This window comes from Mustela nigripes, chromosome 12, assembly GCF_022355385.1.
Source record: "Mustela nigripes isolate SB6536 chromosome 12, MUSNIG.SB6536, whole genome shotgun sequence".
In the NCBI taxonomy this organism is placed as follows: Eukaryota; Metazoa; Chordata; class Mammalia; order Carnivora; family Mustelidae; genus Mustela; species Mustela nigripes.
The window spans coordinates 44,842,343-44,914,218 of record NC_081568.1 but is presented as its reverse complement, the minus strand read 5'-3'; the positions used below and the strand labels follow the sequence as shown (position 1 = coordinate 44,914,218).

The 71,876-nt window shown below is 40.1% G+C and overlaps 2 protein-coding genes across 5 annotated transcripts; one reads left to right on the top strand and one right to left on the bottom strand.

Moving 5' to 3' along the window:
* Window positions 1–14,572: 14,572 nt before the first annotated feature.
* MFAP3 (microfibril associated protein 3) lies at window positions 14,573–33,634 on the bottom strand. Of its 2 annotated transcripts, XM_059417210.1 has the most exons (4): window positions 33,569–33,626; window positions 32,288–32,461; window positions 21,902–22,366; window positions 14,573–18,911 (listed from the first exon to the last, which is right to left on the bottom strand). In XM_059417210.1, the coding sequence occupies exons 3-4, from the start codon at window positions 22,194–22,196 to the stop codon at window positions 18,118–18,120; spliced, it is 1,089 nt and encodes a 362-aa protein (XP_059273193.1). In that variant the 5' UTR covers window positions 22,197–22,366; window positions 32,288–32,461; window positions 33,569–33,626; the 3' UTR covers window positions 14,573–18,117. The 2 variants fall into 2 exon arrangements, with proteins under 2 accessions (XP_059273193.1, XP_059273194.1); XM_059417211.1 differs by lacking the exon at window positions 32,288–32,461 and having other exon boundaries at window positions 33,569–33,634.
* FAM114A2 (family with sequence similarity 114 member A2) lies at window positions 33,635–68,124 on the top strand. Of its 3 annotated transcripts, none has more exons than XM_059417207.1 (14): window positions 33,635–33,702; window positions 37,983–38,227; window positions 38,569–38,668; window positions 39,120–39,212; window positions 40,668–40,759; window positions 41,895–42,029; window positions 42,530–42,688; window positions 43,529–43,652; window positions 49,252–49,331; window positions 57,278–57,400; window positions 57,910–58,049; window positions 59,933–60,005; window positions 63,371–63,424; window positions 65,602–68,124. In XM_059417207.1, exons 2-14 carry the CDS (start codon window positions 37,997–37,999, stop codon window positions 65,701–65,703), a joined length of 1,506 nt encoding a protein of 501 aa, XP_059273190.1. In that variant the 5' UTR covers window positions 33,635–33,702; window positions 37,983–37,996; the 3' UTR covers window positions 65,704–68,124. The 3 variants fall into 3 exon arrangements, with proteins under 3 accessions (XP_059273190.1, XP_059273191.1, XP_059273192.1); XM_059417208.1 differs by having other exon boundaries at window positions 33,659–33,723; XM_059417209.1 differs by lacking the exon at window positions 33,635–33,702 and adding an exon at window positions 33,740–34,308.
* The last annotated feature ends 3,752 nt before the right edge of the window (window positions 68,125–71,876 follow it).

The window sequence follows — 71,876 nt, the reverse complement described above, 5'->3', positions numbered from 1 at the left end:
GCATGAAACTTGGCTGAAAATGAAATAATCTCTGATGTCTTCAGCTCTCCTACCAGAATAGGTTCTAGACTGTGTCACTAAGTGCATCTCCCTGTGCCTAAGTCAGTGGCTTGGAGCTAAAAGGCTCTTGCCTAGAGTGTAGGTATGGCCCAGGCCAGTGGCCTCCTCCTACCACCATGCCCCTTCTTGCCTTCATTCTCTTGGTGATCAAGGGGGCTTTCCACCTCTCTTAGTTGCATTTTTTCTTTTTGATCTCTGGAGAGGGGACAGGAAAGAAGGGCCAGCAAGAGGGGAGTGAGGGTCCTACCCTGGGGCGTGGATCAGGAATTGTCTAAGAGAGAAGTGAGAAAAATAGTTGAGATCTTTGACTCCCAAATGGCAGCAAAGATAAAAATCTTACCTGGAGATGGCCCAAGGACTGACCACAACGTCTAAGAGGAAGTGTTCGGTAATGCCAGCTAAGATTTAGCTCCTTGGTGCTCTGGAGTTTTGTCATCTTCAATGAGGAATCAGGGGTGGACTATTAATATGAAATGGACATCTCCTCGGACAGGAGCTGGCTCTGTGCTTTATATCTCATTTAGTGCTCACAACAACCCTCCCAGGGAAATCGTATCTTCATTTCACACAGCGAAAGACAACAGCTTAGAGAGGGGAACTCATTTGCCCAGGTTTATACAGCTCAGAGGTAGAAGAGCTGGGATGCACACCAGGTCTGAGTGACCTTACGGCCCAAGGCTGGGCCCCAGCATTGTGCTACCATTTTATGAAGGAGCCAGATTTCATGATCCCTCTAGCTCACTCAACAAGTTTTGGTACAAGAAGAGGGGGAAGGGAGCAGGCTGCTGGGGTCCCAATGTCATTTACTAGCCTGTTACTTGGGGCAAGTTATTTAACCTCTCTGAGCCTTAGGTTCCTTACCTGTGCCAGGGGGGATCAGAATAGTCCTGATCTCACAGATGTGTTGTGAGGATGAAATGAACTTTCATTTCAAGTATGAAATGGGTTTACAGGCCTATAGTGAAGGCTTCATTCTTTGTAGCCATTATTATAATTCACGTTATTCTTATATAGTATGAAAATCAAATGGTGGCTTCCCTGACTTCTACATAGGGAGGGGTGAGGGGGGACATGAAAGGGGGACTTCTGATAAATCCCTGCTGGTTTCAAGTGTCATTTGTGAAAGCTAAGAAGTCAATCCCTCCATCACCAGAAAACCCGACCTGACATGGGGCTGGTTCACGAGGAGCTTTCACTAGATTTCGTCTGCATGACTCGCCCGTGAGGTGAGGTAGGGAACACGGATGTGCTGACCCTCTGGACAGGTAAGAGGAGTGGCCACAGTTGGAGGTGGGATAGAAGGCCTCTTTTGGATTTGTTCTTAATTCCCAAACCTAGAGTGTTCATCTCGTGTGTCACAGAGAATGAAAATAGCTTTTCTTGGACCCTTCAGGTGTCTCTGTACGTGGACAGATAGATGGCTACATTAATGACGAAAGGGGAGAGAGCAGGCCCTGGGACATTCCAGATGGAGAAAGAGATGTCTTCAAGCTAAGAGCTTCACCTAGCCTGCTGGGAATTCTTGGAAATTTGGTTTCTGGACTTGGACTTGGAGTAACTACCCACTCGACCTAATTCCGACCCTGGGTTGTGTCTACCTGCACCAGGCCAAGTCCTTCCCCTCGGCCTTTCCTCAGGAGCTTGTAGCTATCAACCTCCACTGACTTGTGAAAATGCACCCACCCTGTTGTGTTCCCTTCCCAAAGCTTCCTGGGTTTGGGTTGAGGCTGATCTCCAAGAGCCGCTTAGTCTGATATTGGCCACAAGGCTTTAGGAGTTAATAACTCCTAAAGCGCTGGGTGCGCTTGGTTACCCTGGTACTTTCTGCTATTTCCCACTTAGGACTCTATATTAGACTGGTGGGCTGTTGGGAGGAAGGGCAGCTGCCGGCCTTTCTGTCCATTCTCTGTCCCAACAGCGGCCTCTTGTGTCCATCACCAGAACTACAGGCACTTTCGTCTGGTTTCCCGCTGTTTCTGTTTTCTTCCGTCTTTCTGTTCATCTTTGAGACCCACTGTGTGCCAGCCATGGTTCTAGACAGAGTGGACACACCAGTGAACAAAACAAAACCCTTTCAGTCATTACACTTTAATGCACGTGCTGGGGAGGCAGAAAATACACACACATGTATGCGCAGCCAAATGCCGGATGTTCAGAACTGTGGAAAAATAAAGCAGGGAAGAGGGGTCGGGTCATGACGGGACGGAGGGTAACACTTTTTGATAAGGTGGTCAGGAAAGCTTCTGATGAGGTGGCCTCTAAGAAGGACCTGAGAGAGATGGGAAGGGGCATCTGGCTGGGTGGAAGGGCAGGAGTGAAAGTGCTCGCAGTGAAGGTGCACCAGCTTGTTTCAGGGACAAGGAGGCCAGTTGGGCGGCAAGAAGAGCAGCAGGAGATGCTGCCTGAGAAGCTGTGGGGCCAGGCGGTGTAGGGCCTGGGTCCTCAGCCTGGTTTCAGTGTCACGTGGGAGCTGGTTCCAAATGCGAATTTCTGTGGAGGACGCCAGACCTTCTGAGCACAGAGCTCAGTGGGCTCCAGCAAGTCCTCCTGTTGAGGCGTGGCGGCTGCGGTCTGAAAACCACTGATTTGGGGCCTTAGAGGCCATGGCTTTGTCAGAGTCGAAAACTTTGACTTTTATGGAGATGAGAAGCTGTTGGAAGTTTGGGGTAGGTGTGGACCATGATACGACAACTTTAACAAAAATAAGGTTGAGATTCCAGTTTAATGAGTCTGATTGGGGCTGGGCAATGACATTTCTAAAACTCTCCAGGTAATTCTAAGGTGCATCCAAGCGTGAAGTCATTGGCTCCTGGCTGGAGAATAAGCCGAAGGGGGTCAAGGGAGGAAGCTGGGAGTTCAGTGGGGAGGCTACTGCTGTGACAGCTTGGATGGGAGCGGCAGCAGCAGAGGTGGGGAGAAGTGGTCCGATCCTGGATACACTCTGAAGGTCGTACTGCCAGGGTTTTCTGAGGGGTTTGATGGAGGGCATAAGAGAATATGAAAAGTTAGGATGACTCCAGGTTCTTCCCTTGAGCAGGTGGAATGATGTGGTTTCCATGTGTTACCGTGGGGGAAGAACTGCAGAAGGGACAGGTCTCCCCAGGCAGGGCAATCAGGAGTTTGACTTTGAACATACTAAGTTCGACATATCTATTTGAGAGCCAAATGGAGATGCTGAATAGGCTTCAGGGAGATGGCCAGGCTGGACGTCCAAGTTTGTGCCTTGTCAATGAGATGATGTTGAAAGTCATACTGGACGATACTTCGGGAGGGAATATAGGTAAGAGAAGGCCGAGGAAGCCCTAGGGGCACTTTGATGTAGGAAGGAGGGAAGTAGGGAGAGAACCAAGGGCCAGTGGTGTCCCAGGAACCCAAGTGAGAAAGTACTTCAAGAAGGAGAGAATGGTCCAAGGTCACGAGTGGCTGACCCATCATGCAGCATGAAGACTGCTGGACGTAGCAGCCTCTAGGTCATGGGGGCCACAGGGACTGGGGACAGTCAGTGCAGGGGCTGGGTGAGGGTGAAGACCTGTTTGTAGAATGGGAAGAGAGGAGCTGCAGACACAAAGGATAAGTAAGTCTTTTGTAAGATGTTGCTGTAAAGGGCGTTGAGGAGAACAGGGTCAAGAAAGCCCCTCCCCCCCTTTGAATATGAGAGAAATAACGACATGTTTCCGCCTTTGTTCGGAAAGATCTTCCGGCACAGGGAGAAATTAATAGACATTTTAATAACAACAAATATTTATTAAGCACATTTTTATGCTCCTGGCACCATGCTTAATTGTTGCACATGAATTATTTTCCTTACGTTTCCTCCTCTCCATAATCCTAGAGGAGGTTCTATTATTAACCCCGGTTTATAGACAATAGAGCTTGAGTGCTGAGGAATGAACTAATGTTCCCAAAGACACAGAGCCAGTGCAATGGGAGAGCAGAGTCGCTTTCAGGGCTCGAGCCTTTGACCCCTGCTCTAAAGCCTAGCTGTCAGGCTCCCTGTCTGTGGGAAACCCTTCTAAAGGCTTGGATTTTTGGTGCTCAGCTAGAAGAGACGAAACGACTCAGAACTGTCCCAAAGAAACCAACAGTCAATTAAAAGTCAACATGATGAAAGCACTGCTATCAAGTTTCCCAGTTTTAACTCAGGGAAGCTTCTGGATGGCTTACTCTTTACTCTGTCACCCCTAGCACAGCAACGCTGTTGCATGGAACTATTTACTGCCCGGGATATCCCAGTGTTCAGTCTGGTGGTGCTAGTCCTAGCGTCCCTGTCTGCAAGGCACAGTTGCTTTGATTCCATTAAACGTGCTCCCTTGCTTCAGCGCCAGCACTGATGCTCAGCTGTACTCAGCTAGAAGAGACGAAATGACTCAGAACTGTCCCAAAGAAACCAACAGTCAATTAAAAGTCAACATGATGAAAGCACTGCTATCAAGTTTCCCAGTTTTAACTCAGGGAAGCTTCTGGGTGGCTTACTCTTTATTCTGTCACCCCTAGCACAGCAACGCTGTCGCATGGAACTGTTTACTGCCCGGGATATCCCAGTGTTCAGTCTGGTGGTGCTAGTCCTAGCGTCCCTGTCTGCAAGGCACAGTTGCTTTGATTCCATTAAACGTGCTCCCTTGCTTCAGCGCCAGCACTGATGCTCAGCTGTACTCCCAGCCCCTTCCTCACGGATGGCCCCTCTCTGAACCACCCTGCAGGCTGCCTGACCTGTCCAGCTCAGTGTCTGCTAACTGCACTACCATAACAGTCTGTATCCTCAGCAGAAACAAGAGAAAATACCTGAACAGACCCTCAGGGAGAATGCCACGTGGGCATGGAGTCTGAGATTTGAGTGATACAGCTACGAGCCCAGGAACACCAAGGATTGCTGGCAAGACCAGAAGCCTAGAAGAGGCGAGGAAGGATCCTTCTGAGAAGCCTTGAGAGTATGGCCTTGCTGACCCTCTGATTTCAGACTCCTAGCTTCTGAAACTGTGAGGGAATAAATTCCTCTTGTATTAAAGCCACCACATTTGGGGCAATTTGTTCTAGTAGCCCAAGGAAACTAATTCAGTGCCCATTGGTTGGGACATGGCTGTAGGCCAGTGAGATAATGCAGGTCAGGCAGCTTACTTTAAAGATGTGCACGGTCAAGTCCAAGAAGGGCAAGAAGTTTCTCCAAGATCCCATGGCTCTGTAATTGCAGGCCTCGTATCTACTTGGTTCACTTTGTACCCTCTGGAACCTGGAGCCCTGCCTGGTACCTAACAGGGTACAAATGTTTTTTTGTTGAGTTAATGAATGAGTCTCTGGCTCAGGGTTCCTTCAAATCATGTTCTCCTGACTTGCCAAGTTTGAAACCAACACTGCTTTTACTAAATTGGCAATTCATTTTCTCCCAATGTTCAGATTAACACCTACCTGCGATGGATTGATTTTTGTTGTTGAAAATGTCAAGGCTTCCTGGAGAATTAGCCAGAGAAAATTTCTAATATGGAAGCATAATGCTTTATAGGTTTTCCTTTACTACCTAAAAAGGATTTTCCTGTCCCACCAGGCATTCCTCTTAAATAAAGGCCTGAAAACAATGCCACCTAAAGTTTCCTAATATTGTGCCAACCCACTGACTCCAGTTACATTCGGCCTCAGGCCTTGGGGATAAATTCTTGACTGGTTGTTCACAAGGATAAAGGCAACATGACTGATAGCCACCATCTATCAGGTAACTATGGGGTGCTGGAGATTTGTTAAGGACTTCGCTATGTTATCACCTATCTTACAATAAAGATTAATGATACCTTTCAAGGTATTGATTGTACCTATGTTGTCCAATAAGATAGCCACTCCACGGAAGGAGCTCTTTTCGGAGGCCTGACGTTAGCAATGACAAGCTTATGGTTTTGTGAACATATTGGAGGATGCTATGCTGGGTTTTAAAACTTCTAAGAACTTATTTTACAGATAAAGTCCCTCAAGTGTGCAAAGATATATGCCCAGAGATATTTGTTACAGGAATGTCTGTAAGAGCAAAAGGCTGGACATCTCTAAAATGCCCATCAGCAGGAGTTGGTTGAAGGGTACATTCCATTAACAGAATGCCAGAAAGCCACTCAAAAGAACGAGGCAGATTGATAGGTATTCCTACAGGAGAATGTTGAATACAGGGTCTGAACAGTTCCATTTGTGTATGGTTCCACTTGGGTAAAATAAACACAATGATAGAAGACACACATAGGAAGGAAGGTGGGAAAGAAGGAGAGTATAATATTATTTGTGTAAACGGAAGACAATTATGTAGAATATACAGAGAAAGAGAGGGAGGAAGAGAGAACATTTCTGGAAGAAGGTGTAAATTACTACTCATATACAGGGAGTACAACCAGGAAGCATGGTGTGGGAAACAAAGAAAAGATTTTTTTTTTTAACCTAAAAACCTTCTATACTGTTCCTATTTTAAAATAATATGCTTACATTCAACTTATCATTTAAAACCCAGCTATTTAAAAATAATAAGAAAAATAGAGGGTATGTGACTTGTTATTAACATCCTTGGGGACTGCAAAGAGAGCACAAAGAAATCATGCAAACATATTTCCGCATGGATGCTCAGAAATTAAGACAACATTGGCTCTTAGCAGAATTTATACTGATACATGCAAGCCCAGGTTAATAACATGCTCGGAATAGATAGACCAGGGATAGCAGCACTGAACACATGCAAAACAGAGTTGGCCAAGCTGTCAGAGGAAAGATATTCCAGAGCACAAATGTTGGACAGATGGATGGTGCAAGATGCTTTCCAAAATGTTACTAAGTCCCAAAAGAATACAGAAAAATATAATATGCAGCATGGGTTCTTAATTCATAAGGGGTCTCTTTTTTTCCTGGAGGAAACATTCACTTCCAAATTCTTTGTCCTGTTTTATTGGGCTAATGCGTTAGCCGTCAGATTTTAAGCTACACTGCTACAGAGTGATCTTAGTATTTCCCGACTGCTTTCTCTGTGCCAGCTGTTTTAGCCCTCACAACACTCCAGTGAGGTAGGGTTTTCTTTTCTCTCCTTTTTCTTTTTTAAGATTTTATTTATTTATTTGACACACAGAGAAAGAGAGAGACAGCGAAAAAGGGAACACAAGCATGGGGAATGGGAGAGGGAGAAGGAGGCTTCCTGCTGAGCTAGGAGCCTGACACGAATGGGGCTCCATCCCAGGACCCTGGGATCAGGACCTGAACTGAAGGCAGATGCTGAACGACTGAGCCATCCAGGCGCCCCTGAGGTAGGGTTTTCACAAACAGGTAAAGTGGTGTTCTAAGAAGTTACTTAAGGTTACTTGGTGAATAGGTGGCAGGAACTCCTTTGAGCCTCCTGCCTCCAAGCTGGCTGCCTCTCAGCATTGCTGAGAGTGGGGGTGCCCCTTAGGCATCTTATTCTGAGGAGAGAAAACTGAGGTCCAGAGGGGAAGAGACTTGCCCGAGGCCAGGCAGGCCTCTGTTCCTAGCACATATTCACTCACCCTAACAAACCTCTCCTTATAACAGAAGCTTCAGATGACGTCGAACTGAACTAAACTGGACTCTCAACATGAACAATACTGCCACAGGCCTCCAGGAATGAGGTTCCTTTCTGAAACCTGCATTTTCCAAGCCTGAATACCTACTTCTCGAATTTTGCGCTATGTCTGTGACCCTGAACACCATTTGTCAACTCCACAGTTTGTGGATGGCGGACGAACTGTGGTACACCTATTTTAACTTCGTCTGAACCAAAAACACGCGTGAAAGCACACATGGGTTTAGTGGGTGCTTAATTTTCTTATAACACACACCTTGAGGTATAATGCTGACCATGTTACTCCTCTCTTTAAAAGCACTTCAGTTGTTTTTAGAATGAAGACTCAAATCCCTAGCCTGGCCCTCAGGGAGGCGGGGCCCACACTCTGGCCCCTGTGCCCCTGCCACTCTCAGGAGCCGTGTTGGGCATCTTTCCTCTGCTCCAGTGCATCTTGGCTCTCAGGGTTCACAGGCCCTACACAAGCTTCTCCATCTTCTGGCAGCACACTTCCCCTGGGCGACTTGTTTATTAGAGTCAGCTTAAAGGCCATCTCTTTGCGGAGGCCTTTCTCAAGCACCAGGGAAGGCCTTTGAGATTCCTGTCGTCAACTTGTTCACTGTACTCTTCCCTGGCAGACTGTGGCTCCAGGAACGCAGGGACCACATTCCTCTTGCTTATCACTCTGGGTAGGGTCCTCACTAACCAGTCTGCTGCTGGTGCTAATTACCCTCCTTGTTAAAGTCGACTAGAGAAGAGAGAAAAACTAGAGACCCCAGAAAGCATAATAGTTCTACATTTCTGCAATTTCAGAGTATGGCACTATTTGATACCCAAATATAATAATATAAGCTTATAATGATGTCCCCAAGTTAGCGGCAAAAAAGGCTTTGTTTAGTGTGCTGAGAAAGTGGCACTGAAATTCATTTGAAAACTATTTCCATTAAAAGAGTCAGAGTGAGGGGCGCCTGGGTGGCTCAGTGGGTTAAGCCTCTGCCTTCGGCTCAGGTCATGATCCCAGGGTCCTGGGATCAAGCCCTGCATCAGGCTCTCTATGAAATAAATAAATAAAATCTTTAAAAAAAAAAAAGTCAGATTGAAAAAAGTCTACTTATAATGGGAACATTAACAATCTAAAAAAACAAAAAACACTTAGCAAAATACCTATTGATGCCAGATAAACAAAGTATTACTCTACTTTGACTTAATGTAAGCTGTATTTATGAATTTTTATATTACGGATGGGTACATTTCATTTTCCCCCATCTTACACAGTCCCCAGGAGGTTCACGGGTAATAAAACAAATGAATTTCTTTCTCCATTAGGCTGTCATTGCCACTTTCAAATGGCTCCTTGCCCATACACTTCAATATTTTTCTCATAATAAGTGGTAAAGCCGTCAGCCTTCCCATTTATCTCAACTACCACCTTTGTGTTTCAGGAGACGCAGGAATATAATACCTTCAACCTACATCCAGGAAGGAGGTAAGTGGAGGCAAAGATGTTAAATGATTTAAGTTCACACAATTATTCAGTATTCGCCCATCCATCTTTATCAATCATGCAACAAATGTTTAGAGACTGCCAACCTTGGTGCCAAGCTCTGTTTTAGTTGCTAGAAATAAAATAGGAAACAAGATAGATTAGGTCCCTGTTTTCATGTAACTGATCCTCTAGCTGAGGGAAATTGCTGATTGATAAGTAAACAAAGACATAAAAAATTAATATCAAATAGTGTTGTAGACTGAATATTTGTATCCTCTCAAATTCATATGGTAAAACCTACCCCTTAGTGTGATGGTATTAGAAGGCATAGATTTGGGGACGTGATTAGGTCATGAGTGTGAAGCCCACATGAATGGAATTTGTACCCTTATAAGAGAGGCCCTGGAGAGCTCCCTCACCCCTTTCCACCTTGTGAGGACACAGAGAGAAGACAGCCCTCTGTGAGCCAGGAAACAGGTTCTCACTGGAAACCCAGTCTGTTGGCACCTTGACCTCAGACTTCCCAGCCTCCCTGTGAGAAAGAAATGTGTGTTGTTTAATCCACTCAGTCTGTAGTATTCTGTTCTAGAAGCCCAAATGGACTAAGGCTGACAGTGACCAAAATTGTGATGATAATAAAAGGGAGTTGTGTAGCCTCATCTCTAACTCCAGCCCTGGCCGGACCTTCTGTGGTGTAGTCAGGGAGGCCTCTTGGGAATGGGGACAAATGAGCTGAGATCTGCACACCCGGAAGAAGCCAGTGAAGGGCCCATCTTGGGGAAGATCACTGTATGCAGAGGGAATGAGACCAGAGGTTTCTGAGGTGGCAGCAAGCTTGTTGTGTCTGAGGAAAAGCAAGGAGCACAGGATGACTAGGGGGTAATGAGTGAGCTGGAGTAGCAGGTGAGGAGCTCAGACACACAGGAAGCTTAACCCACAGGAAGGATCTACCTCCTACACTCGTTGTAGTGTGGAGAATGGATGACCTGGGAAGAAGCATGGAAGCAGGGAGCTCAGAGGGGCCTCATGTAGTATGGGCAAGAGGTGATGGTCTCTCCGACGGGGATGGTGTCAATGGAAGGAGAGAGTAGTGGGTGAATTAGATACTGATATATTGAAGTGAGACGATATAAAGCATTGATCTACTGGATAGGAAGAGTAAGGCAAATTGACTCAAACATGACACAGGTTTTTGGCTTGAGCACATGAGTAGAAGGTGGTGCCATTGGCTGAGAGAGGATGGTGGGGGTAGACACTGATGTATTCTTTTGGTATCAAGGCAGGAAAGCAAAATTTCTGTTTTGGGTTTATTAATTTTGAGATGCCTTTTAGAGATGCCCAGCCAAGTGGAGATGCAAAGTAGGGAGGTGTTAGATCCATGAGTCTGGAAGAGAGCATTTAGAGCCAAAGATACCAATTGGGAGTCACCAGTGTGAAAATGGCATTTAAAACTTTGAAAGAGGGTGATGCCACCAAAGAAGAGAGTGCGGTTGGAGAAAGGGCAGGCACACCCCCACAAGCCCTCAACCTTAAGTCCCAAACTGACCAATGGTCATATACCATAACACGAGAGTTTCACCCCTCCAATTGTATTAACTCAAGCAAACATTTACTGTCTCTCCCATATGAAACGTGTTACCCTGGGGGCCACGAAGATAGGTGACTAAAGCATGATGCTATCTCTCAACCTGGTCACAAGCTGGCACAGAAAGAATAACTATAACATAAAAGGAAGGCTAGTGTATTTCTAAGGGGGTGAAAGGGTCCTCAAATGATAAACTTGGGAAGACAGATGCTGAGCAGATCCTGGAGGGTCAAGAAATTGCATTTGTTTTCTGCTTCATTCCTAGGACACCTTCAAAGATTCCTGAGTTCCGTGATCAGATTAACCCACGTCTTTCGCATCCATGACTTCTTCGCCCTTCTGTGTCTAGCTCAAATCTCCCCCCAACCACAAATATTGCCCATCCTCTGCTACCACTGACTTTTCATCTTTAGCTCTTCTGCACTTACTATCTAGTGCTAATCTATTTAGCATTTTCAGGTGGCTTACTGCCGAAACATCTTACCTTTTCCACAGATGCCTGTAGGATGCCCTGCAAATTCCTTCTAAGTGCGATCCATGACTTAAATCCATAGTTCCTTGCTCAGGGCTAGGAACATAATACGCCCTCAAGCTGTGCCTATTGCTTCAAGTGTTCCTTCTTCAGGGAATTCTTCCCTGACCTCTGATGAGATTAGGCTTCTTTGTTCTTGGCTCTCACTGAATCGTTTTCTAGCGCACGTCTCAGTTTTTAATTACATACGTTCTATGTAACTATCTGAATAGGCTCTGTCTCCCCATAGGCTGTGAGTTCCCAAGAGCAGAGATCACCTCTGATTTCGCTTGTGGTAGCATCCCTAGTTTGCGTGCAAGAAACATTGGCTGAAAAATTGAAAAGGCATGGCCTGTGGTGCTCAAGGGGTCAAGGGGGCTGAGTGGAGTAGCCTCAGGCATGGTCCAACGGTCTGCCGGCGGTTTCTGAAAGAGCAAAGAAATTCACATGGCAAAACTACTGCACAGAGGGAGTTTCTACTGATGAACTTCCCTTCTGCTTAGGGACAAACTATTTCCCAGCGGGTGGCTCTTCCATCAGAAGGAGGCCCCTCGAAGGCTGATTTATCACCACTCAGGGCACTCAAGTCCTCCCTTTCGCACAGCTGAGCAGGAGGCAAAGCAGAGTTCCCAACTGTTGGGAAGAATAAGCACGCTGGCGTAGCCACAGATCTTCCAGGCAGATGGAGGGACATATGTATATTTACATATATATTTCCTAATCAATAGGTTCCAGCAAAAACATGAAAACTCAAGAACATGATTGGAATTTAAGGAACTCTGAAGGAGTTTAATTCCTTAAAGGAAATTAGCACAATTGTTTCTTTAGCTGCAGACAACTTCAGGACAAAATAGTGCTATTGAATGATCAAACTTTCCTCCCTAAATATGTAAATCCCCTCTTTCAAATTAGGTACTTTCAGCATGTCTTCATTAAAAAAATGCATTTCTGGGGCCAGCCAAAACAAGCTTTAAAGTCCTTTTTTTTTTTTTTTAATTTATTTGACACAGAGAGAGATCACAAGTAGGCAGAAAGGCAGGCAGAGAAAGAGAGGGAAGCAGACTCCTACTGGGCAGAGAGCCCGATGTAGGGCTCAATCCCAGGACTCCGAGATCATGACCTGAGCTGAAGGCAGAGGCTTAACCCACTGAGCCACCCAGGTGCCCCAGGTTTGAAGTCTTTTCACTGTATTTCTGGTCCCTGCCTGCTTCTCCTTCTCACCTCACCAGCCATGCAGGCCTATTTCTACTCTTTCTCTCTAACAGGCCAAACTTGATCTTTAGGAGCTTTGTCACTGCTCATTCCTTTGCCTGGAATGCCCCTTCCTCTAACCTTTGAATGTCCAGGCCCTCATAAGTTGGGTCTCAGCCTGCTTTGGAGAGGGTTCTCTGACGCTGATTAAAGATACCACCCGCCAGTCACTGCCACTGTGGAGTACCTGGCCCATGGGAGCACCTGGCATATAGTAGGTGGTCAGTCCACATCTGTTAATGAACTAGATTAAGATGAGACAATGATGCCCCAGGAGAATCCTATTATCTATTTGAGCCCTGCGTATTGGAGACAACGTGACAACGTAAGTGATGGCTTGAAGATTAAGACTCAAGATTTGTTTCTGATTCTTGTTTTGCTGATGCATGTGAATATCTTCAAGGAACATGGCTTGCAACTTTATCCCCTACAGAACCCTATTTTGCTCCTGTTAATTCATGTGAGGATGACCTTGTTGCATATTACCAGTTGCCTACAACTTTGTTCTATCCCTACTTCCTTCATAATAGAACCCTTTAAGGCAACATGCCCAGTTAAAAAGATACACATTTCCTCTTCCTGGGCTTTCTTACAGTGACAGCAGGTAGCCATGTAATCCAGCTCTGGCAGTGACTGACAGGAGTCAGGTGAGACTTCAGGAAAGCGCTCTTCTTGATAAAAAAGTAGACTCAGCAGCTATGTGTCTTTGCCCTTTGACCCTCTACCTTTCCTCCTGCCTGGAATGTAGACATGATGCTGAAGGTGCAGTTGTCTCATGTAGCAGGTGTTGTCAGTGTTCCGCCCATGACCCCGACGCTCATCATTCCTATATTCAACACAGCCTTCCCTCCTGAAAGCTCCTGTAACTCCTAGGGCTTTTGTTGGTTATAGAATCATGCTAGCCTATGTGTGGCAGGTTGAAAGTGTCAGAGTTAGTGAACCTGGGGGCAGCCCTCAATGAGAGATGGGAGTTGGTGCATAAATATCTGAGCTCTTTGGCCTTCAGGTGAGATCTTTTGAGGCATGAGCTACATATACTGGGAGCAGACAGAGCTCCCTGAGGTCCCCAATGGGACTGAATGAACAGCAGTGGCCCAAAACAGTAACCCAGTCATTAACACACCCTGGATTTGGTTTTCTTTTCTGTTTCACTTCCCTACTCTATCTTGGGATCACCTTCCAAATCAACTACTTACAGATGAATCCTTGTCACAGGCACTCCTGGAGGAGCCCAATCTAGGACATTTTGTGACCATGTGGATGAAAGCCACATCCTAAGGGTGGAGAGGAATCTAGAAGCAGCCTGAGTCCTTAATGCTGGACTTGAGCCCTGTACCTGCCTAGGACTGGCTTCCTCTGGACTTCTTGTTATTTGAGAAAAATAAATGTCTTATTTAGGTAAGCCACCACAACTGGCATTCTGTGGCATGCAGCCAAATGGAACTATAACTGAGAGAGATCTGGAGGAAGTTTTAGTTGACTCCAAACACAACCAGTCATGGCTGCTAACAAAGCTGATGCTCCGAATGCACGATTATTGACCCCTTGCCCTCTATTGGCATGACACAGCTAGCACAGTGTTTGCTGATGTGTTACTTTGTTGAACGCCCATGTTAAATTTGTGAGATAGGTATCATCACCTCCATTCTCAAGTCCAAAGAGGCCAAGTCACATTTATACATGGCTAGCGGTGGAATCGTGACTCCAAAGTCCAGTGATCTTTTGCCATAGGGACAAAGAAACTAGGTTTTCATTCTAAGAATGAAAGATCTGTGATTTTTAGGTGATGAGTTGTAGCGTTACCTGTTCCCTTTGCCTGTCTCCTGAGTTCCTGTGCTTTTCCATCATCGCCCTTCACTCCCATGGCACTGCCGGCCTTTGCTCATACTTCAGGTACCCCTCCTACATGCCAAATCTCATCAGACTTTATATACTAATTGTTTTTTCCAAAACATGTGCTAAATCCTCTTTAGGCCTTTGCCAGGAATGCTCTCCCTCAGAAGTGAAAACCTGATGCACTTGGGCCTGCTTACTGCCTCCTCATGGTAACTGTGGGCAAGACATCCATCTCAGTACAGCCCATAGCACCAAAAACATACGGATGCTCGCTAATTATCTACAAAATAAAAATGCGCAGCCATGGAAGAATCCAAGTTGAATTCAAATTTACTCCTGTTTGAAATCGTTAACATAAAATTCCATCACAATAGAAATGAATATATACTCAGTAGATTTCAGACAAATGAAATAATAGTCCACTGAACATTCGATAAATATATTCAAGCATGACTTTTTTTTAAAAGAAAGGACAAAATCATAATGAAAGTGTTCATTAGAATGGTGACCATTTAAATGTCACCTGAACCATACCAAATAACACTCACTTTTATGAAATGTGTTGAGAACCTAGGAGTTTATGTATAAAGCTGAGCATTTTCAAAATTCCTGGGCTAGATAAGACAAGGTTGTGTTCTCTTACCGATGACTCAGGAGATAAATACTTGTGTTGTAAGTGCTGGTGTGTGGAGACAGGGCTAGCACCCATGACTGGCTGTGCTCTGGAAAACAAGCATGCCATGCTCCCATGCTATTCTGGGACCCGGGAGACAGAGTCTGATCTGGGGTAAAACTACATGCAGGATGTGGAGAGGAATGCACCAAGGGGTTCATGAGGCTGGAGGACCAAATAGAAAGCAGCGTGCTTTGACTTCAAAATGCATGTCAAGTGAGGCAAAGAAGGAACTTCTCACAACTATTTCAGATCAGCAACTCCTAAGGTATTTATACCAGGGTAGTTAGGAGAAACACAAATGCTCATTGGTCCTGAATCAAGAATTTAACTATCAGAACAGATGTGACTTTGAGGATAGGCTTATTAAACTACCTAAAACTCAAGTCAGGTATCAGCTCAAAAGATGCCTGTCCTGGTATCAGCTGGCAAGGAAATCTATAAAAATGTTTACATATGTATTTTTGGTAAATTTATTTCACAAAGCCACCGTTTCATTTCATAAGGACAATAAGGCTCATTAAGTTACAATACAAAATTTATAAATGAGATGACAGGACTATTGAAACACATTTGCTGAGTAAAGGCATTTTTACTAACTATAAAACCCAGTGAAACAGAAGATTAATTACACCACAGTTATTGTCAAAAGACTTTTAGACTGTAGGTTAAGTTCAAAAGGTTAAGGATTTTATAAAAACGATAACATGAAACTATTAATTATATATGAAAAGTATTTGATTAGATACAGAAAATAATAATGTGTGGTTTTCTTCCTCTTGGAAACTAGTTTCAGAAAGTAACACCATCTCCAATTAAATTTTGACTACTGTAATTCTTTATCAGTGGCACCTTAAACTGGAAAATTAAAAATAATCCAGTTATTTTGGCCTCCAAATTAAGTCACCATTATGTTTCTGAAGTAATTCAACCAGGACACAATGGAGTAGCCTATAGTTACACAGTATCATGCAAGCTTAGATTTTTTTCATTAGTTCTTCTATTTTTCTGAAATCCCATTTCCAAGGACTCTGACCTTTCAATATGTTTACCTAAGGTTCCAAACACTCATGTCCATTGTGAGAATGTGGGATAAATCCATTTTCTTTAATGTGAGAAGCTACATTCCAAGAAATGACCCCGAACTCACTACACTGGGACAGGGTTGGAACTACTATCTAAAGATCTGAGGGATCGTCAGGGAACAGACCTCAGACAAGAGATTTTTAGCATTTTTAATTTTTTAAGAGAAACAGCCTGGGAAGAGAAAAAGTGTTCTGTAATCTAGGGTATGGTGAAGAGCCCTTGCTCTCATAGCTAACCGTATGAAAACATTATTCCTTAAAGACACACAGGTCTACGAGCCAAGGCAAGCTTTGGTTAAATGATTGGTAGCTTTTGTTTGGCTCTGGAGGTTTCCATGGAAACAGCCTGAGAGACAGAAAAGGCAGCATTATCATCTTTATCCATAATGCCATCTGATAAAACTGCACACTGATTCATTCATGCTCTCCAGAAGAGATGTATTACTTGCGATAAGCCTGGACAAAGGGAGGTGTGAGCTCTACCTGGTTACGTTCTCTATTTCCTTGCCTTCCTCTATTTGAAACCTTAAATTATAATCCTCATAAAACCACTTCTGAGCATTTCCCTCAGGAACCTCTAGTTCAAGTAAGGCTTCAATAATCAGAAGCCAAATGAAGAAACATCAAGCACCAAATGGAGCTCCACTGCCAACTTCTTAAAAATCATATGACACCAAGCTTCCTGTAGCTGAAGAAATTATTCTGAAGAATATTTACAATTCTATTATACATCAGGCCTCAGCCAGGCAAGAAATACTGTCTTAAGTGTTCATTATTCATAGTTGACTCAGGTGGCATCATCCATAATTTTTCTCCCTCTCTATATCTAGAACATTTGTGTGTGAATATAAACCTATGTACTGGTACCTATCTCTATGCCTATATATTTAATATATTCATATATACCACACACCATTACCTAATCTCAGTTCAGGTTAGTGCGTTTAAGAGAGACCACAAAAGCAGCCCTAGCTCAGAATTCTATATCTGAAGTACACAGAAATAAAAACCTTAACAACAAAATATAAACAAAATAAACCAGTTAATGAGGCATGCAGCCTTTAGCACCATATTAATGATCAAGGAGGCCAAGAATATTGACAGAAGCCTAAAGATGAACCCAGCTCTGAGTTTTCCCCCTGGAATAGGATCCCAAACACAGAAACCTCTTATGAAGTCCAGTACTTTCAAAAACGGAAAGCCTGAGAAATTCTATTAACAGAAATGTCAAAAATCCATGATTTGCCAGAGATAGATGATTTGACATTGTTTCTTATTCTAGAAGCACTGAAGAACAAACTGCTCACTTTTGGAGATCAGTTGGGAAATCAATGCCAGTTCAATGAACTAAATGGTACTTCAGTAAGTTAAAAAGACATGATATATCCCCCCAAAGGACCAGTTTATTCATGGAAAATAGTTTATTAATGAGCAGTTAGCTCCCTGATTAACTGTGTAACAACACAGACACTGGCTACACTAAAGAGACCCACCCTAGCACATATAATTGCACACTCCACATGGCAAAACATCTGAAAACCACACATACCTCTATGCACTATGGCATATATCACAAAATAAAGTCTCAGCTTGATCCTTTCCATAAGAAGGGACTTAAAGCCTAAGAAAGGGTTTACTTCAAGATGTGCTGATGATTTCTGGCGTTTAACGGGGACAGGTAAGAAGTTACAGGGCTAGAAATGACTTACCATCTAATGCAAATCCCTTATCTTACTGGTGGGAAAACTGAGGCCTCCAGGTAAGAGGCAGCCCTAAGCACTGGAAGAACCATGACCAGAAGAGAAGCCATGGAACTGTTAGTGTGGTACTTTGTTCATTATGTTTCTCTCTCAAGCTTCTTTAAATCTTATTGTCATTTAATCAAGCTCGAGGAAAATGACTGAGAAATATCAGATATGAAAAACACTGAATTTTTACAAAGATTTTGGCAATAATTCACATTCTGATGTGCTTAATATTAATGAGGGGGAAACCCCAGTTATCTTTTGGTAAAGATGTTATTTCCTGCATGAAACAGGTTCCTTTTGTTTCATTTGGTGCTCTCCAGTGAGAGCTGTTTTTGTAGGTACTGGCAGAGCTCACAACTGATGGCTTTCATATGTCCCATCTTTGGAGTAAGAGTTTGATTCAGCAGATCCTATGTCATCAGGTGGGCTGAAATGATTGCTGTCTTGAGAATCTGTATCAATACTTTTGGTTTCCGACTGAAGGTGGACAGAAACCTGAACTGCTATCTCCTGGCCTTGTTCATTCAGAGAACCATCATCCGAATCTCCTCCTGGTGAATTACTCCGGCCCATCCCTGGGTTAATGACATAGATGCCACCTTGAGCATTCAAGGCAGGTCTCTCTTTAATTCTTTCTCCCATGTCATCAGGGTCATCCATTCGCACAGCCTCAAACATCTCCTCAACGAAGGCCCGACAGTTTAGAATAAGGGGTGGAAGAGGGACGCTTCTGGCCAGTTCTTCAATGTAACGGGCAAACTCCATGGTCTTAAACTGTGTGACTTTGGCGAGCTCCAGAGTCTTGGCTGAGGTGATGATGGGGATGCGCTTTGCGATCTCAAAAGCCTTCTGAAGCTTCTCAGCTCCTTCAGTCCTGAAGAATTCATTGATAGCCTTCTCGGTCTTACGAAGATGGCTGCTCATCATGCAGAGCCGTGTGACATTCAAGATGAGGGTGATTGTAAAGGCAATCAGGCACACAATCATGTAGTAGACACTCATGTCTCCCGAGGTGAAGATAACACGCAGGGTGACAGAGTAGGAGGCACGAATTGGAGACGTGACGAAACATGTATAGAGCCCTCGGTCATCAAAGACCACACTGGTGATATTCAGGAAGTTATCAGAAACCAACCATTTTCCACCTGATAACCCAACAGAAATAAAAAAATTACAGCATAAAGAATACTATTACTGAATAAGCCAACTGCCTTACTGTAAATTTGCCACCTCTTCATGAGAGTACTTTAACTCATCTCTTAGCTTCTTCTACTTGTTTGCATCATGGAAGAAAGGGCAGACTTTTATGTCCAGAGTAGGAATTTAAACAGTCTGGACGTTAAAAGGAAATATTCTTCTCTGACATGAACCATAGCTACATTTCATGGCTAGACATAACAAGCTTTTCAGGGAGATAGGTATGTCTATATGATGCTATGTGGCCAATCTTTAAAAAAAAAGTGTGTGTATTTGTGTGTGTGTGTGTACACACTACAACTCTGACCTATAAATTTTCATATCTTAGAAGGAAATGCCTTAGAAATACCAAATAAGGGTTTTTTTCTGGGGTAATGGGTTGAGTGATTTATGTTTTCTTATTTAACTGTATTTGTTTACTTTTGATAAGAAGAGACAAAAATGAACAAAACAAAACAAAACAAACAACCCTACCAATTTAGTTGAATTTAGTTCAACTACTAACTGGTTCATCATGCATGGGTTGCACATTTAATTTGTTTTCTTAGAAAAGGTTTGTTGATGTTATATTGATTTTCTGGCAAGAGTAACTAAAGCACAAGCCAAAAGGTATGTGTCACAAGTCAGGGCAAACAAGCTGCCCGGCAAAGAGAATAAAGTTGCCCTTAAGATGCCTAAAGGATCTCTGGGTTATGTTTTAAAACTAAGACACACTGCCTGTCTTCCTTATACAAAGGTACCGGCACTCAGGGAACATGTACACAAGAGTATGAAAAGCAAAGCCTACGCACCACCCACCTTGATTCAAGACCCTTTAGTAACTTGGCTCTGCCCACGCAATTCTGTTTGTGGTCAATTCTCAGTATATCCTGTACTTTAACTACAAAAGTCATTCAAAGATGGGATGGACAGGCTAACCTGGGATACAGGCAGAGTCCCAATGACTAGAGGTGTTGTCCTGGAGGAAGCTGGGGGACTGCTTGTTAAGCACCACCTGAGCGCCTAATCTTAAGAAGCTGAAGTTAAGAAATCTTCAAGATCTCTTTCATCCCTGAGATTCTATGGTTCTGGATAATTTTAATGGTACACCCATGAGTAAGCATTCTGGATTGTGTCCATTTTTACTGTCATCAAAATTTATCTGAATTCTATAGTTACATTTAAGAGCCATCTCTTCACTAATGTAAAAACAAAGAGGAAAATATATAGTTATGGAATATATTCATTATTCCACAAGCTTCTGTTCTATGAATATGGAGCTACGGAAAGGCTTTCCTATGAATCCAAGGTATGATGAAGTACATACACTCCATTCATCAACCACTGTACTACCACCGCAATGTAAACTCTCTAGCTTACTTGCTGCTAATAGCTCAAGATTTATGAACCTTATACTAGACTGACAGGCTCTTTAAACTCCTCTCACTGGAGATTCATAAAATTTAATGCAGTTTACTAGAGCTGCTACTGAAAGCATCATTGATAGATGTTAGTGGTTTTCAAATTAAAGGCAAAAAGGAAGATGAAACTGCCATTCCACTTGGTTGGTCTCATCCTAACCAAGGCTTTGTTGATGTGGTCAGTCTGTAATGATCACACCGACTAAATAATTCAAATCTCAGATATGTTTGGTCAGGATCCTAGAGCCCAAAGGAAGTAAGAATTGAGATCATTGAGTCCAAATGTGAAACCCCAAGTCACATTCAAAATAAATATTCTGGGCACTACTCTAGAGATTCTGACTCAAAAGATCCATATTCTTAAGAAGCTGATTAAAAATATTCTGTTCTAACAACTTAAACTCTTAAAACCCCTGGTGGCCAGTTAACTCAGTTTATACAAAGTTAAAACGTTTAGCATACACTTTAGAAGAAAACACCATCTGTCTCCTTTTCTGTTTTCCATTCTAATATGAATAACCAAATATGCTTTGTATTCTAAGAGGTTAGACTATCTTTCTAGCAAAAAGGGCAAGAAGGGCCTTTCCTAAAAGTGTAGCTTAGGAGTATACCAGAATTGAATCTTTATCCCATTGATTTTTCACGGTGATTTCTTTTTGAGGTACTTTAATACAAGTAGTCTTTAAAGTTTTCTAGCAGAATATTAGTTATGGAAATAATGTTCTGATTAGGATGTGTTCACAGGTTCACAAACAGCAAAATCAAATAAAGGCCTGTCAAAAAGGAGACCTTGGTGCATTATTATGTTTGGGTGATTTTTAAGACTGAGAGGCAAAGGTATAAGAGAAGCTCTCCTGTTTCAAGTTAATTAAGGTATAGCATAGAAAAAAAAAAATTGTGCTGGAAGCGTTTAAAGAGCTCCTTCTCAGTGCCCTTCTAATTCTCAGATGGACTTAAAGTTTTATGCACAGAGATAAAATCTTTTAAAAACCATCCTGGGGAAAAACAAAACAAAACACATCCTGGATTTCCTCTAAAATTTTTAGTGACTCATTTCCAAACAAAATTTTAAAATTTATGAGAAATTTACTTAAGTCTAGCCACAACCCTTCCTCCTGTGTTCACAAAGGGCCATCACCCTGTATGTCAGCCTTCCTCCTGTGTTCACAAAGGGCCATTCACATTATAGCCTAGGTGAATGGGGTTGTGCAGTACACAGCCTGCACAGCTGTCTGCAGCAGTCCTGACGGAGTCTACCTTCAATGAAGAAGGAAACCAGCTCACCAGCAGGAGAGACATTAGCTTCCTGTCATCATGTGAACACCTTTTAAATTTATTCTATTTCTTTCTTCTTCTGGTTAAGTAATTATAATTATTTTGCTTTTTCTCATAGTTATAACATTCCAGGCTTTTCAAAATTTTTAACCATCCTCTGGCACATCATCATTGAGATTCCTTGTTGCATATGCCATCAAACCAAGGAGACAGAAGTAATAGGAAACGAGTAACCTTGATTAATTATACCCTGGCATAGTTACCTCTGCCTCTGCCATCCAGCTGCTGTCCTTTTGAGTTGTACCAATGGACATCTTCATAGTGGTTGACTGTGAGAAGACACTCGAGTGAAACACTAGTTCCCTCTTTGGCTATGATGACATCATCCCCTGAGTGGGAACCTGCTGAGAGCTCAAAGCTTGGAGGAAATGATGAATTGAAGGAACTATGATTTGTTCCCCGGGGGGCTATTTGGTTGAAGCTTACATCTTCCAAAACAAAAGCTGCTGGGAAAGTAACACTCAACACTAAAGTGAACAGATAACAATGTGGCTTCATGGAAAAATGGAAGGAAATTTTGTTTAGGTTTGGAGAACTCAAAAGCTTGTATTCTATAACAGGAGCACGGTGGGTAATTTATTGCTTGATACTGGGAGTTTTCCAAAAAAGTGGGAGATTCAGGCGTATTCTGAAATCTTCAAGATTAAAAGATGTGAGTGGAGACCAACCTAAAAGAAAGCCAGATATAAAGTTTAACCAACAAAGACTCATAATGGGGTGAAAGTTTTATGTTCTAGAAATGAATAGATGTGAAATTGATTAGAATAATTGGTGCTGACATCAGGGAGCAAAAGAAAAAGAACGCCACCTAAAAATCTCACAAAGAGAAAGTAGAAAGAGCACTGAATTAGGAAACAGCAGACAGACCTAGATTCTCCCAGCTGTGCTACTAACAAGTTTTAAGACCTTGGCAAGTAGCATTCTCCCTTGGCCGTTTTCTCATCTGTCAAATGAGAGACTAGATGAGACCTCTCTAAAGACTCTTCTAGTTCTGAAAGACTATGATTCTATTTTATTCTGACAAATCTTATGCAACAGGGATTCAATGAAGGCTAAAATATTTAGCTTAACGATCTTTTATTTCAACCTGCACCATTACCATCTGTTATTATGTCAATAATGTAAATCAACTGATACATCATGATCATAACCACGGAGCTCAAAATTTGAGCAATCCAAGTATATAATGTATTAGCTTTAAATAATGCATGGATACTTGAGGTAGTTTTCTGTTTGTCTTATTATCAGAAAGAAAACTGCACTACTATATACACATGAACAGTTATTGACTTCTGAGGCTTTAGAACCCCCCTCTTGAAGAAGGCTGTTGGACAAAAGCATTTTCCGTTAACACTTTCTTCAGTATCAAGAGACAAAATACAGTATTTTTAAGTTTGTGAGAACACCAAATTTTAGCTCAAAGTCTGCAAAATCAGCCCAGGGAGGAACTGACATCTTCTATGTCTAGTTGGTAGAAATGCAAATATAAACCACAGGGAAAGAGTGCCAGACAGATAAAATACCACGAAAAAAGAACAAAATATCCCAGCATAAGAGTTTATGTGATTATGATCATCTTCCTGGTAATTTGATTCCTCTTTTAAATCACTGACCCTCAAAGAAAAATTTCAAGTTCTATTTCTGTAAAAGATAGGATGAAATGCCTAGCTTTATTTCCTATAATGGCCCCAAATAATTAGTTTTGGAAATGACTCGCCTTTGTACTTACATGAAGGCTGCTTGATCACAGAACATAAAAAGCAGTGGATCATTGTATTTAGCCATTAAATCCCTCAAAGTTTGAATCACAGTAAGCTGTAAATGTCATTTAATTTTCATTAGCCCTTGAAAGGATGGTTGAATGATAATAATAATCTTCTTTATCTTGCTATATCTTTAAAATAAAAGAGTGGACTATTTAGAATAAACAAAAGACTTCAGACTTTGTTATACATAGTTGATTGAACACATGTGTTTATTTCTATTTCCTCCCCAAACCCAACTAAAATGACACTAAAGGAAACAAAGAACTTGGGCATTGGCGGGGATTTCAGAAATGATCTAACTCATTCACTTTACAGTGACTTGCTCCTTTTAATTATACTGTATGTTAGTAGGGAATCCTGGCCTCTATTGGGCCAGAGTGGCGAGTGGAAACAATGGAAAGAAAACTTAGTAAATAAATGACTGCCATAAGCCAGGCACCATGCTTGGAGCTTGACACATATAAACTCCTAAGTTCTTTTTCAGTACAATATATATAGTTGGTGGACAAAACTTTTGTCCTTTATTCTAGACTGCTGCTTCCCAAGTGTGAGAGGACATGACCGTGCTGAAAAGTGCTCTTCCTTAGAATTTCGATAATGAGTTCCTGTAGCTGTATCCTGTAGCTGTATCCAAGTCAGCATTTTCCCAGTTTCATTCATTTCTTCTATTGGCATGATTTTTTTGTTGTTGTTGCTTTTTATTAAGTCAACTCATTATTTTACTTTAATACATTTATTTCAAAAGGGAAGTCTATATTACATCTGTAAATATAAGTAACTGTACACAGAAATATGATGAAAACAAAGCAATGTCATTAACTGCTGTCTGCTAAAGGCTCTGAGCTGGGGGCCTCCTCTCTGTCAGGAAAACAAAAATAAAACAAATAAACCACCCACAACTCTACTTTATTCGAATACTACCTCATTTCTTTTTCTTTTTTTTTTTTTTTAAGATTTTATTTATTTATTTGACAGACAGAGATCACAAGTAGGCAGAGAGGCAGGCATAGAGAGAGAGAAGGAAGCAGACTCCCTGCTGAGCAGAGAGCCCGATGCGGGGCTCGATTCCAGGACTCTGGGATCATGACCTGAGCCGAAGGCAGAGGCTTTAACCCACTGAGCCACCCAGGCGCCCCATACTACCTCATTTCTTAACCTACCCCATCATCCTCTTCTTCCCTACCTATTCCACCACTGGAATACTATACTATACTATTCCAGTGGTGGAATAGGTAGGGAAGTGCAACTATACTGTTGCTCTACTTCAAAACTGTGGTTTTGACCACAGTTTTATTATTTCAATTCATTTCATTTCATTTCATTTCATTTCATTTCAGAGAGGGAGTGTGCACGTGAGCAGGGAAGGCGCAGAGGGAGAGGGAGAAAGAATCTCAAGCAGGCTCCACACTCAGCTGGAAGCCCTAAGCAGGGCTCAATCTTGACCTGAGCCGAAATCAAGACCTGGACGCTTGGGGCGCCTGGGTGGCTCAGTGGGTTAAAGACTCTGCCTTGGGCTCAGGTCGTGATCCCAGGGTCCTGGGATCGAGCCCCACATCGGGCTCTCTGCTCAGCAGGGAGCCTGCTTCCTTCTCTCTCTCTCTCTGCCTGCCTCTCTGTCTACTTGTGATCTCTGTCAAATAAATTTTAAAAAATCTAAAAAAAAAACAAAACTTGGACGCTTAACTTACTGAGCCACCCAGGAGCCCCAGAACAACAATTTTAGACTAGCAGTTATACATTTTCATTTATACTATACTGAGCACTTTCTATCTGCCAACCTATTGTATGAGGACACTGTCTCTGCCTTCATGGAGCTAAGTCTGGCAGAGGACACAGACACTAACTAAAAACACATGCAAAATATGGTAACTGCTGCCTGAAGTAAAGTACAGGACACTACGGTAGTGCTAAATATCGGGAGCAGCCTGTGTCACAGACAGCCGCCTTGAGAAAGTGAAGTTGCAACAGTACTTGAGGGATAAATAGGAATCGAGAATGGAAGAGAAGTGTCCTAGTAAGGGGACAGAGGAAAAAGCAGAGATATTACTGGTTAGGAGGTGTTCAGGAAAAAAAAGCTACAAATCTGGTAATGAGAAGGGGTGGCCAGAGCGCTGGGAATGATTCCGCATCTGGAGGGGAGCAGTCTGGGCCAACAGCACATCTGGAGGTGGACTTTGGAAGTGGAGTGGGAGGCAGAAGTGAGTGAAGGAGATAGCTGTGCAACAAGAAGAGGTCAAAGAATGTGGAGGCTCAACAGTCGGAATGGGAATGCCTACCAAGATCAAGGCAGCTAGAGAAGACATCGGAAATAGAAAAAATGGACTTTCTCTCCCTGCTGAGATGCAGGAGCTTTGGAAGAATAAACAGCCTCCATATGAGAGGGCTGTGGGGCAAGTGGGGTCCTGGCAATGTTGCTGCTGTGTGGAATTCCCTCGTACAGCTTCCCAGAGTCTCCTCTCAAGTCCTGGCTCTCCCTCCCACGCGGTCCAGAGGATACCTGGACGCTGGCTGCCTTTTCCCCACACTTCCGGTAGCTGTCACCATTACACTACTCACTGGCTCTGGGATGTGCTGCTCTGTACTGCTCGGAGGTCCACCCCATCTCACCTAGGAGTTCCTAAAGCATAGGGGCTATATTTTTTGTTGCTATACTTCAAAACTAGCACATGTTCAATAAATATTTACTCATGGAAATTAGTTTAAATCTGATAAAGCATGTGATATACCTTTGTAAAGTGAAGAATGTTATGCAGTAGGGATTATAATTATTCAAACTGACATGCATTTACTAGTGCTTATTATATTGGGACAGCCAATGCTAACGATCTCCAGAGAACTTTAGAGGCATAATGCCGAAAGGCAGTCCTTGAGTCAACCCCAACTCCCCAAATCTTCATTCACCATCTTGTCCTAGAAAATAATAGTGGGGATAAATGATTACCAAGCCCAGGTTGACTACTAATACCCAGGGAGCTTGTTAAAAATATACATTCCTGTGATCCACACTAGCCCTAGTGAATAAGAATCTCCGGACTTGGACTTCGGAATTTATGGTGTTAATTAGCTCCTTGGATGATTCTGAGGCCGAGGGTCCATGGATTGGCACCCAGAGACTCTGACTATCTATACTTCCTTATTTCCTCTCCAATAGCACTGCAGACTGTCTGAACACTTCTAAGAAGAGAGAACTATCACTCACATTCCATTCTGGACTTAGATTACTCTGGATCAGGGGAATTGTAGGCCTCTGAGAAAGGTAGGGTAGCAGAGAAGTTCAAGGTACAATCCTTAGAGCCAGATTTCCTGGATTTGAATCTGATGGACTTTAATCAGCCTTGCAACTTTTATAAATGACTTAATCTTCCTGTGCCTCAGTCCCCTCATCTTTAAAATAGGGCAAATAATAGTGCCTGTTCTATAGGACTGTTGTGAGGTTTGAAGGAAACTGTATAAAACACAGGGTCTGGCAGCAGTAATCACTGAATAACCTTTACTTATTATTGTTGATTGTCCTTTTAGACACTTTAAAAATCTACATCTGACAATAAAACCATTATTTACGATAAACAGAACACCTCCACTGAGAATACTATGCAACGATTTAAAAATCTTTGAGGGGAGAAATTATTAATTTCAATCTATAATTTAAAATTTTATATTTTTCTTTTGCTCATTGCAAATAAGTAATATGGATCAAACAGGCACTGTAAACTGAAGTAGGGAGTCCAACCATGATATATTACACTGTTTGTGTGAATTCTGAGTTCATGGTAAATAATCTTTGTTGTGATGTGCCTAACTTACCTTTCCCTTTTTTGAGATCTACCTCTATGTTCTGGGGCCCAGGAGGAAGTCAACCTTTTGCCAACTGAACTAATCAGAAGCTTTGATATTGTAATTTGGATTTGGACACAGTGGGTTAGGGCCATTTGAGAAAGAGAAGGAGCTGAGGCGGTTAGGTTCAGGCCACATATAAAGAGAAGCAGAGACATGGGACCACAGGGATGCAGAAGGGAAAGAGAGGGTGAAAAGAAGAGAGGGGAATGGAAAGTAGAAGGAGGGAGTGGGAGGGGAGCAGAGGGGAGGAGAGAGAGACTCACTAAAGTGCTGCTCTGGCTCTTCATAGAATTCTACTTCCTCCCTCCAATATGACTTTTCTTTTCTTTTTTTTTTTTTTTAAAGAAATAAACATCTTTATACAATTTCATTAAAAATTAAAACCACAAAAATTAAGACAATGTAAAAACAAGAAAGGAAATGGAATAATGGTTAGGTAGGAGAAAAAAGATTAGGTTTGCAAAAGTGACTAAATTGTGGCTGTTACTACCAGGCAATCCTCATCATGGATTTCCACTTCCTCTCCTCCTTACCCACCAGAGTGCGGTGCACAAACTACCCAAGGGGTCAAGACTTGCGGTTCCTATTTTGTAGAGACACAACCATTTGCCTCTACTAGAAGTTTAAAGGAGTCTACAAGACAGGGTTTAGAAAAATACTATGAACACTTTTAAACTGCTCTTAGGTCAAAGGTGGCAGAAGTAGCCTAGTACACTGATTTTATGCCAGAAGGACAACAGGTCTTATATTATCCTCCAGTCAATAAAAGGAAGGCTCAGCCTGGGCACTTTGTACTCATACCATGGACATCCCAAACACAAAAGACTTCTAGTCTGAACTCCTGAAACACAATCCACTTGCAAATAAGAGACTGGTAAGCAACTGGGAGAGAAAACAGTGGTGAAGGTATGGGTCCGAGAAGGTGACAAAGTGACAGAAAACTGAGTGAAGGAACAAATCACCCTTGGAATCAGAATAGGTCTTCCTAGTCTTCCTAAATTTATTCTTCCTAAATTTCCTTGTGTCAGGATCAGTTTGCTACTTTCAACAAAAATTACATTGACTATATCCATTCTGTTCAAGCTGGTGTAATAATTTCCAAACAGCTCAGCTAAATCAGGGGCCCATCATGCTGAAGATGAAGTAATGGGTGCTGCAAGGGATGCCCAAGGTATTAGGATACTGTTTCATACCTCAGGAATTTACACACTAGTTTTGGGGCTTTCCATAATAGTATCATGCCTCCTAATTTTTTTTTTTTTTTTTAAAGTAGGCTCCACGTTCAATGTGGAGCTTGAACTCACGACCCTGAGATCAACAGCTGTGAGCTCTACCAACTGAGACAGCTATTTCTTAATGCTGCAGCTGACATCTGAGGCTAAAAGGAAGGAGTTCAAAAAGGAAAATCAAAGTGCGACCTTATAAACAGTTAAAAAGGGCTATGCTAAACTTGTGGGTGAAGTTACTTGGTAGAATGTTTTATTACCTTTCTTCAGCATTAATAAGAATAACAGAAAAGTGATACTCAAATTTAATCCAACTCCTTTTTCATCTTTTAGGTACAATAAAACACAAGCTCTTCTAGGATCATGAATAATCAGAAATGTAGATGATTTTACCCGATAGAACCATTCTAAATATTGGCTATATCATAAGAAAAATAAAGAATGAAACAAAGAACAAAGAAAAGCCCCTAAGCTGTCATCCCTAACAGATTGCCTTGTTGCTGTTCCTGCCAACTTTAGAGAGAAGAAATATTTCCATTCAGCTCCAATTCTCAACAGAAGTAAATAAGGAAGTAATGTAGCTGATTTCCGTGCTCATGGCTCAATGTTAAGTTGGCTGAGGAAACTGCTGTTTGCAGAAATAGTTGTGGGATAATACAAAGTGGGGAAAAACACGGATACCCAGATGGTACTGCTTTCAAGTATACTGGGATATTAATGCTTTATTCCCCATAATTAAATGTGTTCTAGGTTGTATTTACAGCTCATCTACTTTTCTCTGCCTGCACTGTTATACTTGGAAAATGGAGAAGATCCCTCATGGCTGGCACACAAATGGACCAAAGTGGCATTCCAACTTGGCAAGGGGGAGAAAAAGCAAATGAAGAGCAGATTGTTACTACTCCTCCATTCTTTGCAAAGAACAAACATAAAACTCTTCTGATTATACTCAAGCATTATTATAGAGATCTGAACCATAAAAAGGTTAGTAATACCCCAAAAGACATCACCATTTTGAGGATCATTTTCTGAAAAGTTCCTAATTAAAATAGCCCTTACACTCCCAGTAGTATCTTAGAACCATCACACACTTCATATCTCGCATATGGGTGCTGAGCTCAAACTTCAACATATTTTCTGAAAAACACCTTTTTCTGTATTTACTGGAGCTTTGTTTTAAACTCAGGATCATTTCCTATAACTGTGCCTTATACCCTTTTGCCATATGCATTTACTGCAGCTACTGAATGCAAATGATAAAAATACCTACTTGATATAGGATGTAATGGGTCTAGATTTATGATCTCCTTACCCACTTTTTTTCCCTCTATAGTCTAAAAAATTAAACTCAGTATAACTAAAACAGAACTTCTCATCCTCACCTTCAGATCTATTTGTCTAGTATATACATATCTTGGATGATAGCAACACATATAGTTCCTTAGTTTTACAAGATCAAAGTTACAGGATCATCAAGGCTTCTTGGTCAGGAGCATGGAGTGAAGGGCCTGATCCTATTCCTGGATGAAGCCGTGGGTTTGTGAGGCCTTAGTTTGCACATCTACTGAATAAGGTTATTAGCAGGAATGACCTCATAGGCTAGTTACAAGCATTAGATGAACTAATGTGGGTACATTATAAATACATGCTATTGTTATTATTATTCTACTTCCTAGATGCTTTTCAATTAAATCATACCGTGTCCCCACCCTAGTCACAGTCCTTTTACATTACCTGCACACCACACTATTCTTCTAATTTCTAAATGGGTCTCACTAATTCCAACTATACCTCAACACCACTCCTCTAATAATTTGTCCTAAACACAAATCCAAGAAAGTCATTATGATTTAAGGATCTATTGATTTTCCACTGCCCAAGAGATAAGCTTCAAATTTTGGTCAGGCATCATAATTTCCAGGAAGGTTCAACTGGTAGAACAGAAATAGCCGGAGGAAGCCCAGTGGTGTCTGTGAGCAGAATAATTGCTTGCTGAATTGAAGGAAGGAATGGATCTAGAAGTTTAGTCTTCAGTTACACCTGTTACCAATTAGCTATGATCCGTTTCTTCATCTAGAGGCTGATTATCATTATCATTCCCTTCTTTGCTTAAATCTTACAATCTTCCCAGTTTTCTGTCATGGCTCAAAGCCTTAACTACACTTGTTTTACTGTAATCTCTCCAAATGACTTTTTACTTTAAAGTTCTGGTTCTAATTGTCCCTTTTGTTAGAAACTTCCTGCTCCTCGCCACAAATCTTCCTGTGGAAATTCCACCCTCTCTAGAGTATCAAACTCAAATTTCACTTTATTCAAGAGTCTAAAAACTTTTTCAGTCTTTGGCATAGGACTGGATTAAACGATCTGAATTCAGATGCTCATCAACCTGGCCATTAGAAAGGTACTTGCCACAAACTTCTTGCTGATTTTCCAGAGTCTCAGTCTCTGGAAAGTGTTAATGGAAACTTTTGAAGATATGGAAATATAGCTTTTATGTATAAAATTTCAGTGGGGAAAACACTCTAGAGTGAATATGACCTTTAACTGGCTTTCTCAAATTGTAACTTTTGAAAACATACCAAATTAAACTGTGGTGCTTGTTAAAGATGAATATTTCTTGGTCCCATGTAGGCTTACTGATGTGGCATCTCTAAGGGAAAGGCCTGGGCATTGGCTTTTTAATGTGCATATAGTTTTAATGACTTACAAATCAAGCCCGTATTTCCTTCGATTGTCCTAACAATATTGAAATCCAGTGATTCTCAAAGTGTGGTACAGAGGCCCCTGGGGTCTTTGAGACTTTTTCAAAATGATTTTCATAATAATACCAGAATCTTATTTTCCTTTACACTCTCATTCTCACACAATGTGGTGCAATCTTCCAGATGCTATGGATGAGTGCTACTACAAAAGAATGAACGCAGGAGATATGAGAATCTAGCTATCTTCTATTAAACCAGATATTAAAAAGACTTATAAAAATGTCATTCTTTATCTTTTTTATTTTGGGGGGAGGGAGGGGGGATGGGGAGAGAAAGAGAAAAAGAAAAAGTTGGGGGGGGTGGTTGGGGAAGGGCAGAAGGAAATGGAGAGAATCTTAAGTCGACTCCATGCCTAGCACCGAGCCTGAAGTGGGCTGAGATCATGACCTGAGCTGAAATCAAGAGTCAGACTCTTAACTGACTGAGCCACGTATGTGCCCCAAACAATGCCATTCTTAATGATTATTTTTGTTTTGGGAAATATTCTTCATAGAAATGCTACCCATGTTAACACATAATGAATTTATTATCATATGTAAATTTTTGAAAGTTGTTTTGATACCTAAAATGGTAAACACTGATAGATCTAAGAAACACGCACTAACTCCCTGGTGTTCTCAGTACGTTTCAAAAGGGTAATGAGATCCTGAGACCAAAACGTTCAAAAACTGCTGCTATAATTATTATCAACAGCATTTTAAATATAAGATTAAGACACAGTTAAGTGACTTACCAGAGATTCCATATTTAAGCCCCCAATTCTATGCAAGTTCCATTAGCACAGAATACCAGAGGAAACTACCTATTTTATAATTATACAGTTTTTTTTTTTTTGAATAGGCATTTTTAACAAGCTACCAGATGACAGTGATGCCCTTAAGTGTGGAGAAGCACCATGAAAAGCAAAGGAAACTATCTGAAGGGTTTTAGGAAGTGACAATTATTACATATGAACATTGAGAAGATAATCCTGAAGGCAACAGATGGAGTTGGCATACCTGGGTTCTTAAAATACCAAATCCCTGGGGCACCAGTGTGGCTCAGTCGTTAGGCATCTGCCTTCTGCTCGGGTGGTGGTCCTGGGGTCCTGTAATCGAGCCACTCTGCTGGGAGGGAAGCCTGCTTCTCCCTCTCCCACACTTCCTGGTTGTATTCCTTCTCCCGCTGTCTCTCTGTCAAATAAATAAATAAAATCTTTAAAAGAAAAAAAAAAAGACCAGTCCCTTTTCTTCTCTGGGACTGTTTTTCACAACTGTACAGTGAAGGTATCTCTAATGTCTCTTTCTGGCTTTCAATCCAGGTTTCATGCATTCTCATTGCTCAAAGACAACTTAAGGGATGCATCTTTCTGATGGTCAGTTTTAATCTTAAAATCATAAATAAGAGCACACCACTCTTCCCCACAGAAACCTTCAATGGTTTCCCATTGTTCTCCAAATAGAAGTCCAGCTCCTTGTCCTGCTCATAGACACTGCAAGATCTGGCCCATTGAAGCCTCTGGTCTCATCCTCCTTCCTCTTTTTGCACCAGTAATAGTGGCCTTTTTTCTTTCCCTTGACCTTGCTAAGTTTCTTACCACTGTTAAGGCCCGGTTATTCCTTCTGCCTGGAATGCTCTCCTCAAGATTTTCCTAAGGATTAGTCCCTCACTTTGTTCCATTACTTTATGCTGTTTAATTTTCTTTAAAGTACTCACTAACATCTCCCCCCCCCCGCTATTTTGTTTATTGTTTCTTTTTATTTTTTAAAAAAGGTTTTATTTATTTGTCCGAGAGAAAGAGCGCGAGAGAATGAGCGAGCACTAGCAAGGGGGGAAGGGGCAGAGAGAGAGAGGGAGAAGCAGGTTCCCCGCTGAGCAGGGAGCCCGATGTGGGGCTGCATCCCCACACACTGGGATCATGACCTGAGCCCAACGCACAGGCTTAACCGACTGAGCCACTCAGGCCTTCCCCGCCCCCTCCTCCCTCAGCTACTATTTCAGATAATAGTGTTTGCTTGTTGACTTGTTTACAGTCTGCCGCGAACCAGAATGTCAAGTACCTGGGAGCAGGGCCAGGGGCGGCTTGTAAGCCGGTGTGTCCCGGGCCCCCAGGGAAATGCCTAGCAAGTAGCCGATGCTCAGGAAACCGACGATGGGTGAACTGCAGCTCAAGCCTGGCCTTCAAAAACGGCCGGGGGTATCCTAGCTCCCTTCATGTTGGCCCCCGACCCATCGGCTCAAACCCACGTCTTGGCACCCCGAGTACGTTCTCGCACGACCCCAACAGAATCCCCACTTACCAGACTGGCAGCTCAGTTCCTTCTGGCCCGAGCGGGGGCTTGACCCGGAAGTGCGCTCGAGTAGGCGGGACCGCCTCGCACGGAAGGAGTACTTCCGGGGCATTAGGAGCGGCTCCTCGGCGACTGTGGCGGCGGTGAGGGTGGCGGTGGGCTAGGTGCGGGGCTGCCTGCGAGGAGGCTGGGGAGGTGCGGGGGCTCGGGACTCGGGGCCTGCGGGTCCAGGAGGCTGGGGAGGAGGAGGAGGCCGTCTAGGGCTGGGCGGCTGACAACTCCCGGCTGGACGTGGAGGCTGGAAAGCGCTTTGGTTATTGAAGCGTTACGTTTGTGTGAGGAATTCTAGTTGTCAGCGTTGGAGAAGTTGGGAGCTCTTCCTGACCTCTAGTGTCCCGTTTGAGACCTGGTCTTGTATGTGGAAAGAAGTGAGAGCGCCTGTTTGTTCGCCTAGAGCCGTACTAATAACGACAGTAATGACACGACCACCTCCTCCGTCCTAAAGCCCCTGTTACCTCTTGGAGGCTGTGTGCCAGCCTCCGTTCCCAGCCCCTCGCGTACCTCAGGTGCTGGAATCCTTGTAGGAGCCCTGCCAGGCGGGCGTGCTAGCCCCGTGTTACAGTTGAGGAAGCGGGGAAGCAGCTAGGGGAACCGACTTCCTCGCAGTTACGGCCGTCAGGAAAAGTTGGAAGAAAGTCCGATTCCGGAGCCCGTGTACTTAGCTGCTACACTAAACCCCCTGCATTTTGGTAACTGTGTGGCTGGAAGTTCCCAAGGAAAATGGGGGAGGGGGTATATGTACATATAAATGTGTGCGTTTTTATTTTTAAGAAACAGGACTCAGCCGTTTAATTTTGTGTCCGTTCCTGGAGTCTTCCCACTCCAACGAAAATAACATACACTCACTACAGGATACTTGGAAAACTTACAAAAACCTTAAATACTGCGATTCCGTATACCTGAAATTTATTCCTTTTTTGTTGTTGCTTTTCCTGTTAGAGAATGAATCCGTTGAGAACAGCCATTATAATAATGAAAGTGACGGTGATGATAATAGGAACAGCTACCACCTTTCCACCTACCCTAATGTCTAGCGCATTCTAGATGCTCATTTAATCTTTGGTGCACAAATGAAGGAATAGACGCAGTGCTTAATATTTTGGAATATGCCCTTCCAGTCTTTTATAAAATCATATTAGTTATTTATGGAATATGTATATTATATATATTACACAGTAGTTACCCCTTATTTATGGGTGATATTTTCCAAGATGTGAGATGATAAAATGCCGATGAGGTGAATGATATAGACACTGTGATGTAGCATTAGGCTGCTGTTGACCTTCTGACAACACCTCAGAAAGAGGATCATTTGCTTCCAGACTGTGGATGACCACATGTACCTGAAACCTTAGATAAGGGGGACTGCTGTATATAGTATACTACTTATAAAATATATATTATTATGTAGTAATTTAGGAAGAGCATATAAGGAAAGTGAAATGATAGTGTAAAAAGAGTACATATTTATTTAGCCACAGAAAACATTGATTGAACTTTACACAAGAAATGTGTAGTCTTTTCTCTTAGGTTCTTGGAGTAAATGGGGCAGAAATTGTCATAAATTTATTTTTAATCTCCAAAACTTGGGTACATAGTAGGTATTCAAAAAATGTTTGCAAATGAATGAATATTTCAAAGTTGGTGTGTATATGTGTGGGTAGTTTCATCTGAATTTTTTTCTGTGTGTTTTGGTAATGTATAATGTATGTATGTCATATACCCATATGATCTGGGCTCCATGGTGCTGTGTAAATCTATCTTTCTAGGCTTATGGCTTTTCATCATTCTCCCTGCTATATTAACTACTGTTATTTGTCGATATTCCATGTCTGTCCATTCCATTCACACTTCTTCCCATGTGTCGTTTCCACACTTTTGAATTTTCTCATTGGCACCTTCTCCTGCCAAAATCCCAAGTGCCCTTCAAGGTAGGTGTTGCAAGCTCACATGTATACTTGGGCTGATCAGGTAACAAATGAGCCACGTAGGTTTAGGTGGAGATTACAGAGAACTAGAGAACATTATCCTGTCTAAAAAGGCCCAGCAACTCTTTGGTTTGAGCTGATTATTACCATGTTAAAAGTGGGCCCAGTGTTACCAGATATTTCAATTTTACTAGAGAAGTTGAAAGTCTGTATTTATGTATGAAGTCTGATATTTAAAAAAACTTTTTTTTCAGGATTTTATTTATTTGAGAGAGAGAGACTGAGAAAGCATGAGTGGAGAGAGGGGTAGAGGGAGAAGGAGAAGCAGACTTCCACGGAGCAGGGAGCCAGATGTGGTGCTTGATCCCAGGATTCTGAGATCATGACCTGAGCTGAAGGCAGTTGCTCAACCGACTGAGCCATCCAGTCTCCCTTGAAGTCTGATTTTTAAATGTTAGCAAATGATATAAAAGTTTGAACACTGTGCAGGCCAAATAACATTTAAAGGCTGGATTTAGCAGTCACATTCTCAGTTTATGGCCATTATTTTTTTGCTATTTCAGATACTTTGTGCGTGAATCCTATTCTCTGATTCCAGCAGACTTCTTTTCTGTTCTTTTAGCATTTTATATATACCTCACTTATAATGCTATTTCAAAGGTGCCTTTTGTTTTTGTTTTGAGAGGGAGAGAAGGAGGGGGAGAGGCAGAGGCAGGGGTGGGAGAAAGAGAATCTTAAGCAGGTTCCATACCCAGCATGGAATCTGACTCGGGGCTTGGTCTCACAACCCTGAGATATGACCTGAGTGGACATCAAGAGTCAGATGCTTAACTGACTGAGCTACCTCAGTGCACCTGTTGAGCTGCCTTAGTTCCTTTTTTTTTTAGCTGACTTAGTTCTTAATATGTCTTTCTCTTCTGTACACTGGAAACATTTGATGGCTTGGATTGGGTCTAATACTGCACTTGGTAAATATCGGGATAAAATACATGCTTATATATACCTGAGTCTTTGGTATATATGCATTTATTTCTCCTCTGGTTATCTTTATTTCTCCTCTACTTGGTTGTCTTAGAAACCAGCATCTGCGTCTTGTAAAAACAACAGTGATGTCTTGGCTTTAATTGCTAAAGAGCTGTACTTACGGAAGGGACTGAATTGGTTAGCGTTGCTACTCAAAAGCTGGTTTGATTTAGATTCTATCTGATAGCTTAAATTTTAAAATTTAATTTATAAATTGAGATAAAAGTAATGACTAAGATTTTTTAATAAGTCAATAAAAGGAAAAATTGATAAATTGGACCTCATTGAACTGAAAAACTTTTGCTCTGTTAAGAAGATGAAAAGATAAGCTATAGGCTGGGATAAAATGTTTGCAAACCATGTATCTGACAAAGGACTTGAATCTAGAATTTATAAAGAGCTCTCAAAACAGAAGAAAAAAAAACAAAGAAAATGAGCAAAAGATTCAAATAGGTATTTCACTGAAAGGGATATACAGGTGGCAAGCACATGAGAAGATGTTATATATCAAAAGCCATTATAAAAATACAGTTTAAAGCCACAGTGAGATTATTACAGAATCACTCAAAAAAGAACCACCAAATGGTGGTGAGAATGCTGAGAAACTTGATCACTCATACTTCACTGATGGTGATGTAAAATGGAAAGGGTAGCAGTTCTTCAAAACTGGCTAAGTACTTAACATGATCCAGAAGCTGCACTCTTGGTCATTTATTTCAGAGAAATGAAAGCTTATGTTTCAACAAAAACCCATAAATTAATGTTCATAGCCATTTTATTTGTAATAGTTCCAAACTGGGAATAGCCGAGATGTCCTTCAGTGTGTAAGTGGTAAAACAAATCCATCCATACCAAGGGCTACCGCTCAGCAAAAAAGGGAAGAAACTATTGATAAAACAACTTGGATGGATCTTGAGGCACTTATGCTGAGTGAAAACAGTTGATCTCAAAAGGTTACATATTGTATGAATCCATTTACATAACATCTTGCATGGAGATGGAGAGCAGATTGCTGTGTGGTGGTAGTGGGAGGTGGGTGGGGAGATACGGCTGAAAAAGGACAACACAAGGGATCCTTCTGATTGAACTCTTCTGTCTCCTGAGTGTGGTGATGGTCACACAAATCTATACGTATGATAAAATTTCATAGAGCTAAATACCCACACCTGAGCACCTGTAAAACTAATGAAATCTGAAGAGGCTAATGGGTTGTATCTATTTCCTGGTTGTCATATTACACAGTGGTTACAGTGGTCATTGCCCTTGGAGGAACCTGGGTGGAAGATACACAGATCTGTCTGTATTTCTTACACCTGCATGTGACTCTAGGATAATCTCAAAAAGCTTTAACAAATAACCTCCACCAAAAAAGCCTATAAGATTAATTTTTTTCTTTGACTTTTATTTTACAGGCAATGATCTAATCATGTCAGAGAAAGATGATACTGAGACTCCAGTGATAACTGAAGCAACCTCCACTCTTGAAGATGGGAACTGTGAGCCAGTCAAGAATTCTGAGTCTGTTGACCAAAGTGCCAAGCCAGAGAATAAATCAGAACCTTTAGCTATCACTCGGAAAAGACCAGAGTCCAAACCTTCCAGTGACCTTGAGACTTCAGAAGTTCTCCCTGTTGAGGCATCACAGGCTGTAGGCAAAGTAGAGTATCTGTTAAAACACTGGGATTAAAAGTTAAGGTTAAAAGGCATTTGGAACCAAAACCAATTTAAGATTGTATCTATTTGTTTCCTTTAAAAGCTGTAAAAAATTTTCTCAGTTTCATAAATGACTTTATGAGTAGTCGCCTTTGCTATATGGTACTTAAATACAGGTGACATAACATATGTCAGTCAAGCAATACAATTCTTTAGCTTAATGATATGTATTTCTTCACCTGTACTTGGGGCTAATAATTAAGATACCTTGTCTGTACACTCTCTTACTCTCTACTTTTCCCCTTTTCTGTTGCCTTTTGTTTTTCTACCTACGGGGAATAATAGGAGACTGTTTCCAAAGATGTACCTCAGACTGGATGGGGATATTGGGGCAGCTGGGGCAAGTCCTTACTTTCTTCAGCCTCAGCTACTGTAGCCACAGTAGGTAAGATCATTTGTCATTTTATTAATTTTTGTGTGGATGTTGCTACACATCTGTGTTAAAAATGACTTTGTTAATAATTCTTCCATGTTTACTTAAGGGCTTTATAGTTTGAGAATTCATTAGGAATGATGGACTGATTTATAGTATACCTGGAGTTTGCAGCATTTTCTCATTAGCATTTCTCATTAGAGTTTCTCATTAACGAGAAAATGAGAAATTGTTAATATAAAACTATTGTTTGGTGGTAAAGCAAGTTTATTGTGTTTTTTTGTTTGTTTGTTTTATTTTTTGGTAAGATTACACTCCCAAACATTAGGTATGTATGGTCAGAATAACATGTCTGTAACCATAGTGATTTTAAAAATCTACAGGATTGTTTTGGTTTGTTTCTTCAGTTTAGGTGGCTAATAGTAATATTCAAATGTAAAAATGTAACCATTTTTCTCATCAGGACAAGGTATTTCAAATGTTATTGAGAAGGCAGAGACTTCTCTTGGAATTCCTAGTCCCAGTGAAATTTCAACCGAAGTCCAGTATGCAGCAGGTCAGTATGTGGAAACATTAAGATCTAGAATTTTGGGTCAAAATGGAACAGTTCAGCTCATTTTTCAGTATATATTTAATGAGTGTCTGATATTCAGGGCATCATGGCACTGGTGAGAAAGGAATTTGGAATCTTTGACTAACAGAGGTCTGTGTCCTTTAGCCACTTTAGTCATCTATGAAGTGGGATGATCTATGTCAAAATACTGTTACAAACATTAAATAAGGCCATGAATGTAGAATATAACAATCTCCTAGCGTTGTGTTTGGTGCAAATGAGTAACAACCCAAGAAAAATTAACTAAATTTGACTCCATTGTGACACGAAAAAATATTCTAATATGTTTAGTTTTGGGGGTTTATTTTTTGTGTGTGTTTGGATTTTTATAAGATGGAATTTAATTTAATTTAATTTTTTTTCTTTTCTTATTTATTTATTTATTTGACAGAGAGCGAGAGAGATCATAAGTAGGCCAAGAAGTAGGCAGAGAGAGGGGGGAAGCAGGCTCCCCGCTGAGCAGAGAGCCCGACACAGGGCTCCATCTTAGGACCCTGAGATCATGACCTGAGCCGAAAACAGAGGTTAACCCACTGAGCTACCAGGCATCCCAAAATTTAATTTAGATACCTGCTTTGATCAGTGTGCTCTTACTTAAGCCACAGAAGACAGAATTATAACCAGGAATCAAGGTGGCCTGGGACCAGAAAACAGGAAACTTTTCAGGCCCTGATTTTGCTTTCTCTATCACTTAGGGGCTTTATTGTCTCTCACTCTTGTTTCTCTTTGATCGTCTTATTTTTTTCTCCAATAAGCACAATTTTCTGGGATAAAATTTCAAATAGGCCATATTTTAAAAAGTCAGATTTATTGATTTTATAATTTGTATATATAATTGAATGTAATATATATGTAAATATATAATTTATATACAGTAATGCTTATTCTTTTTATGTACAGTTCATGTGTTTCAACGAGCATACAGTCTTGTTTACACAGTAGAATCACGGTCCATTGTGATTATACAGTATAGAATATATCCTATATGTGTATTGATAATCAAAATACAACAATATTTTTATCACCCCCCGAAAGACTCCTCATGCCCCTCTGAGGTCACTCCCATCACTTACTCTCAGTTTTTGGCAACTGTTAATCTATTTTCTGCTTAAATTTGACTTAAATTTGACAGAAGATCACATACATGGAAACATACAGTATAAAATGTATTGTTACAGATATCAGTAGTTTGTTCAAACAACTGGATTTCATTTTTGAAATGAAAATGAAAAAAGCTATGTTTTGGGTAAATAGTTTAAAATAATAAAACAAAAAGGGCTAAGGTTACCCTGTGTATTGGAAGCAGGGTCTAGTTTCTAATATTTCACATAGATGCTGATAAAGCAGTACTATTTACGGACCATTCCTTCATGTTTACACATCCCTTTCCTCCTGTAGGAGAGACAAATGCCAAAGAGAATGCAAACTCCTTCCCATTGACTGGGCCATTTGGTGTATTCTCAACCATCTCTACTGCTGTTCAGACCACAGTGAGTAAAATGCATGGTGGACTGTACACCTCTGTGAATATAGTGTTTTTTGTTTTATCTCTTCCTTTTTTTCTTGAAAAGCCATGACGACTGATTACTATTATGGGAGTCCAAATTGCTGGATAGATCACTTTGACCTTAGTGGAAGAGTGAGAGCTCCTTGAAAACGTTCTTTAAAGAAGTAGAGAGCAGAAAATGAAGAGTAACAGAGAGGCAATGTACATAATAATTTATGGAATATGAATTCTGAGTTTGGTGGCCTAGAAAATGTCCCTACTTTACAAAATATTTTTCCCCATAATTGCGTAACTATAGATGATTAGAAACATTTTTAAAGGATTTTATAGGAAACATAATGTCTGTCTTAATGAGAATAGATAACTAGTACTACTTAATTTTAATTTCTTGAAGTAAAACATATATACAGAAAAGTGAAGTTATAAGTATTCAGTTTGAATTTTTATAGTGTGAACACACTCAGACTAAAATTCAAACATGATGTTACATCATAGGTTTTCCACCTTTGCCCTCTTCCAGCCATCCGCTTCTTCCTTTTGCCCATCAAAATAACCACAATCCTGACTTCTACCATCATAGATTAATTTTGCCTACTTTTAAACTTGACATAAATGGAATCATACAGTAAGGTACCTTGTTGTGTTTGGCTTTTACTCAACATTATGTTTGTATGATTTCTCTTTGTGTAGTGTGTGTGGTATATTCCATTTTCTTTGCCATATTCCATTATATGACTATGTAACATTTATTTATTCCATGGTTGGTGAGTACTGGGGTTGTTTCCACTTTTTAGCTTTTACAACTAGGAATGCCATGAACATTTTGTATATCTTTTGATGAGCCTCTGTATGCAACCATGTATAGAGTTGGTTCATAAGGATATTCATGTGGTTAGTGGTAGTGGATACTGACATACAGTTCTCCGGAGTGTTTGAACCTGTTTATAGTCCTAAAAGCAGTGGATGATTGTTTTAATTGCTCCACATTCTTGCCATTGCTTAGTGTTGTAAGCCACTATTTTATATAATCAAAACATGAATATGTCTTTTTTCAGTATTACTGTAATGAATTTAATTACTGAATGTAACTGAATGTAATTATTGCATGTGTTTCCTAGGGAAAGAGTGTGATCAGTGGGGGTTTGGATGCCTTAGAATTCATTGGGAAAAAGACAATGGATGTAATAGCAGAAGGGGATCCTGGATTTAAAAGAACCAAGGGTCTGATGAACCGGAATTCTACATTGTCTCAGGTACTATTTGTCTTTACCCATTTACTTCATGTTTCTGTTTTGATCTGTATTTTTGCCTGTAGTAGACCTTGTTAATAATGCCTTTTGAAAAATTTTCAATGATATTTTTATTAAGGCTTTTTTGGGGTGGGAATGTGACTGATGAGAGCTTTAGTGTTTAGAAAAATGCCTAGTTCTTATTTTCCTCCTCTTTCTTTTCTGTAAGAGGCTCCTATCAGTACAACAGAAGGCGACAAGCCCTTTTAGAGTTGTTGAGTACATTAATGTTTAAAGCACTCTCCATCCGGTTCCTTGGTGTTATTTATTCTGTCCAAGATTGAATTATGTGTGACCATTTTTTCCCAGCAGTTCCTTAGCCTATCAGATTTGAATTGCCATGCCAGGAATGAAAGGGCACTGGTCTGTCCTGTTACCATCTCAGCTTTGCTTCCTTCAGCTCTCAGAACTCCCCCTTGAGCTCACATTACTTGCTGCAGGGTAAGCCTCCACCTTTTTTTCAGGTTTTACGAGAGGCAAAGGAGAAAGAAGAGCTATGGACCTCCAATGATGTTGCCTTGGAAACGGACAAGAAAACTCATTATGGGCTCCTCTTTGATGAATTTCAAGGCCTTTCGCATCTGGAAGCTCTGGAGATGCTTTCCCGAGAAAGTGAAATAAAGGTAATTCCAAATCAGCAATTTCAATTGGATGATCTCCAAACAAAGGAGCGCTGCATAGTTTCGTCTGTTTGTACAGTTGGAAGATGAAATGTATTTCACATGGAGGCTTGAGACTCTTGGAAAATACTACACCACAATAAACAAATGTTTGAACTAATTACTAGAAATAGAATGAGTCAGGTGTTATTTCTTTTAATTTAAATAGAAAAGGATAGGGAACCAAGAGATCTTAATAGTACATCTGTGTTTTCCCTTTGCCTTGGTCTTTTTTTTTTTTTTTTTTTTTTGATAGTCTCTCTGGCTTAAGCTGCCAATCTGGATACAATTACCTGTTAGTTTTTAATTGATTCAAGACTGTTTAACTTCCCCCTAATTTCTTAGCCATTGTTAAACACAAATAATTCCTGGATGTTTCTGGTTTTTATTTTTATTTTTATTTTTTTAAAGATTTTATTTATTTATTTGACAGACAGAGATCACAAGTAGGCATAGAGGCAGGCAGAGAGAGAGGAGGAAGCAGGCTTCCTGCCGAGCAGAGAGCCCGATGCAGGGCTCCATTCCAGGACCATGAGATCATGACGTTAGCCGAAGGCAGAGGCTTTAACCCACTGAGCCACCCAGGCGCCCCTGTTCCTGGTTTTTAATTTTTTCTTTTTAAGTATAAATTCTCCCTATCTTCCTATAATGACTGATCTCTTGTATTAAGATATTTAAAGAATAGTTTGTATTGACTGGTGAGCTCATAATTTTATTTTAATTTCATCTGTAGCCTCTTCTCCATTTGAAAATGTTTTTTTCTTTTGTACTCTCACAACTTTTTATTATTTTATATCCATTCAGGTGAAATCTATTCTTAATTCTCTAAGTGGAGAAGAATTAGAGACTCTAAAACTTGAATTGGAGCAACTCAAGGAAGCATTTTCCCTAGCAGAGTTCTGTGAAGAAGAGGAAGAAGAGAAAAAAGGTAATATGAAAATCCAGTATTTGAGTGGAAGGGATGTTAAATGTTTATATGCAGTGTATTGCCCTTGAAACTAATTATTTTCTCTTTAATTAACTAGTCTGATTTTATTTTTTGCTGTCTTGCCCCTGACTAGGTATTTGTATGAGTAGTTGGTCTTAAGTGCATATCTTTGCCCCACTTCTCCCTTCTGCCCCCCAAACTGTGACTTCTCCAGGTCTCATCTTGCAACTCACAAAACTGCCTGCTTTTTTTGCTTAGAGAATCGCCCTTGTTAGATTCCTGCCTCAGTCTGGCTGGTCATCCCTGTGAGCTTTTATATCCCTAGATACTGCTCCTCTGACTCTCTGACTCCAATGATCCCTGTCCTCATCTTTAATTCAGGCATGCAGGGTGGCGGTTATCCAAAATGTAGGTGATGATTTGTTTTTGTATTTTCCAAAGCTTTTTTTAAATGCCATATTCTTAGTATCTGCATACTCCTAAAAATATTAGTAATTATCAGGAAACAAGGTCATTTACATAAGGCATAATTTCTAGTCAACTGAATCTTAAGCTTTTGAGAGTTGTTTTATTTTAAAGTTTAGCTGGAAATATTTCTAATATGCATTATACACTAACTTTTTTTAGTAGAATCTAAGGAGTACAGTTTTTTTGCCTTTTTTTTTTTAATGAAATGATCAGTTACAAACATTAAAAGTAAAAATAAAAAACAAAACCAACATTAAAAATGACTAGAAAAATTCTTTCAGGGTCCATCAAGACGTATGAGTCAATCACTCATATGGTAGATTAAGTTAGTGATTTGAAAAGTGTGGTCTGCAGATTCTTGGGTTCCCAGGATCTTTGCAGGGAATCCATGAGTCAAAACTCTGCATCATAATACCAAAATGTCTTTTTTCTTTTTAAAAAATGTGTTATTTTGACATTCACACTGATGGTGCAAAAGCGGTGGTGAGTAGAATTACTGGTGTTTTAACACAGATAAGACAGTGATACCAAATTGTGCTAATACTTTATTTTCACTCCCATGCATTCATAGTAAATACATAAATAAATAAAATATTTTTAAGGTGCCAGTTTCATTTAAGCTTGTCCTCATGAAACAGTAACAGTGATTTATCTCACTGAGTCTTGACCCTTGAGTACACTTATTTTTCATATTTGTGTGATGCATACTGAAGTTGTCTCAAGGAAAAGCACTGTTATTTCAGCTGTAAGTGCAAGTACCTGTTTTTTCATGGGACACTATTTTTATTTAAAAAGATTGCAGTCACACAGACTCTTCAGAGCAGGCTATTTGGTAAACATTTTCTTGAAAATGAATGAAATGAGCCTTTCTTGACGGAAAAATATTTGTGAATAGTAAAATTTAAATTAACCTAAAGTTAGAATTTTGTAAAACTTACGTTTGTTGCTGTGGTGAGCTTGACAGCTTCCTAGTGCTTACAGATTTTTTTGATGAAATTCGTGGTCGTAGTAACAAATTTGATCTCCTAGGCGTATTTAAATGTGATGGCATTTAGAAGATTTGCATAATTCAGAGAATCAGTATTTTCCAGATGACTAATGAGTGGTGTTGCAAAGTCATATCTGGGCAAAAAATAGACCAGTAGATTTTAATTTAATGTAACTGAATTCAAAATTTCATTGTGCGATTTCAGGCTCTACATTATAACTAGCCTTTAAGACTATTTGTTGAGTTTTGGTGTGGTATTAAAGAATATCCACAATTATCTGCAAAGGCAATTAAAGTTGTTCTCCTCTTTCCAACTATGTGAGCTTGAATACACCATGTACTTAAAACAACATATCACAACAAAGTGAAGGTAAAAGCAGATAAAAGAATCCAGCTGTCTCTAAGCTAGGCATTAAAGAGATTTGCAGAGATATAAAACAGTGGCATTCATCTCACTAAAATTTTTCTTTTCTGGAAAATATAGTTGTTTTTCTTAAAAATTATGTCAAGTGTATTTAAGGAATTCAAACATTTCAGTTTTAATTTTTAATATGATAAGTGTTGACAGATATGTAACTTACATTAAAAAAGAACTTTTTGAGAACCTCTTGGGGGTTCTCAAAAAGTTTTAAGAATGTAAAGGGGTCCTGAGATCAAGGTGTTTTTGAGAGCTGCTATATTAAATTATCCTAAACTGCTATGCTTTTAGAGATGTTTCTGTTATTTTTCAGAATTGTGCATCTTTATGTTCTGTGCATTTATCTGTCCATCTTTTAATTCTCTTCACTTTCAGTGAGATTGCTTCTAATACCCTCTGAATCTCATTTTCTATCTTTAATCAGCTTTGGGTGGAAAACCAGTTAACCTACTCTTACTCAAGTTGTATATTAAAAGGAACGTCTGACTGAGAGTCTTAAGGCCTTTCTTTGAGAGAAGGAGGTGAAGTAGAATGTATGGATATTATACTGAGAGATAATTCCTCTTTTTTGTTCCCATCTGTGTTTTGTACTGCTTTCTAAGAGGTCGCATTGGCTGGTTATATAACACCTTGCTATATATTCTATGTAAAGATACTGGTCCTGATATAAAATGGCACTTGAATAAAAGTTTTTAAGCTTACCTGAAGTATTGAATAGACAGTATAGCTTAGTGGATGAAAGGATGGGTTTTGGAGTTAGACCTGAGTTCAAAATCAAGATCTGCTGTTTCCTAAGTCATATGACCTTGGATAATTAACACTGAAATTCTGTTTTCTCATCTTTAAGAAGAAGATGCTAATCCCTCTCAGGTTGGTATAAGGACTAAATAAAATATTTAAGGTCTGATACATGGTAAGCACTTAACAGATGGTGGCTGCTATTTTCATTATCAGGGTGGCATAAGTAAATAAAGATCTGTGCTTAGCAGGAAATCCATAAATTAATTTTTATTTACTTAAGTTGCTCCATTGTTCCTAACTAAACCCAAGTGTGGCAGTCCCCAGTTATTTATAAACTTAATTTATTTGTACATAATACCATTAACAGTATTTGTTCAATTTAGTCAACATCTGGCTTTGCATAGTAATCAGAAATTACTATGTAAGTACCATTCTGAGGACTCTAAGGCGTTTCTGAAAAGAAGGATTTGTGTCTCTGATATTTTTCTCCACTACCTGTTTGCCAGAGATAGAGGGCTCTGAAAAGAGAGCACTACAGTGCTACACACTACCCTCCCCAACAGTTTTCCCCCAGGGATTTTGGGTGAAAATGCAACACTGACCTTGGTATTACATTTCAATGAAAATGTAAAAAAAAAAAGGCTGTGGTATCAAAGGGGAGAGGAAACCACAGAAAATGGAGACCCCAGCCTCTTCTAAGTCCCACCAAATCTCTAGCCATGCCTCCTTTCCATCCTCACACTTTTTTCCCCCTCTTTTTAAAAAAGATTTTATTTATTTATTTGTAAGAACGAGGTGGGGAGAGAGAGAGAGCGGGCACACAAGCATAAGCAGGGGGTGTGGCAGGCAGAGGGAGAAGCAGACTCCCTGCTGAGCAGGGAGCCCGATGCTGGACTTGATCCCAGAACCCTGGGATCATGACCTGAGCCAAAGACAGACATTCAACCTATTGAGCCACCCAGGCATCCCTCATCCTCACACTTTTATCTTAACACAGCAACTACTTTTTACACTTAGGTCTGTGGGGCGTACATGACAGGCTCTCCAAACATTTTTTGATCAACCTTAGCAATAAAAGTTTTTTTGAGTACTTAGATTTAGTGTATGTACATTTGATGTTTATAAATTATATATATGTACTGCTATAATAATATATTACATATGTTCTAAAGTATACCCTAAAATAGAAGTTTTTAAAAGGAGAAGACAACTGTCTACAAATAAAATGTTTTGTTTTTCCCCCAATACTTTATTGGATTATTTTGTGAGCCCCTTGGGGTACATGGATCCCAGTATAGTATCAGATACTCCCTTGCTCCCAGATAATTTAGAAGCTTTGCTAGGAAAACAAAATGCCTGTTAGATTTTAGATTTTTAGGCAGTAGAATTTGATTAGGTGTTACTAAGAGGAGTGATATAGGTTACAGCTATAGTATTTAGAAGACCAACTTTTCCCAACCCTTTTATAATGAGGATCACCAAACTATTTGAATTCTGTCTTGAACACCAAGAGAGAAGAGAAAAGGGATAGCAAATGGAGAGGGAAGAAAAGATGGAATTTTTTTCCTAAGGGTTTTGGGGAGAAAATAGGTATGAAGAAGTAATCATTTGCCCTGGTAAACCATAAACCGGTGATTAAGAAGTACTTGTATAGATTATAAGTGCTAGAAGATTTCTATATACAAGAGTTCTTGCTACATTGTACAGTTAAGAGAAGCTTTGGTCTGAGGAAATTAAGTAAAATTTAGATGAGTAGAAAGGAAAACAGCATTTCTAGCCATTTGTTTGGATGTGGGTTTTTTTTTTTTTTTATATTGACTCACCTATTTGCCTGTATGTTTCAAATATAAGCATAATATGTTTCCCATCATCTCTTAGGCTTCTTAACCCATAGCTTTATTACCATTCTTCCAACACTGTGGAATCCCTTTTTCTTTTCCTTTCTTCTTATCCATCATTGTCTCCTGCCTGGATCCTCAGCCTTCTGCTCCCCTTCTTGCTCCCAATTAAGTTCATCTCCACCCAGGAGTCAGAGTGGATCTTTCTAAAATTTCAATTGGACATACCTGTCTCTCTTTAAAATCATTCAGTGTCTCCTCACCCCCTTAATAAAAAGCTGGGATTCCTCACCATTGGTTTTTAAGGACATCTTTTACCTGGATCCTACTTAATGTTCTAGCTCCGTTCTTACCTCTCTTCTCTCCCTTACATTAAGACACTTCCAAACATATTAAACTTGTTTCCGTGCTTTCTTTCACCTTGGTATCTTTTGCTTGTTTTCACTGTCCGGGACTCTTTTTTTTCTCCTGGCTAAGTTATACTCACTTTTTATATCCTGACTTAAATTCCGCTTTCTTAGAAGAACAGACATAGTACCTGCTTAGTACTCTGCCTTCACCAGTTCTCATTCCTACATCTGGAATATAATATAAAGAGCACAGGATTTGGACTGGAGTGGAAAGGCCAAGGTTTGACTCCTAATCTTTGCTGTGCAATTTTGTGGAAATAACCCCTTCAAGCCCTAGTTCATCTCTAAAATGGGATAATGATACTTTTTTGCAAGCCTATTGAAAGAATTCATTGGCATATATAGAAGGATTCTGTAAGCACTAACGCACCATGCTCATTTAAATTGCTGTTACTATTAGTGCTGCTGCTCCTGCCATGCCTCTCTTCTTCTTCTTACCGCCCACCACCCCCATCCCTATCAGTCTTTCTGCAGTGTCTTAAATAGGACTTGAGTTTTGTTTTTGTTTCTGTTTTTTTGTTTAAATATTTTATTTATATATTTTCAAAAGAGAAAGAGCACGAACGTGCATAAGCTGGGGGAGAGGCAGAGGGAGAGAGAGAAGCAGGCTCCCCAATGAGCAGGGAGCAGATATGGGGCTTGATCCCAGGACCCTGGAACCAAGACCTGCACCCAAGGCAGATGCTAAACTGACTGAGCCACCCAGGTGCCCCTGTTTGTTTGTTTTTTTTTTCAGGGGACGAAGACTTTACCAAAGAGATAACAGATCTATTTTCCCAGCTGCATGTCTCCTCCAAACCCGAGAAACTTGCCAGGGTAAGTTATTACTTGGTGATTTTCTTTCTTTCTTTCTTTCTTTTTTTTTTTTTCTTGTGTTGATTTAGTAGATAAAGAATATAAGATTTTAACTTCGTGGCAAGGGTGTCAACAAACTGGGGGTATATTCTGAGTTCCATATCTTCTACCTGCCTTCTGCTATGACAGGTTAGCATGCAGATCTCACATCTGCCCTGCCTGCCCCACACTTCTGCCACCCTCACCTGTTTTCATTTGGAATGCTGCTTATCTGAAAGCTCTTATTAGGCCACAGGGTTGGCAGCCTTTATGAGACCAGTGGGCTTACCTCAATTGAGGTCTTCCTCTTCTCAGGGCTCTGAGTGATTCAAAGATGATGGAATGTGGCCCCAGTCCTTATGGACTGGATGGAGGTTATCATTTCCCGCAGCACAGTGACCCTTTAGCTTGTGCAAATGAGAGTCCCTTGGCCTAAGCCTTGGTCTTTGATGGTGGTGTCTGAGCTATCCTCACACATTTGGAACATGGAAGGGCTTTAGTCAAAGTCAGTAGGGAGGGTCTGTTTTCAGAGCAATACTCACCTCGCATATATGCCAGTGCCAGCTCATGGGACACTATCCACTGGGTCTTGAGCTGCTTGCTGCCTCTTCACCATCCTCTCCCAGTCTCTGGAACCATCTCTGGACCAGTTAATGGCAGGCATACATTGCTGCCTGGCCAGGATAGCCATTATAGTCACTTGCATACCACAGGGCAAGGAATGTGATGCTTGATTTGCTAGCCCACTTTGTCATGCCCAGTGAAAATGCTACATTCCCCAGGAAAATTTTCAGGCAGCTCATCTTCCTTGTCTCACCTGTAGCACTTGACCTCAGCACTTCTAGCTTGTATCATGGTAGTGTTTTTTGAGTTGGAAATAATATCAAATTTAGAGAAAAGTTGCACAAATAAAGCAAATAAAATACAATATCTTTTATGCAGATACACCCTTTGTTAACAGTTAACTCCATACATTTAATCATTTGTGTTTGAGCATTTGTTCTCTCATTACATGTCCTATCCCTTCCCCCCCTTTCCCCTTCTTCCCTTTCTCCCCTGTACAGCACCACACACGTACACATGCACGCATGCATGTTGTTATTATTGGGACTGTAATTGTAAACGTGATAGCCCTTTATTCATAAATATTTTAATATGTACCTACTAAGAATACAGATATTTCCTTATGTCACCACAGTAGTTCTCACTTGCTCTAAACTTAACATTGACACCATATTTTTTTTTTTTAACAGATTTATTAGAGAGAGAGCAAGAGCGTGAGCAGGGGAAGGACCAGAGGGAAAGGGAGAAGCAGACTCCCCACTGAGTAGGGAGCCTGACTCAGGGCTCGATCCCAGGACCCAGAGATCATGACCTGAACCGTAGACAGAGGCTTAATGGACTGAGCCACCCAGGCATCCCTGATACCATATTTTTATTTAATCTCTTGTCCACTTGTCCACATTCTGATTTTGGCAGTTGGCCCCAAAATGTCCTTTGAATCAAATTTATTCCTCTAACATTGGAGCTAGTACATAATCATGAATTGTGTTTAGTTGTCAAGTACTTTTATTCTCTTTTAATATGGAGTAGTTCCTCATCTTTCCTTGTCTTTTATGATGAGAAATAACAAACTCCTTTCCCCCTATATAAATATAGAGTATTCCTCATTTGGGGTTTGTCTTGTGTTTTCTCATGACTAAAGTCAGGTTATGCCTTCCCAAGCAAGACACTTCATAAGTGACATCGTATCCTTCCCAGGCTATCACACCTACAGCACATGATGTCCATCTTCCCCTTATTGTGATGTGTTGCCTGATTTCTCACTGTATTCTTACAAATTTTCCCCTGTGGTACTAATAAACTTTCTGTGGGAGACATTTTAAGACCAACAAATATCCTGATTCTTCAATTTCCCTCTTAGATTTGGCATCTATGCATGGTTCTTGCTGCATCAGTGTTTACTGTGATGATGTATTCTAACCCCAGCATTTGCTCCACACTTATCAGTGAGCTTTGGCATTCTACTATAGTTATGAGCTCTCCCTTCTCCTGTTTCTTTATTTATTATCTGTTATTTAATATGATCTCACAGGTTTCTGTTTTTTTCCTTTGGTTTGTGATTCATTACTGTTTTAGTTAGTTTGATATTCAGATTGTCCTTCAAATGGACTCCTGTGTGACATGCACTTATCATTGTTTGGAATATTTCCTTATTTTCTGTCATAACAAGATACCCTGGACTCACTTTGTACCTTCCATATGCCTTCCCTGGAATCAGCCATTTCTTCAAGGAGCCATAGTTCCTTTTTAATAGTCCAGGCTAAGATGTGGGTAGTGGATGTGCTCTTCTTCACTGCTATGGTGTCTTTGCTTCTAGGCCTTGTGGGCAGAGCTAGGAAATGTACTCAGGTACACACACCCCTGTATTTGTACATGCACATACATACATATGTTAGAGATCATGAGTTCATCCTGACAACTCCCAATTTCAGTCCATCCCAGCAGGGTTCTTCCTGCCTTGCCTTTCCTCATGACACGTTTGTGTCTCTCTTCTTTCACAGAAAGAACCCCATCTCCCAACTTTAGCGCATGTCCTTATTTCCTCAGTTCCATAATGCATCTGAAATAGTTTCATTGCTTTGCCCATTCTACTATAAAAACAACCTACGGAAGGAATATATGATTTATTTGCTATCTCCGTGTTAATTTAATTTTTGAATATATAGAGTATTATCATGTTTCTGAAAGTCAAAACTGTATAATTCCCATCCATTCCATTTGCCCTTCCCCTTTTAGATATTAAACTTTCTTGCTTTTTGGCATGTCCTTCTTGTGTTTCTTTTTTTAGATAAGTAGATGTATTTTAAAGATAAGCAGATATATTTTCTTTTTATACAACAGTTTAACATGCTTTGTACTTTAGCATTTTGCTTTATTCTCTTAACCTTATGCATATGTATTTTTATAAATGTGTCATAAGTTGTTTTTATTTGTTTTTTTAAATGTGTATACCTTACCTCCCATCCTAAATCCTTTTTTTTTTTTTTAAAGATTTTATTTATTTATTTGACAGGTAGAGATCACAAGTAGGCAGAGAGGCAGGCAGAGAAAGAGAGGAGGAAGCAGGCTCCCTGCTGAGCAGAGAACCCGATGCGGGGCTCCATCCCAGGACCCTGGGATCATGACCTGAGCTGAAGGCAGAGGCTTTAACCCACTGAGCCACCCAGGCGCCCCCCCCTTTTTTTTTTTAAAGACTTACTTATTTGAGGGATAGAGAGAAAGAATATAACCTGAGCTGAAATCAAGAGTCGAATGCTTAACTGACTGAGCTACCTGGGTACCCCACCTTCCATCCTAAATCTTAAATTTCTTCAAGGCTAGATCTTTGCTTTATTGGTCCTTAAAATCCCAAATGTACTATTTCTTACTTTGTGGTGTTGAGTAAGTTGTTTATCCTCTTTATAAGAAAGGGATGATATAGAGTTCTTGTGAAGAATTAATGTGTTAGTTAATACACACAAAACTTTTATGGAGTCCCTGACTCATTGTAAATGCTCACCATTAATTGTCCTATGTATGGAAGCTAGCCTCATGTATTATACATTCAATTATTTGATAAATACACATATGTCAAGTAACTTTATTTTGCTAGGTGCTAGGGAAATACTAATTAAAAAAACATAATTTGTGTACTCAAGGAGATCATAATAAGTTATTTTAAAAAAGCAAGTAACCCCTTAGCTGTTTGGTACTACTAGTCATTCTCTGGAAGCAGTCTTCACATTGTTTACATTTTGGGTGTCGAGTCATAAGAGGTAGAATAGTTAAAGATCAGGGCCTGATTTTCCCCAAGGGTTTATATGGGATACTGTGTCATAAAGGGGAAAAGCAATGAAGCAGGAGTCTGAGAACACAGTTCTGATTCTTATTCTGATACTTGTGATGTGGGCAAATTCCATTTCTTTTCCTTTTTTTTTTTTAATTTTTAAAATTTATTTATTTATTTATTTGACAGAGAGATCACAGTAGACGGAGAGGCAGGCAGAGAGAAGGGAGAAGCAGGCCCCCTGCCAAGCAGAGAGCCCGATGTGGGGCTCGATCCCAGGACCCTGAGATCATGACCTGAGCTTAAGGCAGAGGCTTAACCCACTGAGCCACCCAGGCCCCCCAGATCCCATTTCTTTTCTAAGCCTCGTTTTTTTTTTTCCAACTGATAAAAAAACAAGTTGGTTGTAGAAACTAAGCTCCAAGGTGTCTTTTTTTTTTTTTTTAAGATTTTATTTATTTATTTGACAAACAGAGATCACAAATAGGCAGAGAGGTAGGCAGAGAGAGAGAGAAGGAAACAGGTTCCCTGGCGAGCAGAGAGCCCAATGTGGGGCTCGATCCCAAGACCCTGGGATCATGACCTGAGCTGAAGGCAGAGGCATTAACCCACTGAGCCACCCAGGCGCTCCTCCAAGGTGCCTTTTAATTCTAAGTCTCCAGGCCTCTCCAGTGGGAAGGTCTAGACTGAATTCTGGGTGTGAGGCCTGGGTAGTATTGCATATTTTCAAAAGGTATGATAAATTACCTTGATTTGGCACAGTAGTTCATAATGACTTCAAGAGCATTCATTCTGAGTATGTGCTGTGCCTACTTAAACATCTCCTTCAAGTGTACTACATTTATGATACCAGTTTTCTTCTTTTGTGTGGCCTTATCTTCATTTTTCTTTCTTCTTTTAATCTGACACAAATCAATCCCTGGTTTTTCTCTCATTTTATCTCTTCAAAGGAATTGCAGAGTATTTCACATACTATTTAGACTGTTAGTCATCTGTTAGGATTCTTTCCAGCCTCATCTCTCACTGTTCCTCTTTTCTCAAAATCTCACCACTCCAACCTCATCTTCTACCATGCTTCTCCCATATTGGTCTTCCTTCTGTTCCTTCAGTACACCCACCTGATTTTCCTCTGCTTATAGCTCTCATTGTCTAAATATTTGCATGGCTGACTCCTTTTAGACTTCAGATTTTGGCTCAAATTTCACTCCTCGAGACCCTCCTGACCACCCAAGCCAAGTCTGCCTTCTCTTCCAGTCCATCTTTCCATCTCTCCGTTTTATTTTCTTTGCTAATTTGTTCATTTGTTAATTGTCTTTCTGCACTAGAGTAGAGAAGAACAGGACCATGGTTTCTATTAGTTGCCACTGTACTCCCAGCACCTAGAACAGTGTGTTGTAAATATTTATAATGGATGAACTAATTAATAAAGGCCCCATCTGCGCTGGTCTTACTAGTTGCTTCACAGTTTTTGAGTTTTCTTGTTTCCAATCTTTTATATAGTTATTATTTTTTTTAATTTGAGAGGTTAATGCAGAGGTTAATGCAAGTTAATGCAAGTTCTGATCTGAACTTATAGATCAGAGCCAGATTGTTCTTGAGGGGTTTTATGGGAGTTCCTGTGTCATAGGAGAAAGAACCTTTCAATGAATATCTGGGTACATGGGTTCTGCTCTAGGTCATTCATGATTTAGCGTTGGGTGTAGCCCCATCTGTTGATTTTAAAGGCTCAGCCTCAGTGCTGTATGTTTAATAAAACCTGTGATTTTCATTTCTCAGCTGGAATGACTCTTACAGTCTTCTTTGGATTCCTAATTGCCTAGTTAAAGCTCTGAGTGCGTTCTGTCTGTATAAAGTTCCTCAAGTGGATGCCTTCATTTAATGACAATAAATCTTTTCTTAGAATCTAGGACACTCTCAGTTGCAAATGACAAACTGTAGTCAGACTGGCTTAAGAAAAAAGGGGCATTCATTGGCTCAAGAAACTAGAAAATCAAGGGGCAAGACTGACTTCAGGCATGGCTCTCTACCCAGGAACTCTACACCAGTCCTCACACCAATCTCTTGACTCTGCTTTCTTCTGTTTTGGCTTTATTCTTAGAGAATCTTTTCCACATCCTGGTAGGATAACCACTGGTAACTTCAGGCTGACTTTTTTCCAACAGAAGGGGGGCTTCTCTTCCCCAGTAATTTTATCAGATGTCCTGAAACTGATGCTCATTGACCTCGGTTAGGGTCACTTTTCCATCCCTGGATGGGTGTATGAACAGGGGGTTAATATTCTTGGTAACTAAACCTGAATTATTTGCCAACCCTTCGAGCCAGAGGGTGGGAGCAACCCTACCCAAATCACATGAGCTGAGAAAAATCTGGAACCTCCTACCAAAAGAAAGGAGATATGAATGCTGGCTAGGTAAAAACAGTAGGTATCCTCAGTAGTGTGCAGGCACTGGGTGTGTAAATTTAATTCACAGTTTGTAACCATCCTATAGCAATGTTGTTTATGTAGGAGATATGCACATTTAATTTCAGTGTCTTTTGGTAAGTACTAAGTTGAAGGGGTGTTCAGGGGACTGTGGACATAGAACAGGGTTGTTTAGGTGCCCAGTCTCCTGGAAGGTTTTTGAAAGTTTCCTGGAAAGAACAATGTCTGGTTGGAGGACTGAAAGAAAACTAAGAGCTGCCTTTATTTAGAGAAAAGAAAAGGGTGAGGAAGGGCATTCTAATCTGAGGGAATAGCATGAACAAAGAATGGGCACATTATAGGTCATTATTATCAGATCTTAAAAATGGAAAGTGGTCAGAGATGAAGCTGGAGAAGTAGGTAGGGTCTAGGTCATGGGTACTTCTTTAGTCATGCGTAAGAACATGATCTGGTTGATGGGGAGCCATTGAAGGGAAGAGGAATAATCAGCCTATAACATATCCTAATATATATGTCCAGCAAACAGTTGGAATATGTCATTTCATAAGAGGTCAGTGCTGGAAATAAGGATTTAGGAGTTTGCAACAGGTAGGGAATACTTAAAATTATAGAATCAGGATGGGTTGAGGGAAAAGGAATAGGGTGAGACAAGTAGAGGGCTAGGCTAGAACTCCAGGTGATGCTGTGTTTAAGGGGCTGAAAAAGAAGGATCAGTACATACAAGAGCCTAAGGAGGAATGCTTGTAAGGGTGGGGGCAGAACTGGAAGATGGTGGTATTAGAAAAGTCAAAGAAAACTGGAAACAACTCAAGACCCATCATCAGGAGAATGGCAAATTATGGTATATGTATAAAATGAACTACCACACAACAAGAAGAATCAGCAATTGATACTTGGAATAACAAGGATAAGCCTAACAGACAGTATGTTAGGTATAAGAAGCCAAACACAAATTAGAAAGGATTTAAGATCTCATTTGTATGCATTTTAAAGACAGGTAAAATTAATTTACAGTGAGACAGAAGAACCATTACCTTTGGGCAAGGGGAACAGTGACTCGGTTTGAGCAGTATTTTTTTTTTAAGATTTTATTTATTTATTTGACACAGAGAGAGAGATCACAAGTAGGCAGAGAGGCAGGCAGAGAGAAGGGGAAGCAGACTCCCCGCAAAGCATAGAGCCCACCATGGGGCTCAATCACAGGACCCTGAGATCATGACTTGAGCTGAAGGCAGAGGCTTGACCCACTGAGTCACCCAGGTGCCCCTGGTTTAAGCAGTATTGACTTGGAAGGGGCATGAGGGGACCTTCTAAATGGGTGATGGGAATATTCCAGATCTTGATCTAGGTTGCAGTTACAAAGGCATATACACATGTGAACATTTCTTGAATTGTGCTCTGAAGATTTGTGCACTTTGTGTAAGTTATACCTCAGTTTTCAAGAAGGCCAAAGGACTAGAGAATTTCAAGAAGGAATGAGTGGACCATAGTGTTAGGTGGTGTCAAGAGAAGTACTAAGGTAAGTAGATAGGTGTATGATAAATGTATGTTTGGGTGAGAACAATAGTGCTGACTTACATGATGCTAACATATTTCTGGTAGGTGCACAATGTATATAGTTACCTTCCGGTGAGCTGAATTGGATTGTTGATGGGCAGTAATCTTTTTCTTATTTAGGCAAGAAATACTGCCTATGAATGGATCAATACATCTCTGGCCAAGCCATTAGAAGAAAAGGAAGAAGGAGAGAAACAGTTGGAAACAGAAAAAACTGACCAAATCAATAAAAATTCAATAGAGGTACCAAAGCAACTAAACCTTTTTTCTTTTTTAATGGTGTGGAGATGTTGGTATCACGATCAGGGACGTAGGCACCTTCTGTTTTGTTGTATCACTACTCATCATTTCGACCTTGTAATCCAAGATTGTAGCAGTCTTGTTCCAGACTGTAGAATGAAAGAAGGAGTGAAGAAAAAGAGACTAAGGGTTTGTGTGTGTTGTATGTATCATGAGGAAAGTTCCCAGAAGCTGCTATAAGCCCCTTTTTATCTAAATCTTTTGGCCAAAACTTAGTCACGTGGTCACATCTGACTTCAGGGGAGCTTCTGTTTTTGTAGTTATGAGCCCAGCTTGTAAAATGACATCCCTGCCCTGGTAGAAGAGGAGGTTTACTGAAGAGCAGCTATTGGTCTCTGCTGCTTTCAAGATACCGAATCCTCCAGTATGAGAGAAGCAAGCTGACAGCATTTCCTCTGGGCTAAAAACAAAACAAAATAAAAGCCAATGCCTTGTTTTGTTTTTCTGTTCAGGATATTCATGCATTTGCAATCCGGAGCCTAGCAGAACTGACTGCCTGCTCAATTGAACTGTTTCACAAAACAGCAGCTCTGGTTCTGCATGGCCAGAAGCAGGAAGTGACTGCCATAGAAAGGAGCAGAGCTCTTTCCCAGTAAGTATAAAGGGTATTCCTTAAGGGGTGCAAATTGATCAGAGTTTTCTCAGCTTCCTTCCAAAGTTTTAAGAAACTTTACTCTCGACAAGATACTATTCTCAGGTTAGAGATTTGTTCATTTTGGGTTTTAGTTATTAAGTAGCCGAAGGGGTTATTTCTTTTCATTGACCCATAGGTCTACATTATAAATGTTTTTATTAACTGGTTGTTTTAGTAATTATTTTTTATTGTTGATAATCTGAAACTAGTTCTCAGATACTGGTTTTAATAAAAATAAAATTTTACATAAATAAAAACAGTAGTTCTTTTTAAATTTTTTTTAAGATTTTATTTATTTATTTGATAGAGGGGGAGAGAGCTAGTGCATAAACAGGGGGAGCGTGAGGCAGAGGGAGAGGGAGAAGCAGGCTCCGTGCTTAATAGAGAGCCTGATATGGGGCATGATCCCAGGACTCTGGGATCATGACCTGAGCCAAAGGCAGAGGCTTAACAGACCAAGCCACCCAGATGCCCCAAAACAGAGAATAGTTCTAAGAACCTGAATTCTTAATAATGGTTATATTCATTATTGAGAGCTAATTATGTGCTAGGCACCATGCTAAGGGACTTAGGTGTATCATTTCTAATTTTTACAGTAATTCTAAAGGTAAATGATTAGTCCCGCTTTAAAGAAAATAAGGAAACACTCTCAAGAAAAATGAAATAATCTGCCCAGTTTCTGCTGACAGGGATTTAATCCCAGGCTAGGCTAAGTCCCTAAGCCCCCTTTCCCACCATATTGCTGATTTTGAATAAAAATTTTAAAAATAATAGAAAATAGATAGTCACAAGAGAAAAAAATACATCTGCTGCTTTCTAAATAAATCTAATTAAATAATGAGAATTTTCATTGGAAAAAAATTTGTGAGAATGTTTAGTGTGTTAGGATTGGGAGGGACCCTTGATGTTTTCCAGACCTATACTTCACTGTTCTCTGACATCCCACAACAGAGGGCCGGTTTTGTCTTCAACATACTTAGGATGAGGGACTCGACTTCATGGTGTCCTGTTCTTTGGAAAAGTGGCTATTTCTACTTGTCCACCTATATATCTGTGTTTATATGTACACACACATATATATGTGTACAGTAGGTATATTTGTGTATAAACACACACACATATGTATAGGCTCCCCATTAATCATCAAATAAGTTAGAATCCATGGAGGGGCGCCTGGGTGGCTCTGCATTCGGCTCAGGTCATGATCTCAGGATCCTGGGATTGAGCCTCCAGTGGAGCTCTCTGCTCAGCGGGGAGCCTGCTTCCTCCCTCTCTCTCTGCCTGCCTCTCTGCCTACTTGTGATCTCTGACTGTCAAATAAATAAATAAAATCTTAAAAAAAAAGAAAAGAAAAGAAAAGAATCCATGGAAACTGGGCCTTTGCTTGTTTACTGATAAATTGTCAAAGCTTAGTTGGTATATAGAAGACTTCCAGTAAATATTTCTTGAATGAATGCATGCATATTTATTTTAACTACATTTGTGAATGGAATGTAAGATCTTTTAAGTACTGTCTTATCTCCTTAAAATGTATTTTCATTATTTCCTTTCACTTAACTTGAAAATCTAGTACTTTCTAGAGGATTATGAAGAAAAAATGATTTTCCAAGGACTGAGACTCCTCTTCCTGTAGCATGAATGCCTGTTCACATGGGTCCCCAGATACACTAGGTAGCTGATGAAGGCATATTTACTGTCTTTTAAAAAAGCTTGCTTCTTTGACATTTACTACCAGGGGTGATTTGTTTTCTTATAGTTGTTAAATATGCTTATTTAAAAAAAAGAGAGAGAAAGAAAAACAAAAAGAGGAGCCTTCCTGACTTTGCTCACTTCTTTCCTAGGATGACAGTTGTGTTGTGTAAAGAGTTGTCTTCTCTGTCCAAGGAGTTTACTACCTGCCTAACAACTGCTGGGGTAAGAATATTATTGCCTTTTATTGGGCTAATGTCTGTTCTGTGGGCTTTTTAAAAACAGCTCTATTAATATAAAATTTTCGTACCATAAAATGTTCCCATTTCAAGTGTACCATTCAGTGGTTATTATTATATCTACAGAGTTGTGCAACCATGACCATAATCTAATTTTAGATGGTTTTCATCATCCCATAGAAAACCTTATACCATTAGCAGTTGCTCCCATTCCCTTCCCCTCCACACTTTACTGGTGCTAAACATCACTAATCTGCTTTCCATCTATAGACTTGTCTGTTCTGGACATTTTATATATATGGTATCATACAACATGTGGTATTTTGTGGCTGATTTCTTTCAGTTACCCTAACGTTTTTAAGGTTCATCCACATTGTAGCATGTATCAGTACTTACTTTAATAACCAAATAATCTTTTTGAACATATACCACATTTTTCTGTTCATCAATTCATAGACATTTAGATTGTTTCCATTTTTCAGCTATATGAGTAATGTTGCTACAGACATGCATGTGTGCTTTCCTTTCTCTTGGATAGGTAGGAGTGGGATTGCTGGGTCATGTGGGTGGTATGGGCCATTGAATAACTGCCAAACTGTTCTACAAAGTGGCTGTACCATTTTACATTCTTGCAAGCAATGTATGAAAGTTCCAATTTCTCCACATCCTCGTCAACACTTGCTGTTGTCCATTGTTTTTTGTTTTTGTTTTATTTTGTTTTTAAATTTTAGCCATCCTAGTAGGTATCAAGTGGTATCTCATTGCAGCTTTTATTTGCATTTCCCTAATCGCTAATGATGTTGAACTTCTTTTCATGTACTTGTTGGCCATTTGTATGTCTTCTTTAGAGAATGTCTTTTCTAGTTTTGCCTACTTTCAAATTTGTTTTTTTTAAAGTTATTTTATAAATTGGGTTATTTATTTCATTATTTATATTTCTGTCATTTATTATTTTAATTATTTGTCTTTTTATTACTTACCATTGTTGAGTTGTAAAAATGCTTTATATATTCTGGGCATAGGTTTGTTATCAGATACATGATATACATGTATTTTCTCCCAGGCCATGGGTTTTTTTGTTTTGTTTTGTTTTTTTCTTTCTTGGTAGTGTCTTTGCACAAAAGTTTTTAATATATGTCTAGTTTGTCATTGTTCTCTTTTATCACTGTTCAGTACTTTGGGTATATTGTATCTAAAGAATCTTTGCCTAACCAACATCATGAAGATTTACTCCTGTGTTTTCTTCTAAGAGTTTTATTGTAGCTCTTACTTGTACATCTATAATCCATTTTGAGTTAATTTTTTATGTAGGGTAAGAGGTGGGGGTGCACTTTCATTCTTTTGCGTGTGGATTTCTAGTCATCTCAGCACTATTTGGTGAAAAGCATTTCCATATTGAATTGTCTTGGCCCTTTTGTCAAAAGCAATTAATCATAGATATACAGGTTTATTTCTGGGCTCTCATTTTTGTTTTACTGGTTTTATGCCAGTACCATTTTGTCTTGATTACTGTAGCTTTGTGGTAAGTTTTGAAATCAAGATTGTAAATCTTCCAGCTTTTTCAAGATCTTTTTTCAAGATCTTTTATTTTTGGGGGGCCCATGCATTTTCATGTGAATTTTAGGATCACCTTGTCTTTGTTTAGCTGATCCTTGCGACTTATTTTTTTTTCTCCTTTTATGAAATTTGCAGTGTATTTTGTGCTACTCTTTGATTCCTGTACTGGAAATGTAGACCTTGATAAAATAAAAACCTCAACGTTTGGCTCTAGGTTTTTGGTGTTTTTTTTTTTTTTTTAAGATTGTATTTATTTATTTGATACAGAGAGAGAGATCTCAAGGAGGCAGAGCAGCAGGCAGAGAGCGGGAGTGGGGGGGAAGCAGGCTTCCCACTGAGCAGAGAGACCAATGTGGGGCTCGATGCAGCACTCGATCCCAGGACCCTAAGATCATGACCTGAGCTGAAGGCAGTGGCTTAACCCACTGAGCAACCCAGGTGCCCCCGTTTGGCTCTAGTTTTAAGGAGCGGTCCCTTACTTAGACTATTACGATCCTTATACTTTGCAGTTGCCAACCAGGAGTAGAGTTGTAATTAAAACAACTAACTTTTTTTCTTTCTTCTAAAGGAATTGTAAAAATTTACTGAAGGTGTGTAAACTATAGAACATGATCAGAAATCAGTAAGCACAAATTAGGATAAAATCAGGGCATTTTAAATGAGCAGATAAAAATCATTTTGTGGTAAAACCAGATTCATAGATACAAAGAACAGATTGGTTGTTGCCAGCAGTAGAGGAGTAAAGGGTGGCCTAAATAGGTGACGGGGATTAAAAGGTCTAAACTTGCAGTTATAAAAAAAGGTATGGGGTATAATGTACAGCATAGTATAGTTAATAATTCTGTATTGCATATTCAAAAGTTGCTCAGAGAATAGGTCTTGAAACTTCTCATCACAAGAAAAATATTTTGTAGCTATGTATGGTGACACATGTTAACTAGACTTATTGTGGTGATCATTTTACGGTTTTGGGCCCCCCAAAAATAAAAGATCTTGAAAAAAGATCTTGAAAAAGCTGGAAGATTTACAATCTTGATTTCAAAACTTACGTAGATACCAAATCTTGTACACCTGAAACTAATATGGTGTTGTACATCAGTTATACCTCAATTTTTAAAAAATCACTTTGTGATGAATATGTAAGTGTCAGTGTGGCAGCAGATTCTGGGCCTTCCAACTCATTTAAGAACGTAGTCCAAATTAATTTTTCTTTATGATTTTAGATTATTCCTGTAAGGGATAGTCCTGGGATATCTCTTTTCCCCTTAATATTGTCTTTAAAAGAGCTTCTGGGATTCTTGAAGTTAATCTTCTGAGGCCAAATCTTTTCATGTTTCATAAAGATACTTTAAACCTGCAAGTGAGCTATAAAGTGCTAACACATAATAAGTTTCCATGATGTATTTCCATGTTTTTCAAATAGCCCATCTTAAAAACCATTGAGTATTTTGAGCACATGCTCCATATCTGCATATTCTGTTATAAAATTGTTCTAATGTTTCTGATCATATGTATCATTTCTACCTCCTCTTCCAAAATGAAGATACTTTTTAAAGTCAATTAAAAAACTACAAAGGAATACACCATCAATTGGACAGCACAGGAAGACAAAAAGAAAGAAATTTAAAGCACTTTTGGAGATGATGTTTTGCTCTTTCTCAGTCCAGAATTCTTCTGTGCTTAAATTATGTATGCGTGTTTGTGTGTGTGTGTGTGTGTGTGTGTGTATGTGTTTCCAAGTGGAATCACACTCTGCCTTCTGGTGCTTACTTAACAGTGTGTCTTCTGTCCTAGGTCAAAGAAAAGGCAGACATCCTTAATCCCCTCATCACTGCAGTATTTCTAGAGGTCAGTAGTTAATTTTAAGTCTAACTTTTAGGGTATTATGTATTATTAATGAGCTCTTTTTCAGTCTTTATTTTTTGACTTTTTTTTTTTAATCAGATTGGTAATTTGGCCATACTGATGCAGTTATGACCAAAATGGTGTGTAGTTGATGCAAATTCCCTGTTGATTATTACAAAGCATAATGATGAAGCTGCTGCGTGAAGTGCAAACTGGCAGTAGGCTGTCGGTAGTCAGTCCTGCCCACTGGCTGCTGGTGGATGATCCTTAGTCATGAAACACCTTCTAGAGACCAGGGGTAAACCTGAAGGGCTGAAAATTACAAACAGGCAAACGCTGCTTCTGAAAGGAGTAAAGTTTATACAGGGAAGACTTTTTACAAAACAAGACAAAACATTCCTTGCTAAGAAATTTGCTTTGTTTTGTCAAAGGTGCTTGTGTTTACAGAATCCTCATCAGTCCATTAGATCTAAGGAAGGGGGTGGGTTAAGTCCTTGGGAAAGGGGGATGTAAGAGGATCACATGATGGATTATATTGCCTTCTTTTTTTTTTTTTTTTAAAGATTTTTATTTATTTATTTGATAGACAGAGATCACAAGTAGGCAGAGAGGCAGGCAGAGAGAGAGGGGGAAGCAGGCTCCCCGCTGAGCAGAGAGCCTGATGTGGGGCTCAATCCCAGGACCCTGAGATCATGACCTGAGCTGAAGGCAGAGGCTTAACCCACTGAGCCACCCACGCGCCCCATTATATTGCCTTCTTGTGCGACCCTTTCTGTATTCCAAATTTTAAAAACTCTGTCTTATCAGTTGTGCAAACAATTTAGATGTTTGATATTCCGTTTAAAATATATTTATGTAAGTCAGGGGAGATAATTGGTTAGGTTTTAAGTAGGAATTGAAAAAAGTTTTTTAACTATTGGACTATTACTTCTTTAGTTTTAAATTCTTTTAAAATTATCACCAAGGAATTGCTTTTAATTCCTTAATTGCACAGTTTCCCTTGAATATCAGGATAATTATTCTGATAATTAACACTTAGTGTTTTTGAAAATTTGTGATTTAGTAGGTGGCAGAGTAGTAGTATAGGTGAGAAGTTTGCAAACCAGGAGTCTAGTCCTGTCCTGGGCCTCCCCTGATTTGACCCTGGACCACGCATTTACCTTCTTGACAATCTCATTATCTTTATATGCAATATAAGAGATCTAACCAGATGATCTCTGAGACCTCTTTTGGTTGGAAAATTTGGCAGCAAATGTCACATTAAAGTTTAAATAGGAGTACGTGCTATTGATAAATACAAAAACGGTAAAACACTTAATAGGTTTTCCTTATTGCTGTTTCGATTTGGTTGTTCCTGATTACATATCTGAAACACTCTTGTCCTTTTAATTGTACATTTTTATCTTAATGTAATGAACGCTCTATTATTCTCCTGGAAGATTAGAACTTGTTAGATATTAATGAAGTCTGGAAAACTCTGAGCATGGAAATTTCATGATGCTTCTCATAAATATGTCTGTTACACCACATAGAAATTTATCTATACTTATCATCTGAAAGCAGTTTTCCTTGTTCGTATTTGTAGTCTCTGTCTTGTATTCACTAATTTTATTGAGTCCATGGAAGAAGAGCTGTCATAGTAGACTGAAAATCCTGTTCGTGTAAGAGTCATAGCCTTCTAAAGTCCTTTGAGTAATTGACTAAAAGGTTGTGACAGAACCTACCCATTTAGTAGAGGAATAAATAAGCTTCAAATGCCAAATTCAAGCAGGATGTCAAAGAACAGCTACCATTTCCGATGGACAAGTTGGACAAAAATGCTGATATTCTTTTTTGGTACTGTCATATCTTTTTTTTTTAACCTTTTTTTTTTTTATTATGTTACGTTAGTCACCATACAGTACATCATTAGTTTCTGATATAGTGTTCCATGATTCATGTTTGCATATAACACTCAGTGCTGCATGCAGTACTTGCCCTCCTTAATGGCCCAGTGATGGGTACTTCATATCTTAAGAGCTAGATCGTTCTTTCCTCTCTAACTAACTTGAGTTTATGCTTTTGTTTCCCAGGTTACAGATTCAGTTAGATTGTACAAACTAATCTGGTTTTTTGTTGTCTTTTTAGTATATTTTCTCTTTTAAGTGACTGTGATATTTTCTTTTTTTCAATCTTGACAGGCCTCAAACAGTGCTTCCTATATTCAAGACGCCTTTCAGCTGCTCTTACCTGTACTGGAGATCTCTCTCATTGAGAACAAAACTGAATTTCCAGAGGAATGAGCTGCAGGCCCAGGGTCTTTGTCAGAACATTGAAGAACAGAGAAGATTCAACCCAAAACTTGTGACAGCCAAGAAATGTCACTTTCTTTTGGGTACCCCTGAAGAATTGAAGGAGAAAGGATTATTTTAGTGTATAAAATTTAGGCAGGAGAGCAGGTTTAAAGGAGGTTTGTTGCCTTCACTGCTTGGCTAAAATATTCAGGTCTTCATACTGCCCTTCCAAGTTGTTAGAATTACTAAATTATTTGAGAAGAAACTTTTATGGGAAGTTCAAGAATAATAGCTCTAGGTAAAGGTTAATGGGGTACTCGGGCAAAAATATTGGTCTTTCTTGGACATGATGCAAAACACTAACAGTTATGTTATGGTTCTGTGTGATTTAGCAGCCCACTGATAGAATTGTTTGTGAAGCAAGAGAGAAACAACTTAATTTAGTATTCTAGAATTCCTGTGCTTGATCTCTTGATGCCATTACCTTTCTCCTTTCTGTAATAAAATATGTGGCTTTAGGAAAACAGTATATAGAAATTGTAATGATTACCTAAATTCTTTGGACTTGGTTAGAAAGTACTCTTCATGTACTCTTTAATTCTAGTAGTTGTTATGGCATGGAGGAGAAACATCTGAAGTATACGCGAAGCCACATGAATTAACTATGGCAAAGTGCCCTTTGGCTTCAAATTGTTCTCCTGTCCTAAGGTGACAAGCTTCAAGTTGTAGTTGAACCCACTCAGCTGGGTTCCAGACAAACAAGTGTAACTTAAAGAACCATTTCATGTTTGTGGGTATTCTGAGTCTCTCCAGGGTGTCTTTCATGCATACCTTATGTGCAGGGTAAATTCTGTAACAGCCAGCTCCAAAGGAGTATTGAAGCTCTTTTAGTAATGGGGTTTTTGTTATTTGAATATTGTTGAAGGGGATTATAGAGTCCCATAGAAATCATTTGGAACAGGATTTAACCTGTAAGACACAATATGTTTCTCCTTATTCTTTTTTGTTTTGGTTTAATGTATTTCTTAGCATGTTTATAAATATAACTTTTATCCTTTAAATCTTAAGCCTTCCTTTGCTCTCTTCAACAATGTAAGAGGCCACTAAGGTGTTATCTTCCTAAAAGTTATTTGGTATCCACTCTATCCACTCTTTTTAAAAAATTCTCCCAACTTTATGGTTGGAGGTAAATATTGTGAGCTCTATTGCTCATCTTCTAAAATCTTTAAATAAAATGTAATAATTATGTTAATTGATCTTTTACTTACTTACTTTACTTACTTTTCCAAATATAAGCCCCAGTATTTTTTTAGACCACAGAAATAGCAAAACAAGTCTCTAACATTGACTGATCTCAACACTATTTCTATGTAATTGCCTTCTTTGGGGGAAGGGAGCAGTTTGTAAGCAAGAAGGAAATAAATAGATTTGGGCTAAAAAGATACTCCATTAGCACTAAAATGTTACTCTGCTTATATTCTGTTCTATATGATCCAAAAACTTTTGGAACAGTTCTTTTTAAGATAAATCTCACCCTTCCCAAAGTAATTAATTCTGAAATTTCAGAAAAAAACAGTTGCCTGTGGTTACTAAAGCTGGTGTCCCCAGTCCTGATTTGTTGCCTCAAGCCCAGATTCTGTGTCTGAATCTGGTTTCGAAGCTGCTCACACCACTGACCACCTGTTCAGATGCTTGTACAGTTGTGGCTTGCAGTTTTTACTTTTCAATCTAGAAACATAGCTAAGGTTTTTCTTTCAAGGAGAGGGATATCGATATGGGGACAGACCAGTGACTCTTCTTATGCATCTATCCAGATACACACCTGAATATGACCAGTTTTAGGTTAGATCATGCAAAAGGCAGATGTGAATCACTGCCTCTTTTTTCTTACTTATCCCTCTGGTCAGCTTCCCCCACCCACCCAAATGTCCTTTTAAGGATTTAGGAGACCATCAGTGAAACGATGAAAGGACCAATTAATTCTGAATAACAATTGCCTACCTTTAACCTGAATATAATCAAAAAGAATGAAAGTTCCTTGATTGAGTAGAGAGAAGAACATAACGATTCTTTGGCAGGCAAAAAGGTAAATTCAGGGGATGCTTTGAAACTTACTGGATTATGGCAAGGAGTTTTGGATGGTGCATGCTTCATTCTGTTTGGGGTGGATACAAGATGTAGTTTCCTGATGATACCTCGGCTTTTGGTGCTATTTCTTTTAAATTTTCTCTTGTCTTTTACTGCTATGTCCTAATGTGTGCTACAAAACCCCCGTTTTGCAATTCACTTAACACCTTATTGGTAAAATGTTATTACTGGGGTAAGATGCTTTTCTTCCTACTATTGGGATCTATTGGGAACTTTAAAGGCTGTGATTAAAAGAGTCTTCATTAATTTGGTGTAAAAGAAATAGAAACATCTACAAACTAATTCTTGTTTTTTCTTTTTATAATGCCTTGCAGGTGTGTTAAGGACAAGCTATATTTACCTTACTTGCTTTTGATAGTTTTTTTTTTAAGGCATAGACGCCTAAATTGACAGGTTTATGAAACGTGAATCTACAGTCCATGTGGCTGGCTGTTGGGTCCCCCAAAATTGGGTACCCCAATAATGGGTCCGTGATTAAAGGAGCGAGACTGATACAAAATAAAGGTCAAGTAAAGCTTTATTTCGCGCCAAGCATCAGGAATCATACCGACCGTCAAACAGACGGGTCGGGGCCTCCCTGCTTTCCAGACTGACTTTTATAGAGCAAAGGCCATGTGGTTGGGCCTGGCCACACACAGGTGGCCAATAAGATTGTAACACACCCAGGAAACTCCACAGTGATGCTAGGCGACCAACTGAATTACAATTTACCCTAATAGACATCTGAACCAGCCTATTTAGGATTGGTGCCAAAAGGCTCCCAAAGGGCGGGGCCCATACTCCTTGGTAGCTAGGAGACAGTACGTGCCCCCTACTGATTGAATACCTCCACCTGGCCTGACCCACCCTTGTACTTGGACTTTGTTACCTGGGACTGGTTTCCCCAGACTTGCTTTTAAATAAGGTCAATTTAAGTTTTAGAACAAAATGGCAGGTCAACTGGGGTGGGGCTGCTCTGGCTGAATAGGCCCCTACACTGGCATTCATAGGAATCTGAAATGAGTGTGATGCACGAATGTGGATTTTCTAGGCCTATAATTAGGAAACAAGGCCTTGTCAGTCCTACCCCGAATGAGGACCTTCTCTTTCTTACTTGTTTTTATCTAAAGACCTACTTAAAGGAGAGGTGTTTATAAGTAGCTGTTGATGTCATCATTTGAGAAATAGACCTCTTTTTTTCTAGGTGTATTCTGAGTTTTAAAGGTGGGAATATTCTTCCAGTTGGAAAAACCCAGATTAAAACTGTACTAACAGGGGTCCCTCAACAAGCATGATATTTCACAAATGGCAGAGATTGAAATCTTTTACTCCTTACCAATATAATGTGATGTTCATTTTCATATAAGACTTAAAATGAAGCATTTGAGAAATGAGGAAGTTCTAAAAATAACAAACCTTAATTAATGTGTCATCAAGGTCTCTGGCTGATATACGAGGAGAATTCTGAAACCTCGCCCAACAGTATCACTTTCCAGCTGCACCCTGATATTCCACAAGCACCATGCACTCATTTCCCCGTTTCACTTGCAGCCCATGTTACGACATCCGTGCTTGTGATTACATCATGTGGCCAAACCCCAAAGTTCCTTCATGTCTGACATCAGTTCCCCATCAACTTTTTTTTTTTTCACAATGCAACAGAAAGTGATTTTATTGCTGTGAATAAAATACAACAAAGCTTAGCAGAAGCCCAATCAACTCTTTAGGAAATTTTTTATAAACAATTGAAATATTCTCTGAACTCATTTGTCCTGTAAGCCTCACATTGGTGCCGCTGAGCAATCTCTGCCATAAGCCGCAGAGCTCTCCAAGAAAGGAGGTGGGGCAGATGCTCTGTTCGATAAATTGTGGTTGGGTTGGATGGACGTGTCTTAGATCTCATTGTCATTGTTGGGTCAGTCCAGCTTAGCAAATGTTTGCCAGATGCATCCCTCAAAACTCTCAAATCACTACTTTTGGTGGCTTGTGTCTCGAGAGACCAGTTTTTGCCATTTACATCAAACACAGAATGATGATCTGTTGTTCAACTACCAGTAGTTAAAAAGAGGAAACTGACCTGTGTAGAGCAGCTTGAGTACCAGGTACCACAGAACACACTTTTCTTTGTAATCCTCACAACTGTGCGGGGCAGGGCAATGACACCTTAGCGTGTGGGCCTGCAGGATGGCATAGAAGTGAGACGCAAAGACAGATTCAAAAGTGGGCCTCAGCTCCCTCCTATTCCAGCCTTGCGATCATGAGCAGGTGACTTAATCTCTTAAATTGCAGTTTTGACATCTGTGAAATCGATCTTGAAACAACGCTTGTATTATAAAGTCACTGATAGGATTAAATAAAATTATATGTATGAAGTGCTTAGAAGAGTGCCTGCCACATGGCACTCTGTGCTTAGTGCTTACTAGCCAGACACTGCTCTGATCGTTTTACGTGGACTAATTTAATCCTCACGACAGCTCTATGAGATAGGCACTAGTAGCATGCCCATTTACAGAACAGAAATCTGAGGCACAGAGGTTAAATAACTTGCCTGACACACAGTCAAGTAGTAGAGTCAGGAGGCAAACCCAGGCAGCTTGTTACCTGTGTTCTGTTTTCAACTAGGACATCACACTGCCACCGTAACAACTATTAAGCTACTTTGTTACAATGGTTATGAAACAGTCTCAGAGGGTTCAGTGATTTCCCCCGCATTTCACAACTCTAAATGACAGAGCTCCCGCAGTGTGAGCCCAAGTTGTCTGGCTCCCAAACTCACGTACGTTCTGTTTTATTTTTTCAAGGGGAAAGGCGTGGTGGTTCCTGTCTAGTGATAAATACCTATAGGGGAGCATCTGGGCGCATTATCCGAAGCCACTAGAAGTTGGCATAGAAAGGATGGTGTGGTGACAAGGCATGTTTGCCACAGCGGGAAAAAAGATCTCCGTGAAGTAAGAGCATCTGTATCAATTAGCGATCAAAAAGGAGAGAGGAGTACACAAATGTTCACAGCAGCCTCATTTGTAACAGCCCCAAACTGGAAACTATGCAGATACCCTTCAGAGGATGAATGCTTAGACAGACAGTGGTACATCCATACCTGGATAACTACTCAGAAATTAAAAGGAATAAACTATTGATCCATGCAGGAACTTGGATGAATCTCAAAGGAATTACACTGAATAAAAAAATCCCCAAATGTTACATACTGTATATTCCATTCGTATAACATTGAAATGACCAATTTATGGAAATGGAGACCAGTTAACCGTTGCCGGGGGTCAGGAATGGGGATGTAGGAGGAGAAAGGTAAGTGTGGCTTTCAACGGGCAATAGGGGAGATCCTTGTGATGGAGAACCTTAACTGTGGTGGACACACAGACCTAGTCATGTACAGAATTTTCAATGTACAGAATTTTCAATGTACACACAGACACACGCACACGGGTACAAGAAAAATGGAGGAATCTGAATGAGATAGGTGGATTGTATCATTGTCAATATCCTGGTTATAAAATTTTAGTTTTGTAAGATGTTACCTTTGGGGGAAACTGGGTAAACGATATACGGGATCTCTCTGTTATAATTGCATGTAAATCTTCAATCATCTCAATAACTATTACAATTAAAAATAGAGGGAGGGGTTCCTGGGTGGCTTAGTCAGTTAAGCATCTGACTCTTGGTTTCACCTCAGGTTGTGATCTCAGGGTCCTGGGATCCAGCCCTGCGTCAGGCTCTGTGCTCAGCATGGAGTTTACTTAGGATTCTCCCTCCCTTCTCCCACTGTCCTTTCTATTCTCCCCCCCAAATAAATCGATAAATTTTGGTGGGGGGAAGGAAGGAGAGAGCTTTGGGCCAGGGGAGACAAAGAGTCCAAAAATGTTGTCCACTCTCCGGATTTAACCAATCCAGATTTAACAAATTAAGGGGCCTCTTATGTGAAAGTCCCTATCATAGAAAAGTTGGAAGCCAGGATGGTGGCAAATGTGGCTCTGTCAGCCTCCTCTCCATAAGCAGGCACTTTGGTAGCAGGTGTTAAGCTAAAGGCCAAAGTGGAA

Bases quoted from the DNA above. Each gene is read 5' to 3' on its own strand.
- FAM114A2 (XM_059417207.1), top strand. From the start codon at position 37,997: ATGTCAGAGAAAGATGATACTGAGACTCCAGTGATAACTGAAGCAACC. The intron at 43,653-49,251 runs GTAATATGAAAA...TTTTTTTTTCAG, and splicing joins AGAGGAAGAAGAGAAAAAAG to GGGACGAAGACTTTACCAAA. The intron at 60,006-63,370 runs GTAAGAATATTA...CTTCTGTCCTAG, and splicing joins CCTGCCTAACAACTGCTGGG to GTCAAAGAAAAGGCAGACAT.
- MFAP3 (XM_059417211.1), bottom strand. From the start codon at position 22,196: ATGAAGCCACATTGTTATCTGTTCACTTTAGTGTTGAGTGTTACTTTC. The intron at 18,912-21,901 runs GTAACTATGCCA...TTGGGTTATCAG, and splicing joins GCTGGATGGCAGAGGCAGAG to GTGGAAAATGGTTGGTTTCT.